Source organism: Pan paniscus, chromosome 6 (assembly GCF_029289425.2).
Source record: "Pan paniscus chromosome 6, NHGRI_mPanPan1-v2.0_pri, whole genome shotgun sequence".
In the NCBI taxonomy this organism is placed as follows: domain Eukaryota; kingdom Metazoa; phylum Chordata; class Mammalia; order Primates; family Hominidae; genus Pan; species Pan paniscus.
In genome coordinates, this window is record NC_073255.2 from 128,209,923 (window position 1) to 128,282,011 (window position 72,089).

Here is a 72,089-nt window from a genome sequence, read left to right on the forward strand (position 1 = left end):
CTACACCACTATCTGTATAAACATGGAAATATCTTCACTGCTATCTGTGTAAACATGGAAATATCTACACCGACATCTGTATAAAGTTGGAAATATCTACACCGCAATCTGTATAAATATGGAAATACCTACACCGCTACCTCTATAGACATGTAAATATCTACACCGCTATCTGTATACACATGGAAATATCTACACTGCCATCTGTATAAAGAGGGAAATATCTACACCGCGAGCTGTATAAACATGGAAATATCTACACCGCTATCTGTATAAACATGGAAATACCAACACCGTTATCTGTATAAACATGGAAATATCTACACCGCTATCTCTATAAACATGAAAATGGTTACACCACCATCTCTATGAGCATGGAAATATTTACACCGCTATCTCTATAGAAATAGAAATAACTACACCGCCATCCCTATAAACATGGAAATATCTACACCGCCATCTGCATAAACATAGAAATATCTACACAGACATCTGTATAAGCATGGAAATATCTACACTGCCACCTGTATAAACTTGGAAATATTTACACTGACATCTGTAGAAAGATGGAAATGTCTACAAAGCGATCTGTATAAACATGGGAATTTCTACACCGCTACCTGTATAAACATGGAAATATCTACACCGCTATCAGTATCAACATGGAAATAACCACACCACAATCTGTATAAACATGGAAATATCTACAATGCTATCTCTGTAAACATGGAAATACCTACACAGCTATCTGTGTAAACTTGGAAATATCTACACAGGTATCTGTGTAAAAATGGAAATATCTACACGGCAATCTGTGCAAAGTTGGAAATATCTACACCGCTATCTCTGTAAACATGGAAATATCTACACCGCTATCTGTATAAACATGGAAATATCTACACCGCTATCTGTATAAACAAGGAAATACCTACACCGCCATCTTTAGAAACATGGAAATATCTACACCGCCATCTGTATAAACATGGAAATACCTACACCACTTGCACTATAAACATGGAAATATCTACACCGAAATCTCTGTAAAAATGGAAATATCTACACTGCCATCTGTGTAAACATGAAAATATCTACACCGCCATCTTCAGAAACATGGCTGTATCTACACCGCCATCTGTTTAAACATGGAAATATATACACCACTATCTGTATAAAGATGGAAATATCTTCACTGCCATCTGTATAAAGATGGAAATATCTGCACTGCAAGCGGTATAAACATGAAAATATCTACACCGCTATCTGTATAAATATGGAAATACCAACACCGCTATCTGTATAAACATGGAAATATCTACACCGCTATCTCTATAAACATGAAAATGGTTACACCACCATCTCTATGAGCATGGAAATATTTACACCGCTATCTCTATAGAAATAGAAATAACTACACCGCCATCCCTATAAACATGGAAATATCTACACCGCCATCTGCATAAACATAGAAATATCTACACAGACATCTGTATAAACATGGAAATATCTACACTGCCACCTGTATAAACTTGGAAATATTTACACTGACATCTGTAGAAAGATGGAAATGTCTACAAAGCGATCTGTATAAACATGGGAATTTCTACACCGCTACCTGTATAAACATGGAAATATCTACACCGCTATCAGTATCAACATGGAAATAACCACACCACAATCTGTATAAACATGGAAATATCTACAATGCTATCTCTGTAAACATGGAAATACCTACACAGCTATCTGTGTAAACTTGGAAATATCTACACAGGTATCTGTGTAAAAATGGAAATATCTACACGGCAATCTGTGCAAAGTTGGAAATATCTACACCGCTATCTCTGTAAACATGGAAATATCTACACCGCTATCTGTATAAACATGGAAATATCTACACCGCTATCTGTATAAACAAGGAAATACCTACACCGCCATCTTTAGAAACATGGAAATATCTACACCGCCATCTGTATAAACATGGAAATACCTACACCACTTGCACTATAAACATGGAAATATCTACACCGAAATCTCTGTAAAAATGGAAATATCTACACTGCCATCTGTGTAAACATGAAAATATCTACACCGCCATCTTCAGAAACATGGCTGTATCTACACCGCCATCTGTTTAAACATGGAAATATATACACCACTATCTGTATAAAGATGGAAATATCTTCACTGCCATCTGTATAAAGATGGAAATATCTGCACTGCAAGCGGTATAAACATGAAAATATCTACACCGCTATCTGTATAAATATGGAAATACCAACACCGCTATCTGTATAAACATGGAATTATCTACACCTCTCTCTGAATAAACATGGAAATATCTGCACTGCTATCTCTATAAACATGGAAATACCTACACCACCATCTGTATAAACATGCAAATATCTACAGGGAAATCTGTATATACATGGAAATATCTAGACAGTCATCTCTATAAACATGGAAATATCTACACCGCTATCTTTATAAACTTGGAATTACCGACACCGCTATCTGTATAAACATGGAAATATCTGCACCGCTGTCTTTTTAAACATGGAAATATCTGCAAATCTATCTGTGTAAACACCGAAATATCTACACGGCTATCTGTGTAAACATGGAAATATCTGCACCGCTATCTGTTTAAAGATGGAAATATCTACACCACTATCTCAAAAACTTGGAAATATCTGCACCGCTCTCTGTATAAACTTGGAAATATCTACACCAATATCTGTATAAACATGGAAATATGTACTCCGCTATCTTTATAAACAAGGAAATATCTACACCGCCATCTGTATAAACATGGAATTATCTACACCACCATTTGTATAAACATGGAAATATCTACACCGCTATCTGTATAAATACTGAAATATCTACACTGCAATCTCTATAAACATGGAAATATCTAAACCACTATCTTCATAAACATGGAAATATCTACACCGTTATCTCTATAAACATGGAAATATCTACGCCGCCATCGGTATAAACATGCAAATACCTACCCAGTCATCTGCATAAACATGGAAATATCTACACCAGCATCTCTATAAACATGGAAATATCTGCACCACTATATCTATATACATGGAAATATCTACACAGCCATCTGTATGAGCATGGAAATATCTTCACCGCTGTCTCAATAAACATGGAAATATCTATACCGCTATCTGTGTAAACAAGGAAATATCTACACCGCTATCTGTGTAAACATAGAAATATCTCCACCGCTATCTATATAAACATGGAAATATCTCCACCGCTATCTGTATAAACATGGAAATACCTACACCTGTATCTGTATCAATATGGAAATACCTAAACCGCTATCTGTATAAACAAGGAAATATCTACAACGCTATCTGTGTAAACATGGAAATATCTACACAGCTATCTGTGTAAACTTGGAAATATGTACACCGCTATCTGTGTAAACATGGAAATATCTACAACGCTATCTGTGTAAACATGGAAATATTTACAACGCTATCTGTGTAAACATGGAAGTATCTACACAGCTATCTGTAAAACGTGGAAATATCTACACATCTATCTGTATAAACTTTGAAATATCTAAACCGCTATCTGTATAAATGTGGAAATATCTTCAACGCTATCTGTATAAACGTGGAAATATCTACATCGCTATCTGTATAAACGTGGAAATACCTTCACCGCTATTTATATAAACCTGGAAATATCTACACCGCTATCTGTATCAACGTGGAAATAACTACACCGCTATCTGTATAAACATGGAAATATCTACAATGCTATCTCTGTATACCTGTAAATATCTACACAGCTATCTGTGTAAACTTGGAAATACCTACACCGCTATCTGTGTAAAGTTGGCAATATCTACACCGCAATCTGTGCAAAGATGGAAATATCTACTCTGCTATCTCTGTAAACAAGGAAATATCTACTCCGCTATCTGTATAAAAATGGAAATATCTACAGCGCCATCTGTATGAACATGGAAATATCTACAGCGCCATCTCTGTAAACATTGAAATATCTACATTGCCATCTTTAAAAATATGGAATTATCTACCCAGTCATTTGTATAAACATGGATATATCTACAACGCCATCTCTATAAACATGGAAATATCTACACCATCTGTTTAAGCATGGAAATATCTACACAGCCATCTGTGTAAACATGGAAATATCTACACCGCTATCTCCATAAACACGGAAATACCTACACCGCTATCTCTATAAACATGGAAATATGCACACCGCCATCTGTATAAACATGGAAATTCTTACAAAGTTATCTGTATAAACATGGAAATATCTACACCGCGGTCTGTATAAACATGGAAATATCTACACAGACATCTGTATATACATGGAAATATCTACACCGCCATCTGCATATCCATGGAAATATCTATGCCAAAATCTGTATAAACTTGGAAATATCTACACGGCCATCTGTGTATAGATGGAAATATCAACACTGCCATCTGTACAAACATGGAAATATCTACACCGCTATCTCTATAAACATGGAAATATCTACACTGCCATCTGTAAAAACATGGAAATACCTATACAGTCATCTGTATAAACATGGGAGTATCTACACCACCATCTGTATAAAGATGGAAATATCTACAATGCCATCTGTATACACATGGAAATATCTACACAGCCATCTGTATAAACATGTAAATATCTACACTGCTATCTCTGTAAACATGTAAATATCTACACCGCCATCTGTATAAACATGAAAATATCTACACTGCCATCTCCATAAACATGGAACTATCAACTCCGCCATCTGTATAAACATGGAAACACCTACACCGCCATTTGTGTGAATAAGGAAATATCTACAATGCCATCTGTATAAAGATAAAAATATCTGCACCGCGAGCTGTATAAACATGGAAATATCTACATCGCTATCTGTATAAACGTGGAAATACCAACACCGCTATCGGTATAAACATGGAAATATCTACAACGCCATCTACATAAACATGGAAATAACTTCACCACTATGTCTACAAACATGGAAATATCTACACCGCTATCTCTATAAACATGAAAATATCTACATCGCCATCTGCATATCCATGGAAATATCTGCACTGCCATCTGTATAAAGATGGAAATATCTAAACAGCAATCTGTGTACAGATGGAAATATCAACACCGCCATCTGTACAAACATGGAAATATCTACACCGCTATCTGTATAAACTTAGAAATATCTACACTGCAGTCTGTTTAAACATGGAAATATCTACACCGGTATCTGTATAAACATGGAAATATGTACACCACGATCAGTATAAACATGGAAATATTTTCACCACTATCTGTATAAACTTGGAAATATCTACACTGCTATCTCTATAAATATGGAAATATCTACACCGCCATGTGTATAAACATGGAAATAACTACACAGTCATGTGTAGGAACACGGAAATATCTACACCATCGTTTGTATAAAGATGGAAATCTCTACAACGTTATCTGTATAAACATGGATATATATACACAGCCCTCTGTATAAATATGGAAATATCTGCAAAGGCATCTGTTTAAACATGGAAATATCAACACCGCCATCAGTACAAACATGGAAATATCTGCACGGCTATCTGTATAAACATTGAAATATGTACACCGCGGTCTGTTTAAACATGTTAATACCTACACCGCTATCTGTATAAACCTGTAAATATCTACACCACGTTCTGTATAAATATGGAAATATGTACACCGCTATCTGTATAAACATGGAAATACCTACACAGCCATCTGTGTAAACATGGAAATATCTACTCTGCTAACTCTATAAACATGGAAATACCTACAACGCAATCTCCATCAACATGGAAGTATCTACACTGCTATCTGTATAAACATGGAAATTCTTCACCGTTATCTCTATAAACATGGAAATACCTACACTGCCATCTGTATAAACATACAAATATCTACAAAGTCATGTGTATAAACATGGAAATATCTACACCACCATCTCTATAAACATAGAAATATCTACACTGCCATGTGTATACACATGGAAATATCTACACATCCATCTGTATAAACATGGAAATATCTCCACCTCTATCTCTATAAACATGGAAATATCTACACATCCAGCTGCATAAACATGGAAATATCTACACTGCAATGTACACACATGGAAATATCTACACAGCCATCTCTATAAACATGGAAATATCTACACCGCTACCTCTATAAACATGGAAATAACTACAAAGCAATCTGTATAAACATGGAAATATCTACATCGCTCGTTGTATAAACATGGAAATATCACCACCGCTATCTGTTTATATATGGAAATATCTACACCGCTATCTGTATAAGAATGGAAATATCTACACAGTCAACTGTATATACATGGAAATATCTACACCACCATCTCTTTAAACATGGAAATATCTACACTGCCATCTGTAAACATGGAAATATCTACCCAGTCATCTGTATATACATGGAAATCTCTACACCACCATCTCTATAAACATGCAAATATCTACACTGCCGTCTGTATACACATAGAAATGACTACAGAGCCATCAGTATAAACATGGAAACATCTGCACCATTATCTCTATACACATGGAAATACCTACCCTGTAATCTCTATAAACATGGAAATATCTACACCACAATCTCTATAAACATGGAAATATCTACACAGCTATCTATATAAACAAGGAAATACCTACACCGCAATCTGTATATACATGGAAATATCTACACCGCTATCAGTATAAATATGGAAATATCTACACCGCTATCTGTATAAATATGGAAATATCTACACCGCTATCTCTATATACATGGAATTGTCTACAGCGCTATCTGTATAAACATGGAAATAACTACACCGCCATCTCTATAAATCTGCAAATATCTACACCGCAATCTGTATAAACATGGAAATAACTACACTGCTATCTGTATAAACATGGAAATATCTACACCGCTATCTGTATAAACTTGGAAATATCTACACCGCCATCTGCATAAACTTGGAAATATCTCCACCGCTATCTGTATAAACATGGATATATCTACCTAGCTATCTGTATAAACATGGAAATATCTTCATCGCTATATGTATAAACAGGGATATATCTCCACCGCTGTCTCTATAAACATGGATATATCTACACCACTATCTGTATAAACATGGAAATATCTACACCGCTTTCTGTATAAACATGGAAATATCTAAACCGCTATCTGTATAAACATGGAAATATCTACAACGCTATCTGTATATACATGGAAATATCTACACGGCTATCTGTATAAACATGGAAATATCTACACCGCTATCTGTATAAATATGGAAATATATATACCGCTATCTCTATAAACATGGAAATGTTTACACCGCTATCTGCATAAACATGGAAATATCTTCATGGCTATCTCTATAAACTTGGAAATATCTACACAGCTATCTATATAAACAAGGAATTAACTACACCGCAATCTGTATAAACATGGAATTATCTACACTGCTTTCTGTATAAATATGGATATATCTACACCGCTATCTCTATAAACATGGAAATGTCTACACAGCTATCTGTATAAACATGGAAATATCTACATGGCTATGTCTATAAACATGGAAATATCTACACCGCCGCCTGTAAAAACATGGAAATACCTAAACAGTCATCTGTATAAACATTGAAATATCTACACCGCTATCTCTATAAAAATGGAAATACCTACACCGCAATTTGTATAAACATGGAAATATCTACACCGCTATCAGTATAAACATGGATATATCTACACCACTATCTGTAAAAACATGGAAATATATACACTGCCATCTGTATAAACATGGAAATAGGCACACCGCTATCTGTGAAATCATGGAAATATCTACACCAACATCTGAATAAACATGGAAACATCTATACAGCTATCTGTAGAAATATGGAAATAACTACACCGCTATCTGTATAAATATGGAAATATCTACAGCGCTATCTCTATAAACATGGAAATTTCTACATCGCTATCTGTATAAACATGGAGATATCTACACGGTTTTCTATGAAAACATGGAAATATCTAAAGTGCCTTCTGTATAAACATGGAAATAACTACAGAGTCATCTGTATAAACATGATAATATCTACACCACCGTCTGTATAAACATGGAAATATCTACACTGCCATCTGTATAAACATGGAAATATCTACAAAGCCATCTATATAAAAATGGAAATATCTACACCGCTTTCTGTATGAACATGGAAATAACCACACCGAAATCTGTATAAACATGGAAATATCTACACCGCCATCTGCAAAAACTTGGAAATATCTAAACGGTCATCTGTAAAAACATGGAAATATCCACACTGCCATCTGTATACACATGGAAATGTACACAGCACTATCTGTATAAACATGGGAAAATCTACATCGCTATCTGTATAAACATGGAAATATCTCCACCGCTATCTGTATGAACATGGAAATATCTACACCGCCATCAGTATAAACATGGAAATAACTTCACCGCTATCAGTATAAATATGGAAATATCTACAACGCCATCTCTATAAACATGGAAATGTCTACACCGCCATCTGTATAAACATGGATATATCTACACCGCCATCTCTATAAATATAGAAATATCTACACCGATACATGTATAAACATGGAAATATCTACAACACTATCTGTGTAAACATGGGAATACCTTCACAGTTATCTGTGTAAACATGGAAATATGTACACTGCTATCTGTGTAAAGATGGAAATATCTTCTACGCAATATGCACAAATATGGAAATATCTACACCGCTATCTCTGTAAACATGGGAATATCTATACCGCTATCTGTATATACATGGAAATATCTACACTGCTGTCTGTATAAATATGGAAATAAATACATCGCTATGTGTATAAACATGGAATTATCTACACCGCTATCTCTATAAACATAGAAATATCTAAAACGACATCTGTATAAACATGGAAATATCTACACCGCCATCAGCATAAACATGGAAATAACTACACCGCCATATATATAAACATGGAAATATCTACACTGCCATCTCTATAAACATAGAAACATCTACACTGTCATCTGTAGAAAGATGGAAATATCTGCACCGAGATCTTCATAAACATGGAAATATCCACACCTCTACCTGTATAAACATGGAAATATCTTCACCACTATCTGTATAAACATGGAAATATCTACACTGCCATCTGTATAAACGTGGAAATATCTACACTGCCATCTCTAAACACATGGAAATACCTACACCGCTATCTGTATAAGCATGGAAATATCTACACCGCTATCTTTATAAACATGGAAATATCTACACCGCTATCTGTATAAACATGGGAATATCTACAACAATATCTGTGTAAACAGGGAAATATCTACACACCTCTCTGTGTCAACATGGAAATATGTACACCGCTATCTGTGAAAGATGAAAACATGTACACCACAATCTGTGCAAATATCAAAATATCTACACCGCTATATCTGTAAACATGGAAATATCTACCCCGTTATGTGTATAAACATGGAAATATCTACACCGCTATCTGTATAAACATGGAAATTTCTACTCTGCTATCTCTATAAGTATTGAAATACCTAAAACGCAGTCTCTATAAACATGGAAATGCCTACACCGCTATCTGTAAACATGGAAATATCTACAACACTATCTTTATAAACTTGGAAATATCAACACCGCCTTGTGTATAAACATGGAAATAAACCCACCGCTATCTGTATAAACATGGAAATATCTCCAACGCTATCTCTATAAACATTTAAATATCTACACCGCTATCTGTATAAACATGGAAATATCTCCAATTCTATCTGTATAAACATGGAAATATCTACACCGCTATCTGTATAAACATGGGAATATCTACATTGCTATCTGAATAAACATGGAAATATCCCCAGCGCTATCTCTATGAACATGAAAATATCTACACCACTATCTTTGTAAACATGGAAATATCTTCACCGGTACCTGTATAAACATGGAAATATCTACAACACTATCTGTGTAAACATGGGAATATCTTCACAGTTATCTGTGTAAACACTGAAATATCTACACCGCTATCTTTGTAAAGATGGAAATATCTTCACCGCTATCTGTGTAAAGATGGAAATATCTTCACCGCAATATGCGCAAATATGGAAATATCTACACCGCCATCTCTGTTAACATGGAAATATCTGCAGCGCTATCTGTATAAACATGGAAATATCTGCACTGCTATCTGTATAAACATGGAAATATCTCCATGGCTATCTCTGTAAACATGGAAATATCTACACCGCCATCTGTATAAACATGGAAATACCTACACAGTCATCTGTATAAACATGGAAAAATCGACACCACTATCTGTATACACATGGAAACATCTACAACGCCATCGGTATAAACATGGAAATATCTACACAGCCGTCTGTATAAACATGGAAATATCTATTCAGCCATCTCTATAAACATGGAAGTATCTACACAGCTATCTGTATAAATATGGAAATAGTCACACTGCTATCTGCATAAACATGGAAATATCTACCCCTCCATTTGGAAAAACATGGAAATATCTACACAGTCATCTGTATAAACATGGAAATATCTACATCGCTATCTGTATAAACATGGAAATATCTCCAGCGCTATCTCTATAAACATGGAAATATCTACACCGTTATCTTTGTAAACATGGAAATATCTACACAGCTACCTGTATAAAGATGGAAATATCTACAACACTATCTGTGTAAACATGGGAATACCTTCACAGCTATCTGTGTTAACGTGGAAATATGTACGCCTCTATCTGTGTAAAGATGGAAATATCTACCCCGAAATATGCGCAATTATGGAAATATCTACACAGCTATCTCTGTAACCATGCAAATATCTACACCGCTATCTGTATAAACACGGAAATATCTTCACTGCTATCTGCATAAACATGGAAATATCTACTTGGCTATCTCCATAAACATGGAAATATCTACACCGCCATCTGTATAAACTTGGAAATACCGACACAGCCATCTTTATAAACATGGAAAAATCTACACCACTATCTGTATAAACATGGAAATATCTACACAGCCATCTGTATAAACATGGAAATATCTACACAGCCATCTGTATAAACATGGAAATATCTACACTGCCATCTGTATAAACATGGAAATATCTACACAGACATCTGTATAATCATGGAAATATCTACACAGCCATCTCTAAAAACATGGAAATATTTACATTGCTATCTGTATAAACATGGAAATTGCCACACCTCTATCTGCATAAACATGGAAATATATACACCGCCATCTGTAAAAACATGGAAATATCGACACAGTCATCTGTATAAACATGGAAATATCTACACCTACATGTGTATAAACATGGAAATATCTACACTGCCATCTGTATACACATGGAAATATCTACACAGCCATCTGTATAAACACGGAAATATCTCCACCGCTATCTCCATAAACATGGAAATACCTACACCGCAATCTGTATAAACATGGAAATATTTACACCACTATCTGTATAAACATGGAAGTATCTCCACAGCGATCTGTATAAACATGGAAATATCTACACCGTGATCTGTATAAACATGGAAATATCTTCACCACAATCTGTATAAACATGGAAATATCTACACCGCTACCTGTATAAACATGGTAATATCTACACCACCATCTATATAAACATGGAAATATCTACACCGCCATCTGTATAAACATGGAAATATCTACAATGCCATCTGTAGAAAGATGGAAATATCTACACCGCAATCTGTGTAAACATGGAAATATCTACACCGCTATCTGTAAAAACATGGAAATATCTACACCGCTATCTGTATAAACAGGGAAATATCTTCACCGCGATCTGTATAAACATGGAAATATCTACACAGCGATCTGTATAAACATGGAAACATCTAAACCGCTATCTGTATAAACATGGAAATATCTACACAGCTATCTCTATAAACATGGAAATATCTACACCGCCATCTGTATAAACGTGGAAATAGCTACAAAGTCATATGTATAAACATGGAAATATCTACACAGCCATCTGTATAAGCATGGAAAAATCCACACCGCTATCTCTATAAACTTGGAAAAATCAACACCGCTATCTCTATGAACATGGAAATATCTACACCGCCATCTCTATAAACATGGAAATATCTACACCACGATCAGTATAAACATGGAAATATCTCCACTGCTATCTCTATAAACATCGAAATATCTACACCACCATCTGTATAAACATGGAAATACTTACAAAGTTATTTGTATATACATGGAAATATCTACACCGCCATCTGTAAAAACCTGGAAATGTCTACACAGCCATGTGTATATACATGGAAATATCTACACCGCTATCTATATAAACATGGAAATAACTACACCGCCATCTGTATAAACAAGCAAATACCTACACTGTGATCTGTATAAACATGGAAATATCTACACCGCTATCTCTATAAACATGGAAATATCTACACCGCGATCTGTATAAACATGGAAATATCTACACCGCTATCTCTATAAACATGGAAATATCTACACCGTGATCTGTATAAACATGGAAATATTTACACCGCGATCTGTATAAACATGGAAATTTCTACACCGATATCTGTATAAGTATGGAAATATCTACACCGCTATCTCTATAAACATGGAAATATCTACACCGCCATCTGTATAAACATCGAAATACCTATACAGTCATCTGTGTAAACATGGAAATAACTACACCACCATCTGTATAAACATGGAAATATCTTCAATGCCATCTGTATACAAATGGAAATACCTACAGGGCAATCTGTGTATAGATGGGAACATCAACACCGCCATCTGTACAAACATGGAAATATCTACACTGCTATCTCTATAAACCTGTAAATATATACACTGTGGTCTGTATAAACATGGAAATATCTACACCGGTATCTGTATAAACATGGAAATATCTTCACCATTATCTGTATAAACATGGATATATATACACCGCTATCTGTATAAACATGGAAATATCTGCACCGCTATCTCTATAAACATGGAAATATCTACAAAGACATCTGTATAAACATGGAAATACCTACACAGTCATGTGTAGGAACATTTAAATATCTACACTGCCATCTGTATAAACATAGAAATATCTACAAAGCCCTCTGTATAAATATGGAAATATCTGCATAGGCATCTGTGTAAACATGGAAATATCTGCACCGCTATCTGTATAAACATGGAAATAACCACACCGCTGTCTCTATAAACATGGAAATATGTACACCGCTATGTGTATAAACATGGAAGTATCTCCACTGCTCTCTGTATAAACATGGAAATATCTTCACCGTTATCTGTATAAACATGGAAATATCTACAGCGCCATCTCTATAAACATTGAAATATCTACACTGCCATCTGTAAAAACATAGAAATATCTACACCGCCAACTGTACAAACATGGAAATATCCACACCACCATCTGTATAAACATGGAAATACCTACAATACCATCTGTATAAACATGGAAATATCTACACCGCCATCTGCATGCCCATGGAAATATCTACGGAGCCATCTGTATAAACATGGAAATATCTACACGGCCATCTGTGTATAGATGGAAATATCAACACTGCCATCTGTACAAACATGGAAATATCTACATCGCTATCTCTATAAACATGGAAATATCTGCACTGCCATCTGTAAAAACATGGAAATACATATACAGTCATCTGTATAAACATGGAAATATCTACAATGCCATCTGTATACACATGGAGAAATCTACACAGCCATCTGTAGAAACATGTAAATATCTAAACTGCTATCTCTATAAACATTGAAATATCTACGTTGCCATCTCAATAAACATGGAAATATCTACACTGCCATCTCCATAAACATGGAACTAACTACTCCACCATCTGTACAAACATGGAAACATCTACACTGCCATCTGTGTGAATAAGGAAATATCTACAATGCCATCTGTATAAAGATATAAATATCTGCATCGCGAGCTGTATAAACATGGAAATATCTACATCGCTATCTGTATAAACATGGAAATACCAACACCGCTATCGGTATAAACATGGAAATATCTACAACGCCATCAATATAAACATGGAAATATCTACACCGCTATGTCTATAAACATGGAAATACCTACACCGCTATCTCTATAAACATGGAAATATCTACACCGCTATCTGTATAAACATGGAAATATCTACACCACCATCTATATAAACATGGAAATATCTACACCGCCATCTGTATAAACATGGAAATATCTACAAAGCCATCTGTAGAAAGATGGAAATATCTACACCGCAATCAGTGTAAACATGGAAATATCTGCACCGATATCTGTAAAAACATGGAAATATCTACACGGCCATCTGTATAAACATGGAAATTCCTACAAAGTAATCTGTATAAACATGGAAATATCTACACAGCCATCTGTATAAACATGGAAATATCTACACAGCCATCTGTATATACGTGGAAATATCTACACCGCTATCTGTATAAACATGGAAATAACTACACCGCTATTTGTATAAACAAGCAAATATCTACACCGTGATCTGTATAAACATGGAAATATCTACACCGCCATCTCTATAAACTTGGAAATATCTACACCCCTATCTGTATAAACATGGAAATATCCACACCGCTATCTCTGTAAACATGGAAAAATCAACACCGCTATCTCTATGAACATGGAAATATCTACACCGCCATCTCTGTAAACATGGAAATATCTACACCACGATCAGTATAAACATGGAAATATCTACACCGCCATCTGTATAAACATGGAAATACTTACAAAGTTATGTGTATAAACATGGAAATATCTACACCGCCATCTGTATAAACATGGAAATATCTACACAGCCATGTGTATATACATGGAAATATCAACAACGCTATCTATATAAACATGGAAATAACTACTCGGCTATCTGTATAAACATGGAAATATCTACACGACCATCTACATATCCATGGAAATATCTGAGCCGCCGTCTGTATAAACATGGAAATATCTACACGGTCATCTGTGTATAGATGGAAATATGAACACCGCCATCTGTACAAACATATAAATATCTGCACCGCTATCTGTATAACCATGGAAATATCTACACCGCAGTCTGTATAAACATGGAAATATCTACACCGCTATCTGTATAAACATGGAAATATCTACACCGCTATCTCTATAAACTTGGAAATATCTTCACCACGATCTGTATATACATGGAAATATCTACACCGCTATCTGTATAAACATGGTAATATCTACACCACGATCTATATAAACATTGAAATATCTACACCGCCATCTATATAAACATGGAAATATCTACAATGCCATCTGTAGAAAGATGGAAATATCTACCCCAAGATCTGTATAAACATGGAAATATCTACACCGCGATCTGAATAAACATGGAAATATCTACACCGCAATCTGTATAAACATGGAAATATCTACAAAGCTATCTCCATAAACATGGAAATATCTACACCGCCATCTGTATAAACATGGAAATACCTACAAAGTAATCTGTATAAACATGGAAATATCTACACAGCCATCGGTATAAACATGGAAATATCTACACAGCCATCTGTATACACATGGAAATATCTACACCGCTATCTGTATAAACATGGAAATAACTACACCGCTATTTGTATAAACAAGCAAATATCTACACCGTGATCTGTATAAACATGGAAATATCTACACCGCCATCTCTATAAACATGGAAATATCTACACCCCAGTCTGTATAAATATGGAAATATCTACACCGCTATCTCTATAAACATGGAAAAATCAACACCGCTATCTCTATGAACATGGAAGTATCTACACCGCCATCTCTATAAACTTGGAAATATCTACACCACGATCAGTATAAACATGGAAACATCTACACCGCTATCTGTATAAACATGGAAATATCTCCACTGCTATCTCTATAAACATTGAAATATCTACACCGCCATCTGTATAAACATGGAAATACTTACAAAGTTATCTGTATAAACATGGAAATATCTACACCGCCATCTGTATAAACATGGACATATCTACACAGCCATGTGTATATACATGGAAATATCTACACCACTATCTATATAAACATGGAAATAATTAAACAGCTATCTCTATAAACATGGAAATATCTACACCACCATCTACATATCCATGGAAATACCTGCGCCGCCATCTGTATAAACATGGAAATATCTACACGGTCATCTGTGTATAGATGGAAATATCTACACCGCCATCTGTACAAACATGGAAATATCTGCACCACTACCTGTATAACCATGGAAATATCTACACCGCGGTCTGTATAAACATGGAAATATCTACACCGCTATCTGTATAAACATGGAAATATCTACACCGCTATCTCTATAAACATGGAAATATCTACACCGTGATCTGTATAAACATGGAAATATCCACACCGTGATCTGTATAAACATGGAAATATCTTCACCACAATCTGTATAAACATGGAAATATCTACACCGCTACCTGTATAAATATGGTAATATCTGCACCACCATCTATATAAACATGGAAATATCTACACCGCCATCTGTATAAACATGGAAATATCTACAATGCCATCTGTAGAAAGATGGAAATATCTACACCGCAATCAGTGTAAACATGGAAATATCTACACCGCTATCTGTAAAGACATGGAAATATCTACACCGCTATCTGTATAAACCTGGAAATACCTTCACCGCTATCTGTATAAACATGGAAATATCTACACAGCTATCTCTATAAACATGGAAATAACTACACCGCCATCTGTATAAACGTGGAAATACCTACAAAGTCATATGTATAAACATGGAAATATCTACACAGCCATCTGTATAAACAAGGAAATATCTACACAGCCATCTGTGTATACATGGAAATATTTGCACCGCTATCTATATAAACATGGAAATAACTACACCGTTATTTGTATAAACAAGGAAATATCTACACCGTGATCTGTATAAACATGGAAATATCCACACCCCTATCTGTATAAACATGGAAATATCCACACCGCTATCTCTATAAACATGGAAAAATCATCACCGCTATCTCTACGAACATGGAAATATCTACACCGCCATCTCTATAAACATGGAAATATCTACACCACGATCAGTATAAACATGGAAATATCTCCACTGCTATCTCTATAAACATGGAAATATCTTCACCAGCATCTGTATAAACATGGAAATACTTACAAAGTTATCTGTATAAACATGGAAATTACACCGCCATCTGTAAAAACATGGAAATGTCTACACAGCCATGTGTATATACATGGAAATATCTACACCGCTATCTATATAAACATGGAAATAACTACACCGCCATCTGTATAAACAAGCAAATATCTACACCGTGATCTGTATAAATATGGAAATATCTACACCGCTATCTCTATAAACATGGAACTATCTATACCGTGATCTGTATAAACATGGAAATATCTACAATGCCATCTGTAGAAAGATGGAAATATATACCCCGCAATCTGTGTAAACATGGAAATATCTACACCGATATCTGTAAAAACATGGAAATATCTACACTGCTATCTGTATAAACATGGAAATATCTACACAGCGATCTGTATAAACATGAAAATATCTACACCTCTATCTGTATAAACATGGAAATATCTACACCGCGATCTGTATAAACATGGAAATACCTACACCGCCATCTCTATAAACATGGAAATATCTACACCCCTATCTGTATAAACATGGAAATATCCACACTGCTATCTCTATAAACATGGAAAAATCAACACCGGTATCTCTATGAACATGGAAATATCTACACCGCCATCTCTATAAACATGGAAATATCTACACCACGATCAGTATAAACATGGAAATATCTACACCGCTATCTGTATAAACACGGAAATATCTCCACTGCTATCTCTATAAACATCGAAATATCTACACCGCCATCTGTATAAACATGGAAATACTTACAAAGTTATCTGTATAAACATGGAAATATCTACACCGCCATCTGTAAAAACTTGGAAATATCTACACAGCCATGTGTATATTCATGGAAATATCTACACCGCTATCTATATAAACATGGAAATAACTTCACCGCTATCTGTATAAACAAGCAAATATCTACACCGTGATCTGTATAAACATGCAAATATCTACACCGCTATCTCTATAAACATGGAAATATCTACACCGCCATCTGTATAAACATGGAAATACCTATACAGTCATCTGTGTAAACATGGAAATATCTACACCACCATCTGTATAAACATGCAAATATCTTCAATGCCATCTGTATACACATGGAAATACCTACACGGCAATCTGTGTATAGTTGGAAACATCAACACCGCCATGTGTACAAACTTGGAAATATCTACACTGCTATCTCTATAAACATGGAAATATCTACACTGCGGTCTGTATAAACATGGAAATATCTACACCGGTATCTGTATAAACATGGAGATATCTACACCATGATCTGTATAAACATGGAAATATAAACACCGCTATCTGTATAAACATGGAAATATCTGCACCGCTATCTCTATAAATATGGAAATAACTACAAAGACATCTGTATAAACATGGAAATACCTACACAGTCATGTGTAGGAACATTTAAATATCTACATTGCCTTCTGTATAAACATAGAAATATCTACACAGCCCTCTGAATAAATATGGAAATATCTGCATAGGCATCTCTGTAAACATGGAAATATCTGCACCGCTATCTGTATAAACATGGAAATAACTACACCGCTGTCTCTATAAACATGGAAATATGTACACCGCTATGTGTATAAACATGGAAATATCTCCACTGCCATCTGTAAAAACATGGAAATATCTACACAGTCATTTGAATAAAGATGGAAATATCTTCACCACCATCTGTATAAACATGGAAATACCTACAATACCATCTGTATACACATGGAAATATCTACACAGACATCTGTATAAATATGGAAATATCTACACCGCCATCTGTATAAACATGAAAATATCTACACTGCCATCTGTAGAAAGATGTTAATATCTACACCGCTATCTCTATAAATATGGAAATATCTACACTGCCATCTCCATAAACATGAAAATATCTACACTGCCATCTCCATAAAGATGGAGGTATCTACTCTGCCATGTGTATAAATACGGAAATATCTACACCACTATCTGTGTAAACATGGAAATATCTAAACCACTATCTGTTTAAACATGGAAATATCTACAACGCCATCTGCATGTCCATGGAAATATCTACGCTGCCATCTGTATAAACATGGAAATATCTACACGGCCATCTGTGTATAGATGGAAATATCAACACCGCCATCTGTAGAAACATGGAAATATCTACACCTCTATCTCTATAAACATGGAAATATCTGCACTGCCATCTGTAAAAACATGGAAATACGTATACAGTCATCTGTATAAACATGGAAATATCTACAATGCCATCTGTAATACACATGGAAATATATACACAGCCATCTGTATATATATGTAAATATCTACACTGCTATCTCTATAAACATGGAAATACCTACACCGCCATCTCTATAAACATGAAAATATCTACACTGCCATCTCCATAAACATGGAACTAACTACTCAGCCATCTGTATAAACATGGAAACATCTACACCGCCATCTGTGTGAATAAGGAAATATCTACAATGCCATCTGTATAAAGATATAAATATCTGCACCGCGAGCTGTATAAACATGGAAATATCTACATCGCTATCTGTATAAACGTGGAAATACTAACATCGCTGTCGGTATAAACATGGAAATATCTACAACGCCATCTATATAAACATGGAAATATCTACACCGCTAATCTATAAACATGGAAATACCTACAACGATATCTCTATGAACATGGAAATATCTACACCGCTATCTGTATAAACATGGAAATATCTACACCGCTATCTGTATAAACATGGAAATATCTACACCGCTATTTGTATAAACAAGCAAATATCTACACCGCGATCTGTATAAACATGGAAATATCTACACCGCCATCTCTAAAAACATGGAAATATCTACACAGCGATCTGTATAAACATGGAAATATCTACACCGTGATCTGTATAAACATGGAAATATCTTCACCACAATCTGTATAAACATGGAAATATCTACAACGCTACCTGTATAAACATGGTAATATCTACACCACCATCTATATAAACATGGAAATATCTACACCGCCATCTGTATAAACATGGAAATATCTACAATGCCATCTGTAGAAAGATGGAAATATCTACACCGCAATCTGTGTAAACATGGAAATATCTACACCGCTATCTGTAAAAACATGGAAATATCTACACCGCTATCTGTATAAACAGGGAAATATCTTCACCGCGATCTGTATAAACATGGAAATATCTACACAGCGATCTGTATAAACATGGAAACATCTAAACCGCTATCTGTATAAACATGGAAATATCTACACAGCTATCTCTATAAACATGGAAATATCTACACCGCCATCTGTATAAACGTGGAAATAGCTACAAAGTCATATGTATAAACATGGAAATATCTACACAGCCATCTGTATAAGCATGGAAAAATCCACACCGCTATCTCTATAAACTTGGAAAAATCAACACCGCTATCTCTATGAACATGGAAATATCTACACCGCCATCTCTATAAACATGGAAATATCTACACCACGATCAGTATAAACATGGAAATATCTCCACTGCTATCTCTATAAACATCGAAATATCTACACCACCATCTGTATAAACATGGAAATACTTACAAAGTTATTTGTATATACATGGAAATATCTACACCGCCATCTGTAAAAACCTGGAAATGTCTACACAGCCATGTGTATATACATGGAAATATCTACACCGCTATCTATATAAACATGGAAATAACTACACCGCCATCTGTATAAACAAGCAAATACCTACACTGTGATCTGTATAAACATGGAAATATCTACACCGCTATCTCTATAAACATGGAAATATCTACACCGCGATCTGTATAAACATGGAAATATCTACACCGCTATCTCTATAAACATGGAAATATCTACACCGTGATCTGTATAAACATGGAAATATTTACACCGCGATCTGTATAAACATGGAAATTTCTACACCGATATCTGTATAAGTATGGAAATATCTACACCGCTATCTCTATAAACATGGAAATATCTACACCGCCATCTGTATAAACATCGAAATACCTATACAGTCATCTGTGTAAACATGGAAATAACTACACCACCATCTGTATAAACATGGAAATATCTTCAATGCCATCTGTATACAAATGGAAATACCTACAGGGCAATCTGTGTATAGATGGGAACATCAACACCGCCATCTGTACAAACATGGAAATATCTACACTGCTATCTCTATAAACCTGTAAATATCTACACTGTGGTCTGTATAAACATGGAAATATCTACACCGGTATCTGTATAAACATGGAAATATCTTCACCATTATCTGTATAAACATGGATATATATACACCGCTATCTGTATAAACATGGAAATATCTGCACCGCTATCTCTATAAACATGGAAATATCTACAAAGACATCTGTATAAACATGGAAATACCTACACAGTCATGTGTAGGAACATTTAAATATCTACACTGCCATCTGTATAAACATAGAAATATCTACAAAGCCCTCTGTATAAATATGGAAATATCTGCATAGGCATCTGTGTAAACATGGAAATATCTGCACCGCTATCTGTATAAACATGGAAATAACCACACCGCTGTCTCTATAAACATGGAAATATGTACACCGCTATGTGTATAAACATGGAAGTATCTCCACTGCTCTCTGTATAAACATGGAAATATCTTCACCGTTATCTGTATAAACATGGAAATATCTACAGCGCCATCTCTATAAACATTGAAATATCTACACTGCCATCTGTAAAAACATAGAAATATCTACACCGCCAACTGTACAAACATGGAAATATCCACACCACCATCTGTATAAACATGGAAATACCTACAATACCATCTGTATAAACATGGAAATATCTACACCGCCATCTGCATGCCCATGGAAATATCTACGGAGCCATCTGTATAAACATGGAAATATCTACACGGCCATCTGTGTATAGATGGAAATATCAACACTGCCATCTGTACAAACATGGAAATATCTACATCGCTATCTCTATAAACATGGAAATATCTGCACTGCCATCTGTAAAAACATGGAAATACATATACAGTCATCTGTATAAACATGGAAATATCTACAATGCCATCTGTATACACATGGAGAAATCTACACAGCCATCTGTAGAAACATGTAAATATCTAAACTGCTATCTCTATAAACATTGAAATATCTACGTTGCCATCTCAATAAACATGGAAATATCTACACTGCCATCTCCATAAACATGGAACTAACTACTCCACCATCTGTACAAACATGGAAACATCTACACTGCCATCTGTGTGAATAAGGAAATATCTACAATGCCATCTGTATAAAGATATAAATATCTGCATCGCGAGCTGTATAAACATGGAAATATCCACATCGCTATCTGTATAAACATGGAAATACCAACACCGCTATCGGTATAAACATGGAAATATCTACAACGCCATCAATATAAACATGGAAATATCTACACCGCTATGTCTATAAACATGGAAATACCTACACCGCTATCTCTATAAACATGGAAATATCTACACCGCTATCTGTATAAACATGGAAATATCTACACCACCATCTATATAAACATGGAAATATCTACACCGCCATCTGTATAAACATGGAAATATCTACAAAGCCATCTGTAGAAAGATGGAAATATCTACACCGCAATCAGTGTAAACATGGAAATATCTGCACCGATATCTGTAAAACCATGGAAATATCTACACGGCCATCTGTATAAACATGGAAATTCCTACAAAGTAATCTGTATAAACATGGAAATATCTACACAGCCATCTGTATAAACATGGAAATATCTACACAGCCATCTGTATATACGTGGAAATATCTACACCGCTATCTGTATAAACATGGAAATAACTACACCGCTATTTGTATAAACAAGCAAATATCTACACCGTGATCTGTATAAACATGGAAATATCTACACCGCCATCTCTATAAACTTGGAAATATCTACACCCCTATCTGTATAAACATGGAAATATCCACACCGCTATCTCTGTAAACATGGAAAAATCAACACCGCTATCTCTATGAACATGGAAATATCTACACCGCCATCTCTGTAAACATGGAAATATCTACACCACGATCAGTATAAACATGGAAATATCTACACCGCCATCTGTATAAACATGGAAATACTTACAAAGTTATGTGTATAAACATGGAAATATCTACACCGCCATCTGTATAAACATGGAAATATCTACACAGCCATGTGTATATACATGGAAATATCAACAACGCTATCTATATAAACATGGAAATAACTACTCGGCTATCTGTATAAACATGGAAATATCTACACGACCATCTACATATCCATGGAAATATCTGAGCCGCCGTCTGTATAAACATGGAAATATCTACACGGTCATCTGTGTATAGATGGAAATATGAACACCGCCATCTGTACAAACATATAAATATCTGCACCGCTATCTGTATAACCATGGAAATATCTACACCGCAGTCTGTATAAACATGGAAATATCTACACCGCTATCTGTATAAACATGGAAATATCTACACCGCTATCTCTATAAACTTGGAAATATCTTCACCACGATCTGTATATACATGGAAATATCTACACCGCTATCTGTATAAACATGGTAATATCTACACCACGATCTATATAAACATTGAAATATCTACACCGCCATCTATATAAACATGGAAATATCTACAATGCCATCTGTAGAAAGATGGAAATATCTACCCCAAGATCTGTATAAACATGGAAATATCTACACCGCGATCTGAATAAACATGGAAATATCTACACCGCAATCTGTATAAACATGGAAATATCTACAAAGCTATCTCCATAAACATGGAAATATCTACACCGCCATCTGTATAAACATGGAAATACCTACAAAGTAATCTGTATAAACATGGAAATATCTACACAGCCATCGGTATAAACATGGAAATATCTACACAGCCATCTGTATACACATGGAAATATCTACACCGCTATCTGTATAAACATGGAAATAACTACACCGCTATTTGTATAAACAAGCAAATATCTACACCGTGATCTGTATAAACATGGAAATATCTACACCGCCATCTCTATAAACATGGAAATATCTACACCCCAATCTGTATAAATATGGAAATATCTACACCGCTATCTCTATAAACATGGAAAAATCAACACCGCTATCTCTATGAACATGGAAGTATCTACACCGCCATCTCTATAAACTTGGAAATATCTACACCACGATCAGTATAAACATGGAAACATCTACACCGCTATCTGTATAAACATGGAAATATCTCCACTGCTATCTCTATAAACATTGAAATATCTACACCGCCATCTGTATAAACATGGAAATACTTACAAAGTTATCTGTATAAACATGGAAATATCTACACCGCCATCTGTATAAACATGGACATATCTACACAGCCATGTGTATATACATGGAAATATCTACACCACTATCTATATAAACATGGAAATAATTAAACAGCTATCTCTATAAACATGGAAATATCTACACCACCATCTACATATCCATGGAAATACCTGCGCCGCCATCTGTATAAACATGGAAATATCTACACGGTCATCTGTGTATAGATGGAAATATCTACACCGCCATCTGTACAAACATGGAAATATCTGCACCACTACCTGTATAACCATGGAAATATCTACACCGCGGTCTGTATAAACATGGAAATATCTACACTGCTATCTGTATAAACATGGAAATATCTACACCGCTATCTCTATAAACATGGAAATATCTACACCGTGATCTGTATAAACATGGAAATATTTACGCCGATATCTGTATAAACATGGAAATTTCTACACCGTTATCTGTATAAATATGGAAATATCTACACCGCTATCTGTATAAACATGGAAATATCTACACCGCTATCTTTATAAACATGGAAATATCTACACCGCGATCTGTATAAACATGGAAATATCCACACCGTGATCTGTATAAACATGGAAATATCTTCACCACAATCTGTATAAACATGGAAATATCTACACCGCTACCTGTATAAATATGGTAATATCTGCACCACCATCTATATAAACATGGAAATATCTACACCGCCATCTGTATAAACATGGAAATATCTACAATGCCATCTGTAGAAAGATGGAAATATCTACACCGCAATCAGTGTAAACATGGAAATATCTACACCGCTATCTGTAAAGACATGGAAATATCTACACCGCTATCTGTATAAACCTGGAAATACCTTCACCGCTATCTGTATAAACATGGAAATATCTACACAGCTATCTCTATAAACATGGAAATAACTACACCGCCATCTGTATAAACGTGGAAATACCTACAAAGTCATATGTATAAACATGGAAATATCTACACAGCCATCTGTATAAACAAGGAAATATCTACACAGCCATCTGTGTATACATGGAAATATTTGCACCGCTATCTATATAAACATGGAAATAACTACACCGTTATTTGTATAAACAAGGAAATATCTACACCGTGATCTGTATAAACATGGAAATATCCACACCCCTATCTGTATAAACATGGAAATATCCACACCGCTATCTCTATAAACATGGAAAAATCATCACCGCTATCTCTACGAACATGGAAATATCTACACCGCCATCTCTATAAACATGGAAATATCTACACCACGATCAGTATAAACATGGAAATATCTCCACTGCTATCTCTATAAACATGGAAATATCTTCACCAGCATCTGTATAAACATGGAAATACTTACAAAGTTATCTGTATAAACATGGAAATTACACCGCCATCTGTAAAAACATGGAAATGTCTACACAGCCATGTGTATATACATGGAAATATCTACACCGCTATCTATATAAACATGGAAATAACTACACCGCCATCTGTATAAACAAGCAAATATCTACACCGTGATCTGTATAAATATGGAAATATCTACACCGCTATCTCTATAAACATGGAACTATCTATACCGTGATCTGTATAAACATGGAAATATCTACAATGCCATCTGTAGAAAGATGGAAATATATACCCCGCAATCTGTGTAAACATGGAAATATCTACACCGATATCTGTAAAAACATGGAAATATCTACACCGCTATCTGTATAAACATGGAAATATCTACACCGCGATCTGTATAAACATGAAAATATCTACACCTCTATCTGTATAAACATGGAAATATCTACACCGCGATCTGTATAAACATGGAAATACCTACACCGCCATCTCTATAAACATGGAAATATCTACACCCCTATCTGTATAAACATGGAAATACCCACACTGCTATCTCTATAAACATGGAAAAATCAACACCGCTATCTCTATGAACATGGAAATATCTACACCGCCATCTCTATAAACACGGAAATATCTACACCACGATCAGTATAAACATGGAAATATCTACACCGCTATCTGTATAAACACGGAAATATCTCCACTGCTATCTCTATAAACATAGAAATATCTACACCGCCATCTGTATAAACATGGAAATACTTACAAAGTTATCTGTATAATCATGGAAATATCTACACCGCCATCTGTAAAAACATGGAAATATCTACACAGCCATGTGTATATACATGGAAATATCTACACCGCTATCTATATAAACATGGAAATAACTTCACCGCTATCTGTATAAACAAGCAAATATCTACACCGTGATCTGTATAAACATGGAAATATCTACACCGCTATCTCTATAAACATGGAAATATCTACACCGCCATCTGTATAAACATGGAAATACCTATACAGTCATCTGTGTAAACATGGAAATATCTACACCACCATCTGTATAAACATGCAAATATCTTCAATGCCATCTGTATACACATGGAAATACCTACACGGCAATCTGTGTATAGTTGGAAACATCAACACCGCCATGTGTACAAACATGGAAATATCTACACTGCTATCTCTACAAACATGGAAATATCTACACTGCGGTCTGTATAAACATGGAAATATCTACACCGGTATCTGTATAAACATGGAAATATCTACACCATGATCTGTATAAACATGGAAATATAAACACCGCTATCTGTATAAACATGGAAATATCTGCACCGCTATCTCTATAAATATGGAAATAACTACAAAGACATCTGTATAAACATGGAAATACCTACACAGTCATGTGTAGGAACATTTAAATATCTACATTGCCTTCTGTATAAACATAGAAATATCTACACAGCCCTCTGAATAAATATGGAAATATCTGCATAGGCATCTGTGTAAACATGGAAATATCTGCACCGCTATCTGTATAAACATGGAAATAACTACACCGCTGTCTCTATAAACATGGAAATATGTACACCGCTATGTGTATAAACATGGAAATATCTCCACTGCCATCTGTAAAAACATGGAAATATCTACACAGTCATTTGAATAAAGATGGAAATATCTTCACCACCATCTGTATAAACATGGAAATACCTACAATACCATCTGTATACACATGGAAATATCTACACAGACATCTGTATAAATATGGAAATATCTACACCGCCATCTGTATAAACATGAAAATATCTACACTGCCATCTGTAGAAAGATGTTAATATCTACACCGCTATCTCTATAAATATGGAAATATCTACACTGCCATCTCCATAAACATGAAAATATCTACACTGCCATCTCCATAAAGATGGAGGTATCTACTCTGCCATGTGTATAAACACGGAAATATCTACACCACTATCTGTGTAAACATGGAAATATCTAAACCACTATCTGTTTAAACATGGAAATATCTACAACGCCATCTGCATGTCCATGGAAATATCTACGCTGCCATCTGTATAAACATGGAAATATCTACACGGCCATCTGTGTATAGATGGAAATATCAACACCGCCATCTGTAGAAACATGGAAATATCTACACCTCTATCTCTATAAACATGGAAATATCTGCACTGCCATCTGTAAAAACATGGAAATACGTATACAGTCATCTGTATAAACATGGAAATATCTACAATGCCATCTGTAATACACATGGAAATATATACACAGCCATCTGTATATATATGTAAATATCTACACTGCTATCTCTATAAACATGGAAATACCTACACCGCCATCTCTATAAACATGAAAATATCTACACTGCCATCTCCATAAACATGGAACTAACTACTCAGCCATCTGTATAAACATGGAAACATCTACACCGCCATCTGTGTGAATAAGGAAATATCTACAATGCCATCTGTATAAAGATATAAATATCTGCACCGTGAGCTGTATAAACATGGAAATATCTACATCGCTATCTGTATAAACGTGGAAATACTAACATCGCTGTCGGTATAAACATGGAAATATCTACAACGCCATCTATATAAACATGGAAATATCTACACCGCTAATCTATAAACATGGAAATACCTACAACGATATCTCTATGAACATGGAAATATCTACACCGCTATCTGTATAAACATGGAAATATCTACACCGCTATCTGTATAAACATGGAAATATCTACACCGCTATTTGTATAAACAAGCAAATATCTACACCGCGATCTGTATAAACATGGAAATATCTACACCGCCATCTCTAAAAACATGGAAATATCTACACAGCGATCTGTATAAACATGGAAATATCTACACCGTGATCTGTATAAACATGGAAATATCTTCACCACAATCTGTATAAACATGGAAATATCTACAACGCTACCTGTATAAACATGGTAATATCTACACCACCATCTATATAAACATGGAAATATCTACACCGCCATCTGTATAAACATGGAAATATCTACAATGCCATCTGTAGAAAGATGGAAATATCTACACCGCAATCTGTGTAAACATGGAAATATCTACACCGCTATCTGTAAAAACATGGAAATATCTACACCGCTATCTGTATAAACAGGGAAATATCTTCACCGCGATCTGTATAAACATGGAAATATCTACACAGCGATCTGTATAAACATGGAAACATCTAAACCGCTATCTGTATAAACATGGAAATATCTACACAGCTATCTCTATAAACATGGAAATATCTACACCGCCATCTGTATAAACGTGGAAATAGCTACAAAGTCATATGTATAAACATGGAAATATCTACACAGCCATCTGTATAAGCATGGAAAAATCCACACCGCTATATCTATAAACTTGGAAAAATCAACACCGCTATCTCTATGAACATGGAAATATCTACACCGCCATCTCTATAAACATGGAAATATCTACACCACGATCAGTATAAACATGGAAATATCTCCACTGCTATCTCTATAAACATCGAAATATCTACACCACCATCTGTATAAACATGGAAATACTTACAAAGTTATTTGTATATACATGGAAATATCTACACCGCCATCTGTAAAAACCTGGAAATGTCTACACAGCCATGTGTATATACATGGAAATATCTACACCGCTATCTATATAAACATGGAAATAACTACACCGCCATCTGTATAAACAAGCAAATACCTACACTGTGATCTGTATAAACATGGAAATATCTACACCGCTATCTCTATAAACATGGAAATATCTACACCGCGATCTGTATAAACATGGAAATATCTACACCGCTATCTCTATAAACATGGAAATATCTACACCGTGATCTGTATAAACATGGAAATATTTACACCGCGATCTGTATAAACATGGAAATTTCTACACCGATATCTGTATAAGTATGGAAATATCTACACCGCTATCTCTATAAACATGGAAATATCTACACCGCCATCTGTATAAACATCGAAATACCTATACAGTCATCTGTGTAAACATGGAAATAACTACACCACCATCTGTATAAACATGGAAATATCTTCAATGCCATCTGTATACAAATGGAAATACCTACAGGGCAATCTGTGTATAGATGGGAACATCAACACCGCCATCTGTACAAACATGGAAATATCTACACTGCTATCTCTATAAACCTGTAAATATCTACACTGTGGTCTGTATAAACATGGAAATATCTACACCGGTATCTGTATAAACATGGAAATATCTTCACCATTATCTGTATAAACATGGATATATATACACCGCTATCTGTATAAACATGGAAATATCTGCACCGCTATCTCTATAAACATGGAAATATCTACAAAGACATCTGTATAAACATGGAAATACCTACACAGTCATGTGTAGGAACATTTAAATATCTACACTGCCATCTGTATAAACATAGAAATATCTACAAAGCCCTCTGTATAAATATGGAAATATCTGCATAGGCATCTGTGTAAACATGGAAATATCTGCACCGCTATCTGTATAAACATGGAAATAACCACACCGCTGTCTCTATAAACATGGAAATATGTACACCGCTATGTGTATAAACATGGAAGTATCTCCACTGCTCTCTGTATAAACATGGAAATATCTTCACCGTTATCTGTATAAACATGGAAATATCTACAGCGCCATCTCTATAAACATTGAAATATCTACACTGCCATCTGTAAAAACATAGAAATATCTACACCGCCAACTGTACAAACATGGAAATATCCACACCACCATCTGTATAAACATGGAAATACCTACAATACCATCTGTATAAACATGGAAATATCTACACCGCCATCTGCATGCCCATGGAAATATCTACGGAGCCATCTGTATAAACATGGAAATATCTACACGGCCATCTGTGTATACATGGAAATATCAACACTGCCATCTGTACAAACATGGAAATATCTACATCGCTGTCTCTATAAACATGGAAATATCTGCACTGCCATCTGTAAAAACATGGAAATACATATACAGTCATCTGTATAAACATGGAAATATCTACAATGCCATCTGTATACACATGGAGAAATCTACACAGCCATCTGTAGAAACATGTAAATATCTAAACTGCTATCTCTATAAACATTGAAATATCTACGTTGCCATCTCAATAAACATGGAAATATCTACACTGCCATCTCCATAAACATGGAACTAACTACTCCACCATCTGTACAAACATGGAAACATCTACACTGCCATCTGTGTGAATAAGGAAATATCTACAATGCCATCTGTATAAAGATATAAATATCTGCATCGCGAGCTGTATAAACATGGAAATATCCACATCGCTATCTGTATAAACATGGAAATACCAACACCGCTATCGGTATAAACATGGAAATATCTACAACGCCATCAATATAAACATGGAAATATCTACACCGCTATGTCTATAAACATGGAAATACCTACACCGCTATCTCTATAAACATGGAAATATCTACACCGCTATCTGTATAAACATGGAAATATCTACACCACCATCTATATAAACATGGAAATATCTACACCGCCATCTGTATAAACATGGAAATATCTACAAAGCCATCTGTAGAAAGATGGAAATATCTACACCGCAATCAGTGTAAACATGGAAATATCTGCACCGATATCTGTAAAAACATGGAAATATCTACACGGCCATCTGTATAAACATGGAAATTCCTACAAAGTAATCTGTATAAACATGGAAATATCTACACAGCCATCTGTATAAACATGGAAATATCTACACAGCCATCTGTATATACGTGGAAATATCTACACCGCTATCTGTATAAACATGGAAATAACTACACCGCTATTTGTATAAACAAGCAAATATCTACACCGTGATCTGTATAAACATGGAAATATCTACACCGCCATCTCTATAAACTTGGAAATATCTACACCCCTATCTGTATAAACATGGAAATATCCACACCGCTATCTCTGTAAACATGGAAAAATCAACACCGCTATCTCTATGAACATGGAAATATCTACACCGCCATCTCTGTAAACATGGAAATATCTACACCACGATCAGTATAAACATGGAAATATCTACACCGCCATCTGTATAAACATGGAAATACTTACAAAGTTATGTGTATAAACATGGAAATATCTACACCGCCATCTGTATAAACATGGAAATATCTACACAGCCATGTGTATATACATGGAAATATCAACAACGCTATCTATATAAACATGGAAATAACTACTCGGCTATCTGTATAAACATGGAAATATCTACACGACCATCTACATATCCATGGAAATATCTGAGCCGCCGTCTGTATAAACATGGAAATATCTACACGGTCATCTGTGTATAGATGGAAATATGAACACCGCCATCTGTACAAACATATAAATATCTGCACCGCTATCTGTATAACCATGGAAATATCTACACCGCAGTCTGTATAAACATGGAAATATCTACACCGCTATCTGTATAAACATGGAAATATCTACACCGCTATCTCTATAAACTTGGAAATATCTTCACCACGATCTGTATATACATGGAAATATCTACACCGCTATCTGTATAAACATGGTAATATCTACACCACGATCTATATAAACATTGAAATATCTACACCGCCATCTATATAAACATGGAAATATCTACAATGCCATCTGTAGAAAGATGGAAATATCTACCCCAAGATCTGTATAAACATGGAAATATCTACACCGCGATCTGAATAAACATGGAAATATCTACACCGCAATCTGTATAAACATGGAAATATCTACAAAGCTATCTCCATAAACATGGAAATATCTACACCGCCATCTGTATAAACATGGAAATACCTACAAAGTAATCTGTATAAACATGGAAATATCTACACAGCCATCGGTATAAACATGGAAATATCTACACAGCCATCTGTATACACATGGAAATATCTACACCGCTATCTGTATAAACATGGAAATAACTACACCGCTATTTGTATAAACAAGCAAATATCTACACCGTGATCTGTATAAACATGGAAATATCTACACCGCCATCTCTATAAACATGGAAATATCTACACCCCAATCTGTATAAATATGGAAATATCTACACCGCTATCTCTATAAACATGGAAAAATCAACACCGCTATCTCTATGAACATGGAAGTATCTACACCGCCATCTCTATAAACTTGGAAATATCTACACCACGATCAGTATAAACATGGAAACATCTACACCGCTATCTGTATAAACATGGAAATATCTCCACTGCTATCTCTATAAACATTGAAATATCTACACCGCCATCTGTATAAACATGGAAATACTTACAAAGTTATCTGTATAAACATGGAAATATCTACACCGCCATCTGTATAAACATGGACATATCTACACAGCCATGTGTATATACATGGAAATATCTACACCACTATCTATATAAACATGGAAATAATTAAACAGCTATCTCTATAAACATGGAAATATCTACACCACCATCTACATATCCATGGAAATACCTGCGCCGCCATCTGTATAAACATGGAAATATCTCCAGCGCCATCTACATCTACATGGAAATATCTGCACCGCCATCTATATAAACATGGAAATATCTACGCAGTCATCTGTGTAGAGATGGAATTATCAACACCGCCATCTGTACAAAGATGGAAATACTTACAAAGTTATCGGTATAAACATGGAAATATCTACACCGCCATCTCTATAAACATGGAAATATCTACACTGCCATTTGTAGAAAGATGGAAATATCTACACCGCCATCTGTATAAACGTGGAAATATCTACACCGCTATCTGTATAAACATGGAAATATCTACACCGCAATCTGTATAAACATGGAAATATCAACACTGCTATCTGTATAAATAAGAAACATCTAAACTGCTATCCCTATAAAAATGGAAATATCTACACTGATATCTGTATATACACGGAAATATCCTCACTGCTATCTCTATGAACATGGATATATCTACACCGCTATCTAAATAAACATGGAAATATCTCCACTGCCATCTCTATAAACATGGAATTATCTACATCGCAATCTGTATAAACATGGAAATAACTACACCGATATCATTATAAACATGGTAATATCTACACTGCTATCTGTATAAACATGGAAATATCTACACTGCGATCTGTATAAACATGGAAATATCTACACCGCGATCTGTAAAAACATGGAAATATCTTCACTGCGATCTGTATAAACATGGAAATATCTACACCGCTATCTCTATAAAGATGGTAATATCTACACCACCATCTATATAAACTTGGAAATATTTACAATGCCATCTGTAGAAAGATGGAAATATCTACACCGCAATCTGTGTAAACATGGAAATATCTACATCGATATCTGTATAAACATGGAAATATCCACACCGCTATCTGTATAAACATGGAAATATCTACACCGTGATCTGTATAAACATGGAAATATCTACAATGCCATCTGTACAAACATGGAAATATCTACACAGTTATATGTAGAAACATTGAAATATCAACACCGATATCTCTATAAACATGGAAATAACTACACCGCTATCTCTATAAACATGGAAATGTATACACTACTATCTCCACCAACATGGAAATATATACACCGCCGTCTCTTTAAACATGGAGATATCTACAACGCCATCTACATAAACAAGAAAGTATCTACACTGCCATCTATATAAACATGGAAATATCTACACCGCCATCTCTATAAACATGGAAATATCTACACTGCCATTTGTAGAAAGATGGAAATATTTACAATGCCATCTGTATAAATGTGGCAATATCTACACCGCAATCTGTGTAAACATGGAAATATCTACACCGATATCTGTAAAAACATGGAAATATCTACACCGCTATCTGTATAAACATGGAAATATCTACACCGCTATTTGTATAAACAAGCAAATATCTACACCGCGATCTGTATAAACATGGAAATATCTACACCGCCATCTCTAAAAACATGGAAATATCTACACAGCGATCTGTATAAACATGGAAATATCTACACCGTGATCTGTATAAACATGGAAATATCTTCACCACAATCTGTATAAACATGGAAATATCTACAACGCTACCTGTATAAACATGGTAATATCTACACCACCATCTATATAAACATGGAAATATCTACACCGCCATCTGTATAAACATGGAAATATCTACAATGCCATCTGTAGAAAGATGGAAATATCTACACCGCAATCTGTGTAAACATGGAAATATCTACACCGCTATCTGTAAAAACATGGAAATATCTACACCGCTATCTGTATAAACAGGGAAATATCTTCACCGCGATCTGTATAAACATGGAAATATCTACACAGCGATCTGTATAAACATGGAAACATCTAAACCGCTATCTGTATAAACATGGAAATATCTACACAGCTATCTCTATAAACATGGAAATATCTACACCGCCATCTGTATAAACGTGGAAATAGCTACAAAGTCATATGTATAAACATGGAAATATCTACACAGCCATCTGTATAAGCATGGAAAAATCCACACCGCTATATCTATAAACTTGGAAAAATCAACACCGCTATCTCTATGAACATGGAAATATCTACACCGCCATCTCTATAAACATGGAAATATCTACACCACGATCAGTATAAACATGGAAATATCTCCACTGCTATCTCTATAAACATCGAAATATCTACACCACCATCTGTATAAACATGGAAATACTTACAAAGTTATTTGTATATACATGGAAATATCTACACCGCCATCTGTAAAAACCTGGAAATGTCTACACAGCCATGTGTATATACATGGAAATATCTACACCGCTATCTATATAAACATGGAAATAACTACACCGCCATCTGTATAAACAAGCAAATACCTACACTGTGATCTGTATAAACATGGAAATATCTACACCGCTATCTCTATAAACATGGAAATATCTACACCGCGATCTGTATAAACATGGAAATATCTACACCGCTATCTCTATAAACATGGAAATATCTACACCGTGATCTGTATAAACATGGAAATATTTACACCGCGATCTGTATAAACATGGAAATTTCTACACCGATATCTGTATAAGTATGGAAATATCTACACCGCTATCTCTATAAACATGGAAATATCTACACCGCCATCTGTATAAACATCGAAATACCTATACAGTCATCTGTGTAAACATGGAAATAACTACACCACCATCTGTATAAACATGGAAATATCTTCAATGCCATCTGTATACAAATGGAAATACCTACAGGGCAATCTGTGTATAGATGGGAACATCAACACCGCCATCTGTACAAACATGGAAATATCTACACTGCTATCTCTATAAACCTGTAAATATCTACACTGTGGTCTGTATAAACATGGAAATATCTACACCGGTATCTGTATAAACATGGAAATATCTTCACCATTATCTGTATAAACATGGATATATATACACCGCTATCTGTATAAACATGGAAATATCTGCACCGCTATCTCTATAAACATGGAAATATCTACAAAGACATCTGTATAAACATGGAAATACCTACACAGTCATGTGTAGGAACATTTAAATATCTACACTGCCATCTGTATAAACATAGAAATATCTACAAAGCCCTCTGTATAAATATGGAAATATCTGCATAGGCATCTGTGTAAACATGGAAATATCTGCACCGCTATCTGTATAAACATGGAAATAACCACACCGCTGTCTCTATAAACATGGAAATATGTACACCGCTATGTGTATAAACATGGAAGTATCTCCACTGCTCTCTGTATAAACATGGAAATATCTTCACCGTTATCTGTATAAACATGGAAATATCTACAGCGCCATCTCTATAAACATTGAAATATCTACACTGCCATCTGTAAAAACATAGAAATATCTACACCGCCAACTGTACAAACATGGAAATATCCACACCACCATCTGTATAAACATGGAAATACCTACAATACCATCTGTATAAACATGGAAATATCTACACCGCCATCTGCATGCCCATGGAAATATCTACGGAGCCATCTGTATAAACATGGAAATATCTACACGGCCATCTGTGTATACATGGAAATATCAACACTGCCATCTGTACAAACATGGAAATATCTACATCGCTATCTCTATAAACATGGAAATATCTGCACTGCCATCTGTAAAAACATGGAAATACATATACAGTCATCTGTATAAACATGGAAATATCTACAATGCCATCTGTATACACATGGAGAAATCTACACAGCCATCTGTAGAAACATGTAAATATCTAAACTGCTATCTCTATAAACATTGAAATATCTACGTTGCCATCTCAATAAACATGGAAATATCTACACTGCCATCTCCATAAACATGGAACTAACTACTCCACCATCTGTACAAACATGGAAACATCTACACTGCCATCTGTGTGAATAAGGAAATATCTACAATGCCATCTGTATAAAGATATAAATATCTGCATCGCGAGCTGTATAAACATGGAAATATCCACATCGCTATCTGTATAAACATGGAAATACCAACACCGCTATCGGTATAAACATGGAAATATCTACAACGCCATCAATATAAACATGGAAATATCTACACCGCTATGTCTATAAACATGGAAATACCTACACCGCTATCTCTATAAACATGGAAATATCTACACCGCTATCTGTATAAACATGGAAATATCTACACCACCATCTATATAAACATGGAAATATCTACACCGCCATCTGTATAAACATGGAAATATCTACAAAGCCATCTGTAGAAAGATGGAAATATCTACACCGCAATCAGTGTAAACATGGAAATATCTGCACCGATATCTGTAAAAACATGGAAATATCTACACGGCCATCTGTATAAACATGGAAATTCCTACAAAGTAATCTGTATAAACATGGAAATATCTACACAGCCATCTGTATAAACATGGAAATATCTACACAGCCATCTGTATATACGTGGAAATATCTACACCGCTATCTGTATAAACATGGAAATAACTACACCGCTATTTGTATAAACAAGCAAATATCTACACCGTGATCTGTATAAACATGGAAATATCTACACCGCCATCTCTATAAACTTGGAAATATCTACACCCCTATCTGTATAAACATGGAAATATCCACACCGCTATCTCTGTAAACATGGAAAAATCAACACCGCTATCTCTATGAACATGGAAATATCTACACCGCCATCTCTGTAAACATGGAAATATCTACACCACGATCAGTATAAACATGGAAATATCTACACCGCCATCTGTATAAACATGGAAATACTTACAAAGTTATGTGTATAAACATGGAAATATCTACACCGCCATCTGTATAAACATGGAAATATCTACACAGCCATGTGTATATACATGGAAATATCAACAACGCTATCTATATAAACATGGAAATAACTACTCGGCTATCTGTATAAACATGGAAATATCTACACGACCATCTACATATCCATGGAAATATCTGAGCCGCCGTCTGTATAAACATGGAAATATCTACACGGTCATCTGTGTATAGATGGAAATATGAACACCGCCATCTGTACAAACATATAAATATCTGCACCGCTATCTGTATAACCATGGAAATATCTACACCGCAGTCTGTATAAACATGGAAATATCTACACCGCTATCTGTATAAACATGGAAATATCTACACCGCTATCTCTATAAACTTGGAAATATCTTCACCACGATCTGTATATACATGGAAATATCTACACCGCTATCTGTATAAACATGGTAATATCTACACCACGATCTATATAAACATTGAAATATCTACACCGCCATCTATATAAACATGGAAATATCTACAATGCCATCTGTAGAAAGATGGAAATATCTACCCCAAGATCTGTATAAACATGGAAATATCTACACCGCGATCTGAATAAACATGGAAATATCTACACCGCAATCTGTATAAACATGGAAATATCTACAAAGCTATCTCCATAAACATGGAAATATCTACACCGCCATCTGTATAAACATGGAAATACCTACAAAGTAATCTGTATAAACATGGAAATATCTACACAGCCATCGGTATAAACATGGAAATATCTACACAGCCATCTGTATACACATGGAAATATCTACACCGCTATCTGTATAAACATGGAAATAACTACACCGCTATTTGTATAAACAAGCAAATATCTACACCGTGATCTGTATAAACATGGAAATATCTACACCGCCATCTCTATAAACATGGAAATATCTACACCCCAATCTGTATAAATATGGAAATATCTACACCGCTATCTCTATAAACATGGAAAAATCAACACCGCTATCTCTATGAACATGGAAGTATCTACACCGCCATCTCTATAAACTTGGAAATATCTACACCACGATCAGTATAAACATGGAAACATCTACACCGCTATCTGTATAAACATGGAAATATCTCCACTGCTATCTCTATAAACATTGAAATATCTACACCGCCATCTGTATAAACATGGAAATACTTACAAAGTTATCTGTATAAACATGGAAATATCTACACCGCCATCTGTATAAACATGGACATATCTACACAGCCATGTGTATATACATGGAAATATCTACACCACTATCTATATAAACATGGAAATAATTAAACAGCTATCTCTATAAACATGGAAATATCTACACCACCATCTACATATCCATGGAAATACCTGCGCCGCCATCTGTATAAACATGGAAATATCTCCAGCGCCATCTACATCTACATGGAAATATCTGCACCGCCATCTATATAAACATGGAAATATCTACGCAGTCATCTGTGTAGAGATGGAATTATCAACACCGCCATCTGTACAAAGATGGAAATACTTACAAAGTTATCGGTATAAACATGGAAATATCTACACCGCCATCTCTATAAACATGGAAATATCTACACTGCCATTTGTAGAAAGATGGAAATATCTACACCGCCATCTGTATAAACGTGGAAATATCTACACCGCTATCTGTATAAACATGGAAATATCTACACCGCAATCTGTATAAACATGGAAATATCAACACTGCTATCTGTATAAATAAGAAACATCTAAACTGCTATCCCTATAAAAATGGAAATATCTACACTGATATCTGTATATACACGGAAATATCCTCACTGCTATCTCTATGAACATGGATATATCTACACCGCTATCTAAATAAACATGGAAATATCTCCACTGCCATCTCTATAAACATGGAATTATCTACATCGCAATCTGTATAAACATGGAAATAACTACACCGATATCATTATAAACATGGTAATATCTACACTGCTATCTGTATAAACATGGAAATATCTACACTGCGATCTGTATAAACATGGAAATATCTACACCGCGATCTGTAAAAACATGGAAATATCTTCACTGCGATCTGTATAAACATGGAAATATCTACACCGCTATCTCTATAAAGATGGTAATATCTACACCACCATCTATATAAACTTGGAAATATTTACAATGCCATCTGTAGAAAGATGGAAATATCTACACCGCAATCTGTGTAAACATGGAAATATCTACATCGATATCTGTATAAACATGGAAATATCCACACCGCTATCTGTATAAACATGGAAATATCTACACCGTGATCTGTATAAACATGGAAATATCTACAATGCCATCTGTACAAACATGGAAATATCTACACAGTTATATGTAGAAACATTGAAATATCAACACCGATATCTCTATAAACATGGAAATAACTACACCGCTATCTCTATAAACATGGAAATGTATACACTACTATCTCCACCAACATGGAAATATATACACCGCCGTCTCTTTAAACATGGAGATATCTACAACGCCATCTACATAAACAAGAAAGTATCTACACTGCCATCTATATAAACATGGAAATATCTACACCGCCATCTCTATAAACATGGAAATATCTACACTGCCATTTGTAGAAAGATGGAAATATTTACAATGCCATCTGTATAAATGTGGCAATATCTACACCGCAATCTGTGTAAACATGGAAATATCTACACCGATATCTGTAAAAACATGGAAATATCTACACCGCTATCTGTATAAACATGGAAATATCTAAACTGCCATCTGTGGAAAGATGGAAATATCTACACCACGATCTGTATAAATATGAAAATGTCTACAACGCTATCTGTGTAAAGATGGAAATATCTACACCGCAATCTGTGCAAAGATGGAAATATCTACACCGCTATCTCTGTAAACATGGAAATATCTATGCCACTATCTGTATAAACATGGAAATATCTACATCGCTATCTGTATAAACATGGATATATCTACACCGTTATCTGCATAAACATGGAAATATCTCCACCGCTATCTGTATAAATATGGAAGTATCTACACCGCCATTTGAGTAAACATACAAATATCTACAGAGTCATCTGTATACACATAGAAATATCTACACAGCCGTCTGGAAACATGGATGTATCTACACAACTATCTCTATAAACAAGGAAATACCTACAGCGCTATCTCTATAAACATGTAAATATCAACACCACAGTCTCTACAAACATGGAAATATCTACACCGCCATCTATGTAAACATGAAAATCTCTACACCGCTATCTGTATAAAGATGGAAATATCTACACCGCTATCTGTATAAAGATGGAAATATCTACACCGCTATCTCTATAAACATGGAAATATCTACACAGCCATCTGTATAAACATGGAAATATCTACACTGCTATTTCTATAAACATGGAAATATCTACATCGCTATCTGTATAAACAGGGAAATATCTCCACCGCTATCTGTATAAACATGGAAATATCTACACTGCTATCTGTATAAACATGGAAATATCTACACCGCTATCTGTATAAACATGGAAATATCTACAATGCTATCTGTGTAAACATGGAAATATCTACACAGCTATCTGTGTAAACTTGGAAATATCTACACAGGTATCTGTGTAAAAATGGAAATATCAACACGGCAAATTGTGCAAAGAGGGAAATATCTACACCGCTATCTCTGAAAACACGGAAATATCTACAACGCTATCTGTATAAACATGGAAATATCTACACCACTATCTGTATAAACAAGGAATTATCTAAAACACCATCTGTATAAACATGGAAATACCTACACCACTATCTGTAGAAATATGGAAATATCTACACCGTCATCTCTATAAACATGGAAATATCTATACCGCTATCTGTATAAACATGGAAATACCCACACCGCTATCTGTATAAAAATGGAAATAACCACACCGCTATCTGTATAAACATGGAAATGTCTACACCGATATCTGTATAAATAAGGAAATATCTACACCGCCATCTGTATAAACATGGAAATAACTACACCGATATCTGTATAAATATGGAAATATCCACACCGCTATCTCTATAAACATGGAAATACCTACACCGATTTCTCTATAAACATGGAAATATCTACACTGCAATCTCTATATACATGGAAATATCTACACCGCCATCTCTATAAACATGAAAATATCTACACCGCCATCTTCAGAAACATGGATGTATCTACACCGCCATCTTTATACACATGGAAATATCTGCAACTCTATCTGTGTAAACACAGAAATATCTACACGGCTATTTGTGTAAACATGGAAATATCTGCACCGCTCTCTGTATAAAGATGGAAATATCTACACCACTATCTGTAAAACGTGGAAATATCTACACCGCTCTCTGTATAAACCTGGAAATATCTACACCGCTATCTCTATAAACATGAAAATACTTACACCACCATTTCTATGAGCATGGAAATATTTACACCGCAATCTCTATAGACATAGAAATAACTACACCGCCATCCCTATAAACATGGAAATATCTACACCACCATCTGCATAAACATAGAAATATCTACACAGACATCTGTATAAACATGGAAATATCTACACTGCCATCTGTATAAACTTGGAAATATCTACACTGACATCTGTAGAAAGATGGAAATGTCTACAAAGCGATCTGTATAAACATGGGAATTTCTACACCGCTACCTGTATAAACATGGAAATATCTACACCGCTATCAGTAACAACATGGAAATAACCACACTGCAATCTATATAAACATGGAAATATCTACAATGCCATCTCTTTAAACACGGAAATACCTACACAGCTATCTGTGTAAACATGGAAATAACTACACCGATATCTGTGTAAATTTGGCAATACTTACAACGCAATCTGTGCAAAGATGGAAATATCTACACCGCTATCTCTGTAAACATGGAAATATCTACACAGCTATCTGTATAAACATGGAAATAACTACACTGCTATCTGTATAAACATGGAAAAATCTACAGCGCCATCTGTATAAACATGGAAATATCTCCAATGCCATCTGTACACAAATGGAAATATCTACACAGCCATCTGTATAAACATGGAAATATCTACACCGCTATCTCCGTAAACATGGAAATATCTACACCGCTATCTGTATAAACATGGAAATATCTATACCGCAGTCTCTATCAACATGGAAATATCTCCACCGCTATCTGTGTTAACATGAAAATATCTACATCGCTATCTGAATAATCATGGACATATCTACACCGCAATCTGTATAAACATGTAAATATCTATCACGCTATGTGTGTAAACATGGAAATATCTACACTGCGGTCTGCATAAACATGTTAATATCTACACCACTATCTGTATAAACACGTAAATATCTACACCACGATCTGTATAAACCTGGAAATATCTACACCGCTATCTGTGTAAACATGGAAATATCTTCACCGCTATCTGTACAAACATGAAAATATCTACACCGCCATCTCTATAAACATGGAAATATCTACACTGCCATCTCTATAAAGATGGAAATATCTACACCGCGAGCTGTATAAACATGGAATTATCTACAACGCTAGTTGTATAAACATGGAATTATCTACAACGCTAGTTGTATAAACATGGAAATAGCAACACCGCTATCTGTATAAACATGGAAATACCTACACTGCTATCTGTATAAACATGGAAATATCTACACAACTATCCCTATAAACATGGAAATACCTACACCGCCATCTCTATACACATAGAAATATCTACACCGCTATCTCTATAAACATAGAAATATCTACACCGCCATCTCTATAAACATGGAAATATCTACACCGCCATCTTCATGAACATGGAAATATCTACTTCGCTATCTGTTTAAACATGGAAATATCTACACTGTCATCTGTATAAACATGGAAATATCTAACCTGCCATCTGTGGAAAGATGGAAATATCTACACCACGATCTGTATAAATATGAAAATATCTACACCGCTATCTCTGTAAACATGGAAATATCTACACCACTATCTGTATAAACATGGAAATATCTACATCGCTATCTGTATAAACATGGATATATCTACACCGTTATCTGTATAAACATGGAAATATCTGCACCGCTTTCTGTATAAATATTTAAATATCTACACCGCCATTTGTGTAAACATACAAATATCTACAGAGTCATCTGTATACACATGGAAATATATACACAGCCATCTGTGAAAAGATGGAAATATCTACACCGCTATCTCTGTAAACATGGAAATATCTACACTGCTTCCTGTATAAACATGGAAATATCTACACCGCTGTCTGTTTAAACAAGGAAATATCTACACCGCCATCTGTACAAACATGGAAATTTCTACACCGCAATCTGTATAAACATGGAAATACCTACACCGCAATCTGTATAAACATGGAAATATCTACAATGCTATCTCTGTAAACATGGAAATATCTACACAGCTATCTGTGTAAACTTGGAAATATCTAAACCGCTATCTCTGTAAGTTTGGCAATACCTACACCGCAATCATTGCAAAGTTAGAAATATCTACACCGCTATCTCTGTAAACATGGAAATATCTACACCGATATCTGTATAAACATGGAAATAAATACACTGCCATCTGTATAAACATGGAAATACCTACACCACTTTCTCTATAAACATGAAAATATCTACACTGCTATCTCTATATACATAGAAATATCTACACCTCCATCTCTATAAACATGAAAATATCTACACCGCCATCTTCAGAAACATGGATGTATCTACACCGCCATCTGTATAAACATGGAAGTATCTACACCACTATCTGTATAAATATGGAAATATCTTCACTGCCATCTGTATAAACATGGCAATATCTACACCGCCATCTGTATAAAGATGGAAATATCTACACCGAAATCTGTATATATATGGAAATATCTACACCACTATCTGTATAAAGAAGGAAATATCTACACCGCCATCTGTATAAACATGGAAATACCTACACCGCTATCTGTAGAAATATGGAAATATCTACACCGCTATCACTATAAACATGGAATTACCAACACCGCTTTCTCTATAAATGTGGAAATATCTACATCGCAATCTCTATAAACATGGAATTATCTACACCGCCATCTCTATAAACATGAAAATATCTACACCGCCATCTTCAGAAACATGGCTGTATCTTCACCGCCATCTGTATAAAGATCGAAATATCTACACCACTATCTGTATAAACATGGAAAAATCTTCACTGCCATCTGTATAAAGTTGGAAATATCTGCACTGCGAGTTGTATAATCATGGAAATATCTTCACCGCTATCTCTATAAACATGGAAATACCTACAACGCCATCTCTATAAACATGGAAATATCTACACCGCTATCTGTATAAAAATGGAAATATCTGTACCGCTATCTGTATAAACCTGGAAAGATCTACACAGCTATCTGTATAAATATGGAAATATCTACAACGCTGTCTCTCTAAACATGGAAATGTCTACACTGCTATCTGTATAAGCATGGAAATATCTACATCGTTATCTCTATAAACATGAAAATATCTTCACTGACATATGTATAAACATGGAAATAACTTCAGAGTCATCTGTATAAACATGGAAATATCTACACCACCATCTGTATAAACATGGAAATATCTACACGGAAAGCTGTATAAACATGGAAATATATAGACAGTCATCACTATAAACATGGAAATATCTAAACCGCTATCTGTATAAACATGGAAATACCCACACCGCTATCTGTATAAACATGGAAATAGCCACACCGCTATCTGTATAAACATGGAAATGTCTGCACCGCTATCTTTATAAACATGGAAATATCTGCAACTCTATCTGTGTTAACACAGAAATATCTACACGGCTATTTGTGTAAACATGGAAATATCGGCACCGCTATCTGTATAAAGATGGAAATATCTACACCAATATCTGTAAAATGTGGAAATATCTACACCGCTCTCTGTATAAACCTGGAAATATCTACACCGATATCTGTATAAATAAGGAAATATCTACACCGCCATCTGTATAAACATGGAAATAACTACACCGCTATCTGTATAAATAAGGAAATATCCACACCGCTATCTCTATAAACATGGAAATACCTACACCGATTTCTCTATAAACATGGAATTATCTACAGTGCAATCTCTATATACATGGAAATATCTACACCGCCATCTCTATAAACATGAAAATATCTACACCGCCATCTTCAGAAACATGGATGTATCTACACCGCCATCTGTATAAACATGGAAATATCTACACCACTATCTGTATAAACATGGAAATATCTTCACTGCTATCTGTGTAAACATGGAAATATCTACACCGACATCTGTATAAAGTTGGAAATATCTACACCGCAATCTGTATAAATATGGAAATACCTACACCGCTACCTCTATAGACATGTAAATATCTACACCGCTATCTGTATACACATGGAAATATCTACACTGCCATCTGTATAAAGAGGGAAATATCTACACCGCGAGCTGTATAAACATGGAAATATCTACACCGCTATCTGTATAAACATGGAAATACCAACACCGTTATCTGTATAAACATGGAAATATCTACACCGCTATCTCTATAAACATGAAAATGGTTACACCACCATCTCTATGAGCATGGAAATATTTACACCGCTATCTCTATAGAAATAGAAATAACTACACCGCCATCCCTATAAACATGGAAATATCTACACCGCCATCTGCATAAACATAGAAATATCTACACAGACATCTGTATAAACATGGAAATATCTACACTGCCACCTGTATAAACTTGGAAATATTTACACTGACATCTGTAGAAAGATGGAAATGTCTACAAAGCGATCTGTATAAACATGGGAATTTCTACACCGCTACCTGTATAAACATGGAAATATCTACACCGCTATCAGTATCAACATGGAAATAACCACACCACAATCTGTATAAACATGGAAATATCTACAATGCTATCTCTGTAAACATGGAAATACCTACACAGCTATCTGTGTAAACTTGGAAATATCTACACAGGTATCTGTGTAAAAATGGAAATATCTACACGGCAATCTGTGCAAAGTTGGAAATATCTACACCGCTATCTCTGTAAACATGGAAATATCTACACCGCTATCTGTATAAACATGGAAATATCTACACCGCTATCTGTATAAACAAGGAAATACCTACACCGCCATCTTTAGAAACATGGAAATATCTACACCGCCATCTGTATAAACATGGAAATACCTACACCACTTGCACTATAAACATGGAAATATCTACACCGAAATCTCTGTAAAAATGGAAATATCTACACTGCCATCTGTGTAAACATGAAAATATCTACACCGCCATCTTCAGAAACATGGCTGTATCTACACCGCCATCTGTTTAAACATGGAAATATATACACCACTATCTGTATAAAGATGGAAATATCTTCACTGCCATCTGTATAAAGATGGAAATATCTGCACTGCAAGCGGTATAAACATGAAAATATCTACACCGCTATCTGTATAAATATGGAAATACCAACACCGCTATCTGTATAAACATGGAAATATCTACACCGCTATCTCTATAAACATGAAAATGGTTACACCACCATCTCTATGAGCATGGAAATATTTACACCGCTATCTCTATAGAAATAGAAATAACTACACCGCCATCCCTATAAACATGGAAATATCTACACCGCCATCTGCATAAACATAGAAATATCTACACAGACATCTGTATAAACATGGAAATATCTACACTGCCACCTGTATAAACTTGGAAATATTTACACTGACATCTGTAGAAAGATGGAAATGTCTACAAAGCGATCTGTATAAACATGGGAATTTCTACACCGCTACCTGTATAAACATGGAAATATCTACACCGCTATCAGTATCAACATGGAAATAACCACACCACAATCTGTATAAACATGGAAATATCTACAATGCTATCTCTGTAAACATGGAAATACCTACACAGCTATCTGTGTAAACTTGGAAATATCTACACAGGTATCTGTGTAAAAATGGAAATATCTACACGGCAATCTGTGCAAAGTTGGAAATATCTACACCGCTATCTCTGTAAACATGGAAATATCTACACCGCTATCTGTATAAACATGGAAATATCTACACCGCTATCTGTATAAACAAGGAAATACCTACACCGCCATCTTTAGAAACATGGAAATATCTACACCGCCATCTGTATAAACATGGAAATACCTACACCACTTGCACTATAAACATGGAAATATCTACACCGAAATCTCTGTAAAAATGGAAATATCTACACTGCCATCTGTGTAAACATGAAAATATCTACACCGCCATCTTCAGAAACATGGCTGTATCTACACCGCCATCTGTTTAAACATGGAAATATATACACCACTATCTGTATAAAGATGGAAATATCTTCACTGCCATCTGTATAAAGATGGAAATATCTGCACTGCAAGCGGTATAAACATGAAAATATCTACACCGCTATCTGTATAAATATGGAAATACCAACACCGCTATCTGTATAAACATGGAATTATCTACACCTCTCTCTGAATAAACATGGAAATATCTGCACTGCTATCTCTATAAACATGGAAATACCTACACCACCATCTGTATAAACATGCAAATATCTACAGGGAAATCTGTATATACATGGAAATATCTAGACAGTCATCTCTATAAACATGGAAATATCTACACCGCTATCTTTATAAACTTGGAATTACCGACACCGCTATCTGTATAAACATGGAAATATCTGCACCGCTGTCTTTTTAAACATGGAAATATCTGCAAATCTATCTGTGTAAACACCGAAATATCTACACGGCTATCTGTGTAAACATGGAAATATCTGCACCGCTATCTGTTTAAAGATGGAAATATCTACACCACTATCTCAAAAACTTGGAAATATCTGCACCGCTCTCTGTATAAACTTGGAAATATCTACACCAATATCTGTATAAACATGGAAATATGTACTCCGCTATCTTTATAAACAAGGAAATATCTACACCGCCATCTGTATAAACATGGAATTATCTACACCACCATTTGTATAAACATGGAAATATCTACACCGCTATCTGTATAAATACTGAAATATCTACACTGCAATCTCTATAAACATGGAAATATCTAAACCACTATCTTCATAAACATGGAAATATCTACACCGTTATCTCTATAAACATGGAAATATCTACGCCGCCATCGGTATAAACATGCAAATACCTACCCAGTCATCTGCATAAACATGGAAATATCTACACCAGCATCTCTATAAACATGGAAATATCTGCACCACTATATCTATATACATGGAAATATCTACACAGCCATCTGTATGAGCATGGAAATATCTTCACCGCTGTCTCAATAAACATGGAAATATCTATACCGCTATCTGTGTAAACAAGGAAATATCTACACCGCTATCTGTGTAAACATAGAAATATCTCCACCGCTATCTATATAAACATGGAAATATCTCCACCGCTATCTGTATAAACATGGAAATACCTACACCTGTATCTGTATCAATATGGAAATACCTAAACCGCTATCTGTATAAACAAGGAAATATCTACAACGCTATCTGTGTAAACATGGAAATATCTACACAGCTATCTGTGTAAACTTGGAAATATGTACACCGCTATCTGTGTAAACATGGAAATATCTACAACGCTATCTGTGTAAACATGGAAATATTTACAACGCTATCTGTGTAAACATGGAAGTATCTACACAGCTATCTGTAAAACGTGGAAATATCTACACATCTATCTGTATAAACGTTGAAATATCTAAACCGCTATCTGTATAAATGTGGAAATATCTTCAACGCTATCTGTATAAACGTGGAAATATCTACATCGCTATCTGTATAAACGTGGAAATACCTTCACCGCTATTTATATAAACCTGGAAATATCTACACCGCTATCTGTATCAACGTGGAAATAACTACACCGCTATCTGTATAAACATGGAAATATCTACAATGCTATCTCTGTATACCTGTAAATATCTACACAGCTATCTGTGTAAACTTGGAAATACCTACACCGCTATCTGTGTAAAGTTGGCAATATCTACACCGCAATCTGTGCAAAGATGGAAATATCTACTCTGCTATCTCTGTAAACAAGGAAATATCTACTCCGCTATCTGTATAAAAATGGAAATATCTACAGCGCCATCTGTATGAACATGGAAATATCTACAGCGCCATCTCTGTAAACATTGAAATATCTACATTGCCATCTTTAAAAATATGGAATTATCTACCCAGTCATTTGTATAAACATGGATATATCTACAACGCCATCTCTATAAACATGGAAATATCTACACCATCTGTTTAAGCATGGAAATATCTACACAGCCATCTGTGTAAACATGGAAATATCTACACCGCTATCTCCATAAACACGGAAATACCTACACCGCTATCTCTATAAACATGGAAATATGCACACCGCCATCTGTATAAACATGGAAATTCTTACAAAGTTATCTGTATAAACATGGAAATATCTACACCGCGGTCTGTATAAACATGGAAATATCTACACAGACATCTGTATATACATGGAAATATCTACACCGCCATCTGCATATCCATGGAAATATCTATGCCAAAATCTGTATAAACTTGGAAATATCTACACGGCCATCTGTGTATAGATGGAAATATCAACACTGCCATCTGTACAAACATGGAAATATCTACACCGCTATCTCTATAAACATGGAAATATCTACACTGCCATCTGTAAAAACATGGAAATACCTATACAGTCATCTGTATAAACATGGGAGTATCTACACCACCATCTGTATAAAGATGGAAATATCTACAATGCCATCTGTATACACATGGAAATATCTACACAGCCATCTGTATAAACATGTAAATATCTACACTGCTATCTCTGTAAACATGTAAATATCTACACCGCCATCTGTATAAACATGAAAATATCTACACTGCCATCTCCATAAACATGGAACTATCAACTCCGCCATCTGTATAAACATGGAAACACCTACACCGCCATTTGTGTGAATAAGGAAATATCTACAATGCCATCTGTATAAAGATAAAAATATCTGCACCGCGAGCTGTATAAACATGGAAATATCTACATCGCTATCTGTATAAACGTGGAAATACCAACACCGCTATCGGTATAAACATGGAAATATCTACAACGCCATCTACATAAACATGGAAATAACTTCACCACTATGTCTACAAACATGGAAATATCTACACCGCTATCTCTATAAACATGAAAATATCTACATCGCCATCTGCATATCCATGGAAATATCTGCACTGCCATCTGTATAAAGATGGAATTATCTAAACAGCAATCTGTGTACAGATGGAAATATCAACACCGCCATCTGTACAAACATGGAAATATCTACACCGCTATCTGTATAAACTTAGAAATATCTACACAGCAGTCTGTTTAAACATGGAAATATCTACACCGGTATCTGTATAAACATGGAAATATGTACACCACGATCAGTATAAACATGGAAATATTTTCACCACTATCTGTATAAACTTGGAAATATCTACACTGCTATCTCTATAAATATGGAAATATCTACACCGCCATGTGTATAAACATGGAAATAACTACACAGTCATGTGTAGGAACACGGAAATATCTACACCATCGTTTGTATAAAGATGGAAATCTCTACAACGTTATCTGTATAAACATGGATATATATACACAGCCCTCTGTATAAATATGGAAATATCTGCAAAGGCATCTGTTTAAACATGGAAATATTAACACCGCCATCAGTACAAACATGGAAATATCTGCACGGCTATCTGTATAAACATTGAAATATGTACACCGCGGTCTGTTTAAACATGTTAATACCTACACCGCTATCTGTATAAACCTGTAAATATCTACACCACGTTCTGTATAAATATGGAAATATGTACACCGCTATCTGTATAAACATGGAAATACCTACACAGCCATCTGTGTAAACATGGAAATATCTACTCTGCTAACTCTATAAACATGGAAATACCTACAACGCAATCTCCATCAACATGGAAGTATCTACACTGCTATCTGTATAAACATGGAAATTCTTCACCGTTATCTCTATAAACATGGAAATACCTACACTGCCATCTGTATAAACATACAAATATCTACAAAGTCATGTGTATAAACATGGAAATATCTACACCACCATCTCTATAAACATAGAAATATCTACACTGCCATGTGTATACACATGGAAATATCTACACATCCATCTGTATAAACATGGAAATATCTCCACCTCTATCTCTATAAACATGGAAATATCTACACATCCAGCTGCATAAACATGGAAATATCTACACTGCAATGTACACACATGGAAATATCTACACAGCCATCTCTATAAACATGGAAATATCTACACCGCTACCTCTATAAACATGGAAATACCTACAAAGCAATCTGTATAAACATGGAAATATCTACATCGCTCGTTGTATAAACATGGAAATATCACCACCGCTATCTGTTTATATATGGAAATATCTACACCGCTATCTGTATAAGAATGGAAATATCTACACAGTCAACTGTATATACATGGAAATATCTACACCACCATCTCTTTAAACATGGAAATATCTACACTGCCATCTGTAAACATGGAAATATCTACCCAGTCATCTGTATATACATGGAAATCTCTACACCACCATCTCTATAAACATGCAAATATCTACACTGCCGTCTGTATACACATAGAAATGACTACAGAGCCATCAGTATAAACATGGAAACATCTGCACCATTATCTCTATACACATGGAAATACCTACCCTGCAATCTCTATAAACATGGAAATATCTACACCACAATCTCTATAAACATGGAAATATCTACACAGCTATCTATATAAACAAGGAAATACCTACACCGCAATCTGTATATACATGGAAATATCTACACCGCTATCAGTATAAATATGGAAATATCTACACCGCTATCTGTATAAATATGGAAATATCTACACCGCTATCTCTATATACATGGAATTGTCTACAGCGCTATCTGTATAAACATGGAAATAACTACACCGCCATCTCTATAAATCTGCAAATATCTACACCGCAATCTGTATAAACATGGAAATAACTACACTGCTATCTGTATAAACATGGAAATATCTACACCGCTATCTGTATAAACTTGGAAATATCTACACCGCCATCTGCATAAACTTGGAAATATCTCCACCGCTATCTGTATAAACATGGATATATCTACCTAGCTATCTGTATAAACATGGAAATATCTTCATCGCTATATGTATAAACAGGGATATATCTCCACCGCTGTCTCTATAAACATGGATATATCTACACCACTATCTTTATAAACATGGAAATATCTACACCGCTTTCTGTATAAACATGGAAATATCTAAACCGCTATCTGTATAAACATGGAAATATCTACAACGCTATCTGTATATACATGGAAATATCTACACGGCTATCTGTATAAACATGGAAATATCTACACCGCTATCTGTATAAATATGGAAATATATATACCGCTATCTCTATAAACATGGAAATGTTTACACCGCTATCTGCATAAACATGGAAATATCTTCATGGCTATCTCTATAAACTTGGAAATATCTACACAGCTATCTATATAAACAAGGAATTAACTACACCGCAATCTGTATAAACATGGAATTATCTACACTGCTTTCTGTATAAATATGGATATATCTACACCGCTATCTCTATAAACATGGAAATGTCTACACAGCTATCTGTATAAACATGGAAATATCTACATGGCTATGTCTATAAACATGGAAATATCTACACCGCCGCCTGTAAAAACATGGAAATACCTAAACAGTCATCTGTATAAACATTGAAATATCTACACCGCTATCTCTATAAAAATGGAAATACCTACACCGCAATTTGTATAAACATGGAAATATCTACACCGCTATCAGTATAAACATGGATATATCTACACCACTATCTGTAAAAACATGGAAATATATACACTGCCATCTGTATAAACATGGAAATAGGCACACCGCTATCTGTGAAATCATGGAAATATCTACACCAACATCTGAATAAACATGGAAACATCTATACAGCTATCTGTAGAAATATGGAAATAACTACACCGCTATCTGTATAAATATGGAAATATCTACAGCGCTATCTCTATAAACATGGAAATTTCTACATCGCTATCTGTATAAACATGGCGATATCTACACGGTTTTCTATGTAAACATGGAAATATCTAAAGTGCCTTCTGTATAAACATGGAAATAACTACAGAGTCATCTGTATAAACATGATAATATCTACACCACCGTCTGTATAAACATGGAAATATCTACACTGCCATCTGTATAAACATGGAAATATCTACAAAGCCATCTATATAAAAATGGAAATATCTACACCGCTTTCTGTATGAACATGGAAATAACCACACCGAAATCTGTATAAACATGGAAATATCTACACCGCCATCTGCAAAAACTTGGAAATATCTAAACGGTCATCTGTAAAAACATGGAAATATCCACACTGCCATCTGTATACACATGGAAATGTACACAGCACTATCTGTATAAACATGGGAAAATCTACATCGCTATCTGTATAAACATGGAAATATCTCCACCGCTATCTGTATGAACATGGAAATATCTACACCGCCATCAGTATAAACATGGAAATAACTTCACCGCTATCAGTATAAATATGGAAATATCTACAACGCCATCTCTATAAACATGGAAATGTCTACACCGCCATCTGTATAAACATGGATATATCTACACCGCCATCTCTATAAATATAGAAATATCTACACCGATACATGTATAAACATGGAAATATCTACAACACTATCTGTGTAAACATGGGAATACCTTCACAGTTATCTGTGTAAACATGGAAATATGTACACTGCTATCTGTGTAAAGATGGAAATATCTTCTACGCAATATGCACAAATATGGAAATATCTACACCGCTATCTCTGTAAACATGGGAATATCTATACCGCTATCTGTATATACATGGAAATATCTACACTGCTGTCTGTATAAATATGGAAATAAATACATCGCTATGTGTATAAACATGGAATTATCTACACCGCTATCTCTATAAACATAGAAATATCTAAAATGACATCTGTATAAACATGGAAATATCTACACCGCCATCAGCATAAACATGGAAATAACTACACCGCCATATATATAAACATGGAAATATCTACACTGCCATCTCTATAAACATAGAAACATCTACACTGTCATCTGTAGAAAGATGGAAATATCTGCACCGAGATCTTCATAAACATGGAAATATCCACACCTCTACCTGTATAAACATGGAAATATCTTCACCACTATCTGTATAAACATGGAAATATCTACACTGCCATCTGTATAAACGTGGAAATATCTACACTGCCATCTCTAAACACATGGAAATACCTACACCGCTATCTGTATAAGCATGGAAATATCTACACCGCTATCTTTATAAACATGGAAATATCTACACCGCTATCTGTATAAACATGGGAATATCTACAACAATATCTGTGTAAACAGGGAAATATCTACACACCTCTCTGTGTCAACATGGAAATATGTACACCGCTATCTGTGAAAGATGAAAACATGTACACCACAATCTGTGCAAATATCAAAATATCTACACCGCTATATCTGTAAACATGGAAATATCTACCCCGTTATGTGTATAAACATGGAAATATCTACACCGCTATCTGTATAAACATGGAAATTTCTACTCTGCTATCTCTATAAGTATTGAAATACCTAAAACGCAGTCTCTATAAACATGGAAATGCCTACACCGCTATCTGTAAACATGGAAATATCTACAACACTATCTTTATAAACTTGGAAATATCAACACCGCCTTGTGTATAAACATGGAAATAAACCCACCGCTATCTGTATAAACATGGAAATATCTCCAACGCTATCTCTATAAACATTTAAATATCTACACCGCTATCTGTATAAACATGGAAATATCTCCAATTCTATCTGTATAAACATGGAAATATCTACACCGCTATCTGTATAAACATGGGAATATCTACATTGCTATCTGAATAAACATGGAAATATCCCCAGCGCTATCTCTATGAACATGAAAATATCTACACCACTATCTTTGTAAACATGGAAATATCTTCACCGGTACCTGTATAAACATGGAAATATCTACAACACTATCTGTGTAAACATGGGAATATCTTCACAGTTATCTGTGTAAACACTGAAATATCTACACCGCTATCTTTGTAAAGATGGAAATATCTTCACCGCTATCTGTGTAAAGATGGAAATATCTTCACCGCAATATGCGCAAATATGGAAATATCTACACCGCCATCTCTGTTAACATGGAAATATCTGCAGCGCTATCTGTATAAACATGGAAATATCTGCACTGCTATCTGTATAAACATGGAAATATCTCCATGGCTATCTCTGTAAACATGGAAATATCTACACCGCCATCTGTATAAACATGGAAATACCTACACAGTCATCTGTATAAACATGGAAAAATCGACACCACTATCTGTATACACATGGAAACATCTACAACGCCATCGGTATAAACATGGAAATATCTACACAGCCGTCTGTATAAACATGGAAATATCTATTCAGCCATCTCTATAAACATGGAAGTATCTACACAGCTATCTGTATAAATATGGAAATAGTCACACTGCTATCTGCATAAACATGGAAATATCTACCCCTCCATTTGGAAAAACATGGAAATATCTACACAGTCATCTGTATAAACATGGAAATATCTACATCGCTATCTGTATAAACATGGAAATATCTCCAGCGCTATCTCTATAAACATGGAAATATCTACACCGTTATCTTTGTAAACATGGAAATATCTACACAGCTACCTGTATAAAGATGGAAATATCTACAACACTATCTGTGTAAACATGGGAATACCTTCACAGCTATCTGTGTTAACGTGGAAATATGTACGCCTCTATCTGTGTAAAGATGGAAATATCTACCCCGAAATATGCGCAATTATGGAAATATCTACACAGCTATCTCTGTAACCATGCAAATATCTACACCGCTATCTGTATAAACACGGAAATATCTTCACTGCTATCTGCATAAACATGGAAATATCTACATGGCTATCTCCATAAACATGGAAATATCTACACCGCCATCTGTATAAACTTGGAAATACCGACAGAGCCATCTTTATAAACATGGAAAAATCTACACCACTATCTGTACAAACATGGAAATATCTACACAGCCATCTGTATAAACATGGAAATATCTACACAGCCATCTGTATAAACATGGAAATATCTACACTGCCATCTGTATAAACATGGAAATATCTACACAGACATCTGTATAATCATGGAAATATCTACACAGCCATCTCTAAAAACATGGAAATATTTACATTGCTATCTGTATAAACATGGAAATTGCCACACCTCTATCTGCATAAACATGGAAATATATACACCGCCATCTGTAAAAACATGGAAATATCGACACAGTCATCTGTATAAACATGGAAATATCTACACCTACATGTGTATAAACATGGAAATATCTACACTGCCATCTGTATACACATGGAAATATCTACACAGCCATCTGTATAAACACGGAAATATCTACACCGCTATCTCCATAAACATGGAAATACCTACACCGCAATCTGTATAAACATGGAAATATCTACACCACTATCTGTATAAACATGGAAGTATCTCCACAGCGATCTGTATAAACATGGAAATATCTACACCGTGATCTGTATAAACATGGAAATACCTTCACCACAATCTGTATAAACATGGAAATATCTACACCGCTACCTGTATAAACATGGTAATATCTACACCACCATCTATATAAACATGGAAATATCTACACCGCCATCTGTATAAACATGGAAATATCTACAATGCCATCTGTAGAAAGATGGAAATATCTACACCGCAATCTGTGTAAACATGGAAATATCTACACCGCTATCTGTAAAAACATGGAAATATCTACACCGCTATCTGTATAAACAGGGAAATATCTTCACCGCGATCTGTATAAACATGGAAATATCTACACAGCGATCTGTATAAACATGGAAACATCTAAACCGCTATCTGTATAAACATGGAAATATCTACACAGCTATCTCTATAAACATGGAAATATCTACACCGCCATCTGTATAAACGTGGAAATAGCTACAAAGTCATATGGATAAACATGGAAATATCTACACAGCCATCTGTATAAGCATGGAAAAATCCACACCGCTATCTCTATAAACTTGGAAAAATCAACACCGCTATCTCTATGAACATGGAAATATCTACACCGCCATCTCTATAAACATGGAAATATCTACACCACGATCAGTATAAACATGGAAATATCTCCACTGCTATCTCTATAAACATCGAAATATCTACACCACCATCTGTATAAACATGGAAATACTTACAAAGTTATTTGTATATACATGGAAATATCTACACCGCCATCTGTAAAAACCTGGAAATGTCTACACAGCCATGTGTATATACATGGAAATATCTACACCGCTATCTATATAAACATGGAAATAACTACACCGCCATCTGTATAAACAAGCAAATACCTACACCGTGATCTGTATAAACATGGAAATATCTACACCGCTATCTCTATAAACATGGAAATATCTACACCGCGATCTGTATAAACATGGAAATATCTACACCGCTATCTCTATAAACATGGAAATATCTACACCGTGATCTGTATAAACATGGAAATATTTACACCGCGATCTGTATAAACATGGAAATTTCTACACCGATATCTGTATAAGTATGGAAATATCTACACCGCTATCTCTATAAACATGGAAATATCTACACCGCCATCTGTATAAACATCGAAATACCTATACAGTCATCTGTGTAAACATGGAAATAACTACACCACCATCTGTATAAACATGGAAATATCTTCAATGCCATCTGTATACAAATGGAAATACCTACAGGGAAATCTGTGTATAGATGGGAATATCAACACCGCCATCTGTACAAACATGGAAATATCTACACTGCTATCTCTATAAACCTGTAAATATCTACACTGTGGTCTGTATAAACATGGAAATATCTACACCGGTATCTGTATAAACATGGAAATATCTTCACCATTATCTGTATAAACATGGATATATATACACCGCTATCTGTATAAACATGGAAATATCTGCACTGCTATCTCTATAAACATGGAAATATCTACAAAGACATCTGTATAAACATGGAAATACCTACACAGTCATGTGTAGGAACATTTAAATATCTACACTGCCATCTGTATAAACATAGAAATATCTACAAAGCTCTCTGTATAAATATGGAAATATCTGCATAGGCATCTGTGTAAACATGGAAATATCTGCACCGCTATCTGTATAAACATGGAAATAACCACACCGCTGTCTCTATAAACATGGAAATATGTACACCGCTATGTGTATAAACATGGAAGTATCTCCACTGCTCTCTGTATAAACATGGAAATATCTTCACCGTTATCTACATAAACATGGAAATATCTACAGCGCCATCTCTATAAACATTGAAATATCTACACTGCCATCTGTAAAAACATAGAAATATCTACACCGCCAACTGTACAAACATGGAAATATCCACACCACCATCTGTATAAACATGGAAATACCTACAATACCATCTGTATAAACATGGAAATATCTACACCGCCATCTGCATGCCCATGGAAATATCTACGGAGCCATCTGTATAAACATGGAAATATCTACACGGCCATCTGTGTATACATGGAAATATCAACACAGCCATCTGTACAAACATGGAAATATCTACATCGCTATCTCCATAAACATGGAAATATCTGCACTGCCATCTGTAAAAACATGGAAATACATATACAGTCATCTGTATAAACATGGAAATATCTACAATGCCATCTGTATACACATGGAGAAATCTACACAGCCATCTGTAGAAACATGTAAATATCTAAACTGCTATCTCTATAAACATTGAAATATCTACATTGCCATCTCAATAAACATGGAAATATCTACACTGCCATCTCCATAAACATGGAACTAACTACTCCACCATCTGTACAAACATGGAAACATCTACACTGCCATCTGTGTGAATAAGGAAATATCTACAATGCCATCTGTATAAAGATATAAATATCTGCATCGCGAGCTGTATAAACATGGAAATATCTACATCGCTATCTGTATAAACATGGAAATACCAACACCGCTATCGGTATAAACATGGAAATATCTACAACGCCATCAATATAAACATGGAAATATCTACACCGCTATGTCTATAAACATGGAAATACCTACACCGCTATCTCTATAAACATGGAAATATCTACACCGCTATCTGTATAAACATGGAAATATCTACACCACCATCTATATAAACATGGAAATATCTACACCGCCATCTGTATAAACATGGAAATATCTACAAAGCCATCTGTAGAAAGATGGAAATATCTACACCGCAATCAGTGTAAACATGGAAATATCTGCACCGATATCTGTAAAAACATGGAAATATCTACACGGCCATCTGTATAAACATGGAAATTCCTACAAAGTAATCTGTATAAACATGGAAATATCTACACAGCCATCTGTATAAACATGGAAATATCTACACAGCCATCTGTATATACGTGGAAATATCTACACCGCTATCTGTATAAACATGGAAATAACTACACCGCTATTTGTATAAACAAGCAAATATCTACACCGTGATCTGTATAAACATGGAAATATCTACACCGCCATCTCTATAAACTTGGAAATATCTACACCCCTATCTGTATAAACATGGAAATATCCACACCGCTATCTCTGTAAACATGGAAAAATCAACACCGCTATCTCTATGAACATGGAAATATCTACACCGCCATCTCTGTAAACATGGAAATATCTACACCACGATCAGTATAAACATGGAAATATCTACACCGCCATCTGTATAAACATGGAAATACTTACAAAGTTATGTGTATAAACATGGAAATATCTACACCGCCATCTGTATAAACATGGAAATATCTACACAGCCATGTGTATATACATGGAAATATCAACAACGCTATCTATATAAACATGGAAATAACTACTCGGCTATCTGTATAAACATGGAAATATCTACACGACCATCTACATATCCATGGAAATATCTGAGCCGCCGTCTGTATAAACATGGAAATATCTACACGGTCATCTGTGTATAGATGGAAATATGAACACCGCCATCTGTACAAACATATAAATATCTGCACCGCTATCTGTATAACCATGGAAATATCTACACCGCAGTCTGTATAAACATGGAAATATCTACACCGCTATCTGTATAAACATGGAAATATCTACACCGCTATCTCTATAAACTTGGAAATATCTTCACCACGATCTGTACATACATGGAAATATCTACACCGCTATCTGTATAAACATGGTAATATCTACACCACGATCTATATAAACATTGAAATATCTACACCGCCATCTATATAAACATGGAAATATCTACAATGCCATCTGTAGAAAGATGGAAATATCTACCCCGCGATCTGTATAAACATGGAAATATCTACACCACGATCTGAATAAACATGGAAATATCTACACCGCAATCTGTATAAACATGGAAATATCTACAAAGCTATCTCCATAAACATGGAAATATCTACACCGCCATCTGTATAAACATGGAAATACCTACAAAGTAATCTGTATAAACATGGAAATATCTACACAGCCATCTGTATAAACAAGGAAATATCTACACAGCCATCTGTATATACATGGAAATATTTGCACCGCTATCTATATAAACATGGAAATAACTACACCGTTATTTGTATAAACAAGGAAATATCTACACCGTGATCTGTATAAACATGGAAATATCCACACCCCTATCTGTATAAACATGGAAATATCCACACCGCTATCTCTATAAACATGGAAAAATCAACACCGCTATCTCTATGAACATGGAAATATCTACACCGCCATCTCTATAAACATGGAAATATCTACACCACGATCAGTATAAACATGGAAATATCTCCACTGCTATCTCTATAAACATGGAAATATCTACACCAGCATCTGTATAAACATGGAAATACGTACAAAGTTATCTGTATAAACATGGAAATTACACCGCCATCTGTAAAAACATGGAAATGTCTACACAGCCATGTGTACATACATGGAAATATCTACACCGCTATCTATATAAACATGGAAATAACTACACCGCCATCTGTATAAACAAGCAAATATCTACACCGTGATCTGTATAAACATGGAAATATCTACACCGCTATCTCTATAAACATGGAAATATCTATACCGCGATCTGTATAAACATGGAAATATCTACAATGCCATCTGTAGAAAGATGGAAATATATACCCCGCAATCTGTGTAAACATGGAAATATCTACACCGATATCTGTAAAAACATGGAAATATCTACACTGCTATCTGTATAAACATGGAAATATCTACACAGCGATCTGTATAAACATGAAAATATCTACACCTCTATCTGTATAAACATGGAAATATCTACACCGCGATCTGTATAAACATGGAAATACCTACACCGCCATCTCTATAAACATGGAAATATCTACACCCCTATCTGTATAAACATGGAAATATCCACACTGCTATCTCTATAAACATGGAAAAATCAACACCGGTATCTCTATGAACATGGAAATAACTACACCGCCATCTCTATAAACATGGAAATATCTACACCACGATCAGTATAAACATGGAAATATCTACACCGCTATCTGTATAAACACGGAAATATCTCCACTGCTATCTCTATAAACATCGAAATATCTACACCGCCATCTGTATAAACATGGAAATACTTACAAAGTTATCTGTATAAACATGGAAATATCTACACCGCCATCTGTAAAAACTTGGAAATATCTACACAGCCATGTGTATATTCATGGAAATATCTACACCGCTATCTATATAAACATGGAAATAACTTCACCGCTATCTGTATAAACAAGCAAATATCTACACCGTGATCTGTATAAACATGGAAATATCTACACCGCTATCTCTATAAACATGGAAATATCTACACCGCCATCTGTATAAACATGGAAATACCTATACAGTCATCTGTGTAAACATGGAAATATCTACACCACCATCTGTATAAACATGCAAATATCTTCAATGCCATCTGTATACACATGGAAATACCTACACGGCAATCTGTGTATAGTTGGAAACATCAACACCGCCATGTGTACAAACTTGGAAATATCTACACTGCTATCTCTATAAACATGGAAATATCTACACTGCGGTCTGTATAAACATGGAAATATCTACACCGGTATCTGTATAAACATGGAGATATCTACACCATGATCTGTATAAACATGGAAATATAAACACCGCTATCTGTATAAACATGGAAATATCTGCACCGCTATCTCTATAAATATGGAAATAACTACAAAGACATCTGTATAAACATGGAAATACCTACACAGTCATGTGTAGGAACATTTAAATATCTACATTGCCTTCTGTATAAACATAGAAATATCTACACAGCCCTCTGAATAAATATGGAAATATCTGCATAGGCATCTCTGTAAACATGGAAATATCTGCACCGCTATCTGTATAAACATGGAAATAACTACACCGCTGTCTCTATAAACATGGAAATATGTACACCGCTATGTGTATAAACATGGAAATATCTCCACTGCCATCTGTAAAAACATGGAAATATCTACACAGTCATTTGAATAAAGATGGAAATATCTTCACCACCATCTGTATAAACATGGAAATACCTACAATACCATCTGTATACACATGGAAATATCTACACAGACATCTGTATAAATATGGAAATATCTACACCGCCATCTGTATAAACATGAAAATATCTACACTGCCATCTGTAGAAAGATGTTAATATCTACACCGCTATCTCTATAAATATGGAAATATCTACACTGCCATCTCCATAAACATGAAAATATCTACACTGCCATCTCCATAAAGATGGAGGTATCTACTCTGCCATGTGTATAAATACGGAAATATCTACACCACTATCTGTGTAAACATGGAAATATCTAAACCACTATCTGTTTAAACATGGAAATATCTACAACGCCATCTGCATGTCCATGGAAATATCTACGCTGCCATCTGTATAAACATGGAAATATCTACACGGCCATCTGTGTATAGATGGAAATATCAACACCGCCATCTGTAGAAACATGGAAATATCTACACCTCTATCTCTATAAACATGGAAATATCTGCACTGCCATCTGTAAAAACATGGAAATACGTATACAGTCATCTGTATAAACATGGAAATATCTACAATGCCATCTGTAATACACATGGAAATATATACACAGCCATCTGTATATATATGTAAATATCTACACTGCTATCTCTATAAACATGGAAATACCTACACCGCCATCTCTATAAACATGAAAATATCTACACTGCCATCTCCATAAACATGGAACTAACTACTCAGCCATCTGTATAAACATGGAAACATCTACACCGCCATCTGTGTGAATAAGGAAATATCTACAATGCCATCTGTATAAAGATATAAATATCTGCACCGCGAGCTGTATAAACATGGAAATATCTACATCGCTATCTGTATAAACGTGGAAATACTAACATCGCTGTCGGTATAAACATGGAAATATCTACAACGCCATCTATATAAACATGGAAATATCTACACCGCTAATCTATAAACATGGAAATACCTACAACGATATCTCTATGAACATGGAAATATCTACACCGCTATCTGTATAAACATGGAAATATCTACATCGCTATCTGTATAAACATGGAAATATCTACACCACGATCTGTATAAACATGGAAATATCTACACCGCTATTTGTATAAACAAGCAAATATCTACACCGTGATCTGTATAAACATGGAAATATCTACACCGCCATCTCTAAAAACATGGAAATATCTACACACCTATCTGTATAAACATGGAAATATCCACACTGCTATCTCTATAAACATGGAAAAATAAACACCGCTGTCTCTATGAACATGGAAATATCTACACCGCCATCTCTATAAACATGGAAATATCTACACCACGATCAGTATAAACATGGAAACACCTACACCGCTATCTGTATAAACATGGAAATACTTACAAAGTTATCTGTATAAACATGGATATATCTCCACCGCCATCTGTATAAACATGGAAATATCTACACAGCCATGTGTATATACATGGAAATATCTACACCACTATCCATATAAACATGGAAATAACTACACCGCTATCTGTATAAACATGGAAATATCTACACCACCATCTACATATCCATGGAAATATCTGTGCCGCCATCTGTACAAACATGGAAATATCTGCACAGCTATCTGTATAACCTTGGAAATATCTACACCGCGGTCTGTATAGAGATGGAAATATCTACACCGCTATCTGTATAAACATGCAAATATCTACACCGCTATCTCTATAAACATGGAAATATCTACACCGTGATCTCTATAAACATGGAAATATTTACTCCGCTATCTGTATAAACATGGAAATTTCTACACCGTTATCTGTATAAACATGGAAATATCTACACCGCTATCTCTATAAACATGGAAATATCTACACCGTGATCTGTATAAACATGGAAATATTTACACCGCTATCTGTATAAACATGGAAATGTCTACACTGTTATCTGTATAAATATGGAAATACCTACACCGCTATCTGTATAAACATGGAAATATCTACACCGCCATCTGTATAAACATGGAAATATCTACACCGCTATCTGTATAAACATGGAAATATCTACACCGCGATCTGTATAAACATGGAAATATCTACACCGCGATCCGTATAAACATGGAAATATCTACACCGCGATCTGTATAAACATGGAAATATCTTCACCACAATCTGTATAAACATGGAAATATCTACACCGCTACCTGTATAAACATGGTAATATCTTCACCACCATCTATAAAAACATGGAAATATCTACACCGCCATCTGTATAAACATGGAAATATCTATAATGCCATCTGTATAAAGATGGAAATATCTACACCGCAATCTGTGTAAACGTGGAAATATCTACACCGCGATCTGTATAAACATGAAAATATCTACACCGCGATGTGTATAAACATGGAAATATCTACACCGTGATCTGTATAAACATGGAAACATCTACACCGCTATCTGTATAAACATGGAAATATCTACACAGCTATCTCTGTAAACATGGAAATATCTACACCGCCATCTGTATACACATGGAAATACCTACAAAGTCATCTGTATAAACATGGAAATATCTACACAGCCATCTGTATAAACATGGAAATATCTACACAGACATCTGTATATACATGGAAATATCTACACAGCTATATGTATAAACATGGAAATAACTACACCGCTATTTGTATAAACAAGGAAATATCTACACCGTGATCTGTATAAACGTGGAAATATCTACACCGCCATCTCTATAAACATGGAAATATCTACACCCCTATCTGTATAAACATGGAAATATCCACACCGCTATCTCTATAAACATGGAAAAAGCAACACCGCTATCTCTACGAACATGGAAATATCTACACCGCCATCTCTATAAACATGGAAATATCTACACCACGATCAGTATAAACATGGAAATATCTACACCGCTATCTGTATAAACATGGAAATATCTCCACTGCTATCTCTATAAACATCGAAATATCTACACCGCCATCTGTATAAACATGGAAATATCTACACCGCCATCTGTATAAACATGGAAATATATACACAGCCATGTGTATATACATGGAAACAACTACTCCGCTATCTATATAAACATGGAAATAACTGCACCGCTATCTGTATAAATATGGAAATATCTACACCACCATCTAGATATCCATGGAAATATCTGTGCCGCCATCTGTATAAACATGGAAATATCTACACGGTCATCTCTGTATAGATGGAAATAACAACACCGCCCTCTGTACAAAGATGGAAATATCTGCACCGCTATCTGTATAAACATGGAAATACCTACACCGCGGTCTGTATAAACATGGAAATATCTACAGTGCTATCAATATAAACATGGAAATATCTACACCGCTATCTCTATAAACATGGAAATATCTACACCGTGATCTGTATAAACATGGAAATATTTACACAGCTATCTGTATAAACATGGAAATTTCTACACTGTTAGCTGTATAAATATGGAAATATCTACACCGCTATCTGTATCTACATGGAAATATCTACACCGATATCTCTATAAACATGGTAATATCTCCACCGCAATCTGCATAAACTTGGGAATATCTCCATCGATATCTGTATAAACATCAAATACCTCCAGCGCTATCTTTATAAACATGGAAATATCTGCACCCCTATCTTTATAAAAATGGAAATATCTACAACACTATCTGTGTAAACATGGAAATATCCACACAGCTGTCTGTGTAAACATGGAAATATGTACAACGCTATCTGTGTGAAGATGGAAATATCTACACCGCAATCTGGGCAAATATGGAAATCTCTACAACTCTATCTCTGTAAACATGGAAATATCTACACCGCTATGTGTATAAACATGAATATATCTACATCGCTATCTGTATAAACATGATTATATGTACACCGCTATCTGTATAAACTTGGAAATATATACACAGTCATCTGTCTAAACATGGAAATATCTACACCTCCATCTGTATAAACATGTAAATAACTGCACTGCAATCTGTATAAACATGGAAATATCCACACAGCCATCTGTATAAGCATGTAAATGTCTACTCCGCTATCTCTCTAAACATGGAAGTATGTACACCGCTATCTGTATAAACATGGAAATATCTGCACCGCTATCTCTATAAACATGGAAATATCTACACCGCTGTCTGTATAAACATGGAAATATATACAGCGCTATCTGTATAAACATTGAAATATCTCCACCGCTATCTGCATAAACATGGAAATATCTACACCGCTATCTTTATGAACATGGAATTATCTACACCGCTCTCTGTATAAACATGGAAATATCCACATCACTATCTGTGTAAACATGAAAATATCTACACAGCTGTCTGTGTAAACATGGAAATATGTACTCCGCTATCTGTGTGAAGATGGATATATCTAAATGGCAATCTGTGCAAATATGGAAATATCTACTCCTCTATTTCTGTAAACATGGAAATATCTACACCGCTATCTGTACAAACATGGAAATATCTACACCGCTATCTGTATAAACTTGGAAATATCTACACCGCTATCTTTATAAATATGGAAATATCTTCACCGATATCTCTATAAACATGGAAATGTCTACACCACTATCTATATAAACATGGAAATATCTACATGGGAATCTCTATAAACATGGAAATATCTACACCGCCATCTGTATAAACATGGAAATATCTACACTGTCATCTGTATAAACATGGAAATATCTACACCACTATCTGTATAAAATTGGAAATATCTACACCGCAATCTGTATCCACATGGAAATATCTACTCCTCCATCTCTGTAAACATGGAAATACCTACACCGCTATCTGTATAAACAAGAAAATATCTACACCACTATCGGTATAAACATGGAAATATCTACACCACGGTCTGTATATACATGGATATATCTACACCGCTATCTGAATAAACATGGAAATATCTACAACACTATCTGTGTAAACATGGAAATATCTACACAGCTGTCTGTGTAAACATGGAAATATGTACACCACTTTCTGTGTGAAGATGGAAATATCTACACGGCAATATGTGCAAATATGGAAATATCTACACCTCTATCTCTGTAAACATGGAAATATGTACACCGCTATATGTATAAACATGGAAATATCTACATGGCTATCTCTATAAACATTGAAATATCTACACCGCCTTCTTTATAAACGTGCAATTATCTACACAGTCATCTGTATAAACATGGATATATCTACACCACTATCTGTATAAACATGGAAATATCTACAATGCCATCTGTAAACATGGAAATAACATCACCGCTATCTCTATAAACATGGAAATACCTACACCGCTATCTGTATAAACATGGAAATATCTCCACCGCTATCTGTATAAACATGGAAATATCCACACCGCTATCTGTATAAACTTAGAAATATCTCCACCGCTATCTGTCTAAACATGGAAATATCAACACCGCCATCTTTATAAACATGGAAATATCTACACCGCTATCTGTATAAACATGGAAATATCTACAACACTATCTGTGTAAACATGAAAATATGTACTCCGCTATCTGTGTGAAGATGGAAATATCTACACGGCAATCTGTGTAAATATGGAAATATCTACACCTCTATCTCTGTAAACATGGAAATATCTACACCGATATCTGTATAAACATGGAAATATCTACACCGCCAACTGAGTAAACGTGGAAACATCTACACCGCTATCTCTATAAATATGGAAATATCTACAAATCTATCTCTATTAACATGGAAATATCTACACGGCTATCTGTATCTACATGGAAATATCTACACCGCTATCTCTATAAACATGGAAATATCTCCATCGCAATCTTCATAAAGTTGGAAATACATACACCTCCATCTGTATAAACATGTAAATATTTCCACCGCTATCTGTATAAACACGGAAATATCTGCACCGATATCTGTATAAACATGGAAATATCTCCACCGCTATCTGTATAAACATTGAAATATCTACAACGCTATCTGTATTAACATGGAAATATCTACACCGCTATCTGTATAAACATAGAAATATCTACAGCGCTATGTGTATAAAAATGGAAATATCTCCACCGCTATCTGTATAAACATGGAAGTATCTCCTCCGCTATCTTTATAAACATGGAAATACCTACACCGCTATCTGCATGAACTTGGAAATATCTACAAAACTATCTGTGTAAACATGGAAATATCTACACACCTGTCTGTGTAAACATGGAAATATATACACCGCTATCTGTGTGAAGATGGAAATATCGACACCGCAATCTGTGCAAATATGGATATAACTACACCTCTATCTCTGTAATCATGGAAATACCTACACCGCTACCTGTATAAACATGTAAATATCTACACCGCTGTCTGTATAAACATGGAAATATCTACACCACGGTCTGTATAAACATGGATATATCTACACCGCTATCTGTATTAACATATAAATATCTCCACCGCTATCTGTATAAACATGGAAATAACTACACGGCTATCTCTATAAATGTGGAAATATCTACACCGCCATCTGTATAAACATGGAATTAACTACACAGTCATCTGTATAAACATGGAAATATCTACACCACTATCTCTATGAACATGGAAATATCTACAATGCCGTCTGTATAAACATGGAAATATCTTCAGAGCTATCTCTATAAATATGGAAATAGCTACACCGATATCTGTATAAACATGGAAATATCTCCACTACTCTCTGTATCAACATGGAAATACCTACACCGCTATCTGTATAAACATGTAAATATCTACACCGCTATCTGTATAAACATGGAAATATCTACACCACGGTCTGTATAAACATGGATATATCTACACCGCTATCTGTATAAACATGTAAATATCTACACCGCTATCTGTATAAACATGGAAATAACCACATGGCTATCTCTATAAATGTGGAAATACCTACACCGCCATCTGTATAAACATGGAATTAACTACACAGTCATCTGTATAAACATGGAAATATCTACACCACTATCTCTATGAACATGGAAATATCTACA